Source organism: Cololabis saira, chromosome 14, assembly GCF_033807715.1.
Source record: "Cololabis saira isolate AMF1-May2022 chromosome 14, fColSai1.1, whole genome shotgun sequence".
Taxonomy (NCBI): domain Eukaryota; kingdom Metazoa; phylum Chordata; class Actinopteri; order Beloniformes; family Belonidae; genus Cololabis; species Cololabis saira.
In genome coordinates this window covers 21,112,791-21,183,285 of record NC_084600.1, presented here as the reverse complement: position 1 = coordinate 21,183,285, position 70,495 = coordinate 21,112,791, and the positions used below count along the sequence as shown (strand labels likewise).

At 39.5% G+C, this 70,495-nt stretch overlaps 6 protein-coding genes across 7 annotated transcripts in view; 4 read left to right on the top strand and 2 right to left on the bottom strand.

Moving 5' to 3' along the window:
* The window catches only part of gusb (glucuronidase, beta), a 15,253-nt gene extending 4,225 nt beyond the window's left edge, over positions 1-11,028 (top strand). The window contains exons 6-12 of the mRNA XM_061740117.1: positions 1,172-1,315; positions 1,479-1,657; positions 3,738-3,884; positions 4,444-4,528; positions 7,332-7,508; positions 7,682-7,817; positions 8,519-11,028. Coding sequence (XP_061596101.1) covers positions 1,172-1,315; positions 1,479-1,657; positions 3,738-3,884; positions 4,444-4,528; positions 7,332-7,508; positions 7,682-7,817; positions 8,519-8,670 — 1,020 coding nt within the window. The 3' untranslated portion in view covers positions 8,671-11,028. The remainder of the gene's footprint in view (positions 1-1,171; positions 1,316-1,478; positions 1,658-3,737; positions 3,885-4,443; positions 4,529-7,331; positions 7,509-7,681; positions 7,818-8,518) is intronic.
* Positions 11,029-14,127: 3,099 nt separating this feature from the next.
* vkorc1l1 (vitamin K epoxide reductase complex, subunit 1-like 1) lies at positions 14,128-25,485 on the bottom strand. Its single transcript, XM_061740116.1, has 3 exons — positions 25,258-25,485; positions 20,077-20,186; positions 14,128-18,126 (listed from the first exon to the last, which is right to left on the bottom strand). Exons 1-3 carry the CDS (start codon positions 25,446-25,448, stop codon positions 17,900-17,902), a joined length of 528 nt encoding a protein of 175 aa, XP_061596100.1. The 5' UTR covers positions 25,449-25,485; the 3' UTR covers positions 14,128-17,899.
* Positions 25,486-35,634: 10,149 nt separating this feature from the next.
* znhit3 (zinc finger, HIT-type containing 3) lies at positions 35,635-37,688 on the top strand. Its single transcript, XM_061740115.1, has 5 exons — positions 35,635-36,025; positions 36,653-36,684; positions 36,774-36,836; positions 37,206-37,292; positions 37,380-37,688. Exons 1-5 carry the CDS (start codon positions 35,958-35,960, stop codon positions 37,577-37,579), a joined length of 450 nt encoding a protein of 149 aa, XP_061596099.1. The 5' UTR covers positions 35,635-35,957; the 3' UTR covers positions 37,580-37,688.
* Positions 37,689-39,322: 1,634 nt separating this feature from the next.
* On the bottom strand, positions 39,323-56,061 carry LOC133459813 (unconventional myosin-XIX). Its single transcript, XM_061740114.1, has 24 exons — positions 55,853-56,061; positions 50,694-50,841; positions 49,546-49,694; positions 49,219-49,332; positions 48,722-48,854; positions 48,557-48,626; positions 48,369-48,471; positions 48,190-48,286; positions 48,024-48,100; positions 47,722-47,812; positions 47,308-47,473; positions 46,918-46,991; positions 46,709-46,830; positions 46,423-46,536; positions 45,832-46,008; positions 45,609-45,746; positions 44,062-44,169; positions 43,902-43,972; positions 43,734-43,807; positions 42,223-42,362; positions 41,975-42,104; positions 41,557-41,642; positions 41,128-41,451; positions 39,323-41,025 (listed from the first exon to the last, which is right to left on the bottom strand). Exons 1-24 carry the CDS (start codon positions 55,904-55,906, stop codon positions 40,912-40,914), a joined length of 2,874 nt encoding a protein of 957 aa, XP_061596098.1. The 5' UTR covers positions 55,907-56,061; the 3' UTR covers positions 39,323-40,911.
* A 555-nt stretch (positions 56,062-56,616) lies between these two features.
* pigw (phosphatidylinositol glycan anchor biosynthesis, class W) lies at positions 56,617-59,133 on the top strand. Its single transcript, XM_061740963.1, has 3 exons — positions 56,617-56,820; positions 56,923-57,010; positions 57,544-59,133. The coding sequence occupies exon 3, from the start codon at positions 57,547-57,549 to the stop codon at positions 59,044-59,046; it is 1,500 nt and encodes a 499-aa protein (XP_061596947.1). The 5' UTR covers positions 56,617-56,820; positions 56,923-57,010; positions 57,544-57,546; the 3' UTR covers positions 59,047-59,133.
* A 2,441-nt stretch (positions 59,134-61,574) lies between these two features.
* ggnbp2 (gametogenetin binding protein 2) lies at positions 61,575-69,513 on the top strand. 2 transcript variants are annotated; one of them, XM_061740112.1, is made up of 14 exons: positions 61,575-61,653; positions 62,365-62,475; positions 63,810-63,890; positions 64,007-64,260; positions 65,060-65,158; positions 66,096-66,209; positions 66,321-66,530; positions 66,657-66,831; positions 66,908-67,096; positions 67,223-67,358; positions 67,458-67,583; positions 67,702-67,850; positions 67,928-68,143; positions 68,385-69,187. In XM_061740112.1, exons 2-14 carry the CDS (start codon positions 62,383-62,385, stop codon positions 68,586-68,588), a joined length of 2,046 nt encoding a protein of 681 aa, XP_061596096.1. In that variant the 5' UTR covers positions 61,575-61,653; positions 62,365-62,382; the 3' UTR covers positions 68,589-69,187. The 2 variants fall into 2 exon arrangements, with proteins under 2 accessions (XP_061596096.1, XP_061596095.1); XM_061740111.1 differs by having other exon boundaries at positions 67,223-67,583; positions 68,385-69,513.
* The last annotated feature ends 982 nt before the right edge of the window (positions 69,514-70,495 follow it).

Genomic DNA, 70,495 nt, shown 5'->3' with positions numbered 1-70,495 from the left:
GACCACTTTATATATGTTAAAGCAAGAGAAAACGTGTTTTTCATAATAGGTCCCCTTAGGGCTGGGCGATATATCGAGATTTTAATATATATCGATATATGGTACGAGACAATATCGTTTATATCGATGTAAAAAAAAATAAATTTTTATTTTTTTTTATGATTTTGATATAGCTTATTTTGTGACAAATTGACTTGAATGTTTTATTTGAGATTTGCACAAATGTTTTGTTATTTGCACAACTGTCAACCTCAGTGGAAAAGTATGCCTTTTACTGTCTACATTGTATTAATTACAGTGTATTTTAATTTAATTGTTATGCAGGAAAGGGATATTTGTTTTATTTTATTCAAGAAGCATTTTTATTCTATATATGCAGCAGTTTATTTTTATTTCATTTGTTTTATACATGTTGATATTGTGCAGACCTCTGTTAATAAAGGAACCTGTGTGACATTTGGCACGAGGCTTTGTATTAAAACTGACTGTTTTTTTAAGGGTTTGATCAGAAAAAATGAAGCTAACAGAGATGCTAACAGAGATGCTAACGGAGATGCTAACAGAGATGCTATGCTATAATGCTTTGGGGGAAACCCCAATTATGGCACAGAAAAAATATCGAGATATATATCGAGTATCGCCATTCAGCTAGAAAATATCGAGATATGACTTTTGGTCCATATCGCCCAGCCCTAGGTCCCCTTTAAGTTTTCAAATGTGAGTCATAAACTCTGACACCATGTAAGTGGGACTAATAAAGCAGGCAGCCTCGGAAAATACAAATAATCATTAGGAGCAGTATGGCGGTCGACTGAATTGAATGCATTCAAGACTAAGATGAATAGAGTAATGAAACCTCAGCTCTGTAATCAAATGTTTGGTCAGCATGCTTTATCTGGTGACCTCCAGCCTGTTGGTGCTGTTTAAGAAGGCGATAGCTGACATTGTGCAGACATATAAATACTCAAGTCTTTTCCATTTCTGAAGTTAAAGCACTTGGTTTTCTTTTTTGTGAAAAAATTTAAACAACCTGTGAAAATGTTGGAACAGATGAACTCTGGATGAGCTTGTGTGTGTAAACCTTTGGCAGGAAGTGTGTGTGCTCTGTGAGATCACATCCTTGGAGAAAGCCAGCCACTCCTGTTCCTAACATCTGCATTTTAACATTTAGGTTCGATTATCGTCGGCCGATGAGAATGAGGATGTTTATACTCTGCCGGTTGGGATCCGCACGATCAGCGTCACCAGCACCCAGTTCCTCATCAATAATAAACCCTTCTATTTCCATGGAGTCAATAAGCACGAGGACTCTGATGTGAGTACCACTTTAGGGATAACATCAGTTATTAGAGTCACGCAGAGGAAAGACCATTTCTGATTAATGAAACCTTTTACCAATAAAAAAAAAAACATAAGCATTGATTCAAAAGCACAACAGCCTGCTCACCTCTCATTTTTCTTTTTATCTGGTGTTGTAGATCCGAGGTAAAGGTTTTGACTGGCCCCTAATCGTCAAGGACTTTAATCTACTGAAGTGGTTGGGGGCCAACTCGTTCCGCACCAGTCACTACCCCTACGCCGAGGAGATCCTGCAGATGTGCGACCGCCATGGCATCGTGGTGATAGACGAGTGCCCTGGAGTCGGCATCAAAGACATGTAAGTGCCGTCACTCACGCGTCTTTGACAGTTTCAGCACAGCCGAGCCATTTTATGAGCTCACCGCAAGATACAGAGTCTGAAACTGCCTATGACGTCATGCATGATAAAGGGATGATTCATGAGCTAAGAGATTAAAAATGAACACACTGGTTGCCACAGTGCACGTTTATGCAGTGTGTTAGCTGGTTTGCTTCACACAGGACACACCCAGCATTTCCTCTGCTTCTCCTTTCCCTTGCTGCATCCCTCTTTGTGCAGCTATGGTTCCAGTTTGAGTACACGGTTGAGGCACCGCTGGCCAAAACGTAACCAGACTGCTCTGTTTGTCTGGACGCTGCATGTTTTTGTTGTTCAGCTTCTATATACGCTGTCCAGATTTGTTATGTTGTTTCAAAAAGGTTTCAGTGTTGCCTGACGCAGCCCGTAATCCCAATCTAAACCCCTGTCATGTCAAGGCCGTATCAAAAAGTCTGAAAGAAGATTATGTTATGTTATATGTTGTTTTGCATCCTAAAACAAAGCTCTATTATCTTTTCAAACCAGATATCAACACCCACATGCGGGTTGGCTTGATCCACCCACTAATAATCCGATTATTGATTAGCAGTCTTGATTTTAGAAGAGACTCACAGAGCTACTACCATAAATTTAGAAAAATTCTAGGAGACTAAAAGGACAAATTCAAATGTTGAAATATTATCTACATGAAATAGTTTCACGAGTCCGAAATCAGCCACTTGTTCACTACTCCTTAGTCCTTTAAAGGGGAGTTCATGTAGGGGACTGTGACACAAGCTCACCGGCAGAACAACACCATTTGCTATGTCATTTTGTGTGTACTGTCGATTTTATCATTGATCGTGTACAGATAAAGCCTAACTGATCACTTATGTAGTGACCATTGAGTGCTCTGTAAAGAGCGCTGCAGTCGCTGCATATCCTGTCACTTCACAGCCAAACACTCAGGCTGCTTCGCAACTGAGCCTTGGAATGGGAATTAATGTTTATGATTGGAGAAAAATGTTATATTTCATGATGTCAAAGGATTACCTTTGCACGTAAATGTCATAGCAATATGTAGCTTTAATGATATGAGCTGTTTTTTTCTGTGGGGCAGAGTAATAGTGAAGCTTTGTTATTCCAAAACAGTGAGAACACTGTCTAACAAGTAAATAAACATGGACGGTAATCATTTCCATTCATGTAAACCCTCTTTTTAACAGATAAATTATTCATCATATCAAATGTTAGAAATAAGGAATTTGCTTCTTGTAGTACTCAGTGGTTTTTATAGTGAGTCCACCCCCCTGAGGGGGGCGCCAAAGATCACAGTTGCCGTAACACGTCTAAATTGCTCAAAGGTAGTCAAAGTAAGATTTTGACCTGTGCATGTCAAAGTGTTGGGAGTCTCCGCTGTTATTATTGTTTTTGCAGTAAATGTGTATTTTTGTAGTATAATTCTTTACTTCTGTAAAAGAGGCGGGGGAATTTAATCCAATCTGGTGACCTCTGAAGGACTGTATAAAGCAACTGATTTAAATCCTTAATCTCCCCCGGTTGTCCGGCCGGATCAGATGAGAGAGGCCGTCAGTTACACTCATTCCACTCTTCATACCGTTTATGATTCTGATGAAGTTTATGTTTTAATTGCATAAACATTGATGAAACAGAAACGTGAGTCTCGTTCGGCCGCGGGAAAAACTATTACAGGATGGTGATGCATTCAATGAGTCCAGAAACTAGTCATTCAAAATAAACCTTGTGACAACTACTATGTAGGATCAAGGTTGAGCAGGTTTGTTTGACCTGGTCCAGGGTGTACTCCACCTCCCACCTGATGATAGCTGGGATAGGTTCCCACCCATTAAACTGATGCTATACCTGTATTTTTTTTCTTTTTTTTTTTTTTTATTAAATTCTGATGCATGCTAGATGGATGGACTTCCAACTCAAAATGTTTTTGGAAAAGCAATGCTGTCACTTCGTCGGGGGCCACCTAAGTCTCAAAAGCAGGATGTCATTTGTCATTGTTCCAGCTCACTGTGTCTTGTGTCTTTTGTACTTTACAAATAAACAGTCGCAGTTTCGGAAACGCCTCTCTGGCCCATCACTTGGTTGTCATGGACGAGCTTGTGGGCAGGGACAAGAACCATCCCTCTGTGGTCATGTGGTCCGTCGCCAATGAGCCTGCCGCAGAGATGCCACCTGCTGAAGTTTATTTCAAGTAAGCACCAGTGATTTTTTGATTTTTTAATTTTTTTGAAGATGTGAAGCACTGATTAGATCTATTCGTCAATTTTTAGAACTACAGAAATAAACAGTAATACAAGCCAGCTTTTAAAAAATGTATTATTTTTTGCTCGCTGCTGTTCTAGATATAAAAGCAACAGAGCAGCCGTAACACACCGCTCTGTTTCCCAAACTTTTGTTAAATGCGAGTGCACCTGGTGATCAGATACTGGCTGGTTTCTCAGTCTCTTCCTTCACTTGGTACAAGGAATGCAGAAAGACGAGTCAAGACGTTGTCCTCAACAGCTGGAGTAACAGCCTGAGGCTTCAGACAGACGAACACAGCAACTAAAAAAAAAAACACAACCTGTCTAGTAACGTGGTATGTAGGAAGAACGACTGACATCTGCTTGCACAAATGTGCCCTTTGTCACGCCAACGTTTCAGGTGATTCCTTGTTTGTCAGCAATAATGTAAAGTCTGATATACTAACTAACGCCATCAGTCCTTACTTTCCAGATAGTCACCTACTTTATGTTTTATTTTTCTTTCAGGACCCTGATAGCTCATACCAAAGCTCTGGACCCGACCCGTCCCGTCACTTACATCACAGACAGTAACTATGCAAGGGATAAAGGAGTAAGTCTCTGTGACCTTCATTTTGATAAAAACTGTATGTTTATGTGGGAACTTACATATAGCCATAGAAAAGTTAGTACCCCCTCTTTAATATTTTGCGTTTTTTTTATATATAGATTTAATAACAACCATCTAAGTGGGTCTTCGTATAAGGAAACTATAATGTCAGTTTTTTTTTTTTCCACAATGCCATTATTAATTTGAAATAAATTTACACTTAAAGAGGATAAATAATAATATGGGCAACACTAAGAGTGCCCCCTTACTGGTTCCGTAGGATTTGTTTAGTTACAGCCAGGTGCTGCTAATCATTCGTTTTTGATGACTTGAACATCAGCAAGATGCAGATGCCTTAGCACTTTGCTGGTCTGGAGCATTTAGGTGGGTTTTAACACAATGCCAAGACAGGTAGACATCAGCAGTGGTCTTAGAGAAGCAATTGTTCTTGCATATAAATTTGTAAAAGATTATAAAACCATTTACAAAGATTTGGGAGTTCATTGTTCTGCAGGTAGAAGGATTATTCACAAGTGGAAAGTATTTAAATCGGTTGGCAATATTTGTAGGAGGAGACGTCCTCTCAAATTTACCTGGAGGTCAGGGCAATGCAGTATTCCAAGAAATCAAGCGATAAGAAGAAAAAAAACAGCTCCATATCAGCTTGGATGCCTGGCTGAGCATGTAAGGTGTTTAAAGTCCAAGTCATCGCACATTGAACTAGTATGGTGTGCTTGGAAGAATTGCTTTAGGCTCTTTTGACTAAAAAGAACAAGAAAGCACGACAGAGGTTTGCATAACTGTATCTGAGTCAACCACAAGACTTCGGTCCTATGGAAAGATGACACCGAAGAACTGTGTGGCCTTAGTGTTTTGGATGATTTGGATTAATTCCAAACACAGCAGAAACACCTCATCTACTGACCGGTGTGTGTGGTGATTCAGGGATGGTTGGCAGCCACGGGTCCTGGGCTCCTCGCTGTCATTGCATCAACCATGACCTCCTCTGTACGCTCAAGTATTTTAGCAACAAAAATGAGGGCGGATCTGTCCAACGAATAAATGTTGGTTTAAACTGGTTCATACAGCAACGAAGCACAGCAGCAAATCTAAATCAAACTGGTTGAAAAATAAAAGAAAGTTTTCTTCTTTTTGGCTACATGTTTGTTTTGGCTCTGAGGTTGTATCTGCCAAACACCAAGGCCCATTACTGGCCCATTATTAGTGCCCGAGTACTGATAGTGCGAAGGCCCTATTGTATCTGTAGGAGATGTTTTTTTTCTGGTTTTCCTCGTTTTTAATTTTCTTCCGACGAAATGAGGGCCTTTTTGCCCCCCTAAACGTGCCCCAAAAGTCACCAAATTTTGCACGCAAGCCAGGCCTGGCGAAAAATGTGATATTTAATGGTTTGCATTAATTGGCGTGGCCTAATGGCTCAACAGCGCCCCCTAGAAAAGTTTGTGCCTCAAGCCCCACAATACGGTTTGACGTACATGCACCAAAATCGGTACACACCTGTATCATGTCGCAACTTAAAGAAAAGTCTCTTGGCGCCATGCCGAAACCTAACAGGAAGTCGGCCAATTTGAATTAATCGTGTAATTTTGGCGCAATTTATGCCATTTCTTCAACAATTTTGCTTTGAGAAATGTTGTTCTTAAACTGTTCAACTATTTTCTCACGCAGTTGTGGACAAAGTGGTGACCCTCGCCCCATCCGTAGTTGTGAATGACTGAGCATGTTTGGGGAGGCTCCTTTTATACCCAATCATGGAACCCACCTGTTCCCAATTAGCCTGATCACATGTGGGATGTTCCAAATAGGTGTTTGATGAGCTTTTCTCAGCTTTCTCAGTATTTTTGCCACCTTTCCCAACTTCTACTGGACGTGTTGCAGCCATGAAATTCTACGTTAATTATTATTTGGAAAAAAACAATTAAGTTTATCAGTTTGAACATTAAATATGTTGTCTTTGTAGTGTATTCAATTGAATATAGGTTGAGAAGGATTTTCAAATCGTTGTATTTTGTTTTTATTTACATTTTACACAATTTCCCTACTTCAACCAAATCCAGATTGTATATCAGAGCTGTGGCCTCAAGTGACTCACTGAGGGAACAGAACTCCAGTTATTGCGGTATCCTGCAGACCTTCATCTGTTGGCGTTCTGAACGTTTGTTGACCCAATGTCAAGTTACGTTGTTTCCATGCCTGAGATTCTTGAAATCACATTCACGTGCATGTAGGAGTATTTTTCAGACTGTAGCTAGTTAAAGGGATTTATTCTTCTGCAGCCACTACTTTGTAAAGCAGTGTAGACTTGTACATTCATTATTCATTTGATTCATGATAAATGCATCTTGGCATTTGTTGTAATTTTAAACACATATATTTGATATTTATACAATATGAACAAATTATTACAATCACCAGAATTGGTCTATATCTGTACAATAATTAACAAATTAATCTATAAAATGTTCCCTGCAACAGAGGAAAGGAAATGGGGAAAAAAAGACTAAAAAGGTCAAAGTTTGTAATGAGGAGATGATGGAGAACACCTCAAGACTCCCTTTCTTGAATGGGAGAGTCTTTTAGAAATAAAAGTGAGGCCGGGTCTGTCCGACAAGTAAATATTGGTTGAAACTGGGTTCATACAGCAAGGAAGCACAACCAGGGCCCATTACAAGCAGATCATTTTTAATTTTATTCATTTTTTTTTTTTTACACATAGACATTGACTCAGGTTTGTTGGTTGACTCAGATGCAGTCTCAAGTTTTTCTTTCTCATTGGTCTCATCCCCAGGCTCCCTATGTGGATGTGATCTGTGTAAACAGCTACTTCTCCTGGTATCATGATCCAGGCCATTTGGAGGTCATCCCGATCCAGCTCAACACCCAGTTTGAGAACTGGTACGGAAAATACAAGAAGCCCATCATCCAGAGCGAGTACGGGGCAGATGCAGTGTCGGGGGTTCACAGTGTGAGGATTCACACACATGCACATCCACAAGCTGTTGCACTCATTTAGTTTCTGAAGCTGCAGTAAATTAAGGATTTTACTTCACCGTTATTTTTTGATGTCGGACTACACACGACACACCATCCCAAAGTCATGCGGTCACTCATGGTAACAAGCATGTTTTCACTCTTCAGGATCCGCCCATGATGTTTACTGAGGAGTACCAGAAGTTGGTCCTGCAGAGCTACCACAGCGTGTTTGACCAGAAGAGGAAGCAGTACGTCATCGGTGAACTCATCTGGAACTTCGCTGACTTCATGACTGTACAAGGTACTGCACCCGGAGATCACTTTTTTTTTTTTATACATATATATAAACCTGGTCTTCATATATATTAATGGTTAATACCAAGTTTGGTAAAACCTAAAGCATATATATGCTTTTTAATCTTCTTAATCTCTTGGAGATCACATCTACCTGCTGAATGAAGTGTTGGCTAAGGGCTTTTTGTGAAGAATGATTCCCTTGTTTTCTAGCTCCTAACATTAATCCCTTTATGTGAACACACTTGTTTCAACAAATACAGATTTATCCAATATAAAAACATTAAGTTGATTTGTGTATTTGTTAAAATAGTGCGAAACTAAGATGATCTAACCATTTTTTCACTCATATCCATGAATGCACGGATTATTGTATTCCTTATTCAACTTACTTTACTCAGACATGTAGAGTCTTGAGTTTACACACAGTACAGACCAAAAGTCTTGACACACTTCCCCATTTGTTTGAATGAGAAGGTGTGTCCAACTTTTGGTCTGTACTGTATCTGAAATCAATGCTTTAATATGAAATAAGATTAACTGTATTCAATTTGCATATTGTTATCATTAGTATCGACATAACAATTGCAATTTTTTCTAGTTGATACAGATTTCCTTTTTTCGTTTTTTTTTTCAGCCATATATGGCACACTGATCATTATTATTTAAGAAAGGCCTTTCTCTTTGTTACCTGTCTTGTGTTTGCAGGGATCACCCGTGTGGTGGGGAACAAGAAGGGTGTTTTCACCCGCCAAAGGCAACCCAAAGAAGCCGCATTTATCTTGAAGGAGAGGTACTGGAGACTGGCTAATGAAACGGGCATGCTCCCTATCTGGACCAAGTACCCCTGTCCCCTCTGACACTCTGACACCAGGGTCCAGGTACGCCTTCCAGGATGAGGTCAAGCTCAGAAGAAAATCAGATGAATATTTCTTCTGATACGCTTCATGTCAAATCATCGTGAATCAGAAAGAAGAACATCTTCCTACATCCATATACTGTGCCAGAATTAGTTTTTATTAGAGTTCTAATTCAGAGTTGAATATAATTATAAATACGGTTTTTCACAGACTGACTGCCTCAATCTGGAGCCGATCAGTGTCACTATGGGATATTTTTTCAGACCTCTGATGCAACTTACTTCTGTTGTTGATTCTTCATACAGGTTTTTGCCTTTATTTTTATTTTTTTTTTATTTCAGAACATTAAACAAACCTCAAACTGGTTAGGATCAGCTTGGTTTAGTGATGGCACTACTTTGTGTAGTTGTCTGAACTTCAACGTCTGAGTAAAGTAGAAATAGATGATTAAAACAACCGACTGTATAAGATTACCGGTAGGTTTGACGATCAAGAAAGATCATTGTTCTCTGCTCTTGTATGGTGACTGACAGATCTCCGACTATCTCAAACGAACCACACTAACGGACCAGGCAGACTGCTCACACCTGTAGGTGTGCTCTCTGGATTTAGCACCAACATGTTGTAACTTGCACTATCGAGACATCACCGGCTGAAGATGCTGTCAGGCTGGTGACCGTGATGGCAGGGGAGTCGGCATTAACTTGCTACAGCAGTCTCTCAGCCCTGTCACTCACCTGTAATGGTAGAGGGGGACATTTATACAAGCTGCATGTTTTAAGTATAACAGAATAAAATAACAGATTTGGAGAGAAGCAGAGCAGGAACCTTTTGAGTGTAACAGCAAAGAATTGACAGAGACAAGTTTAAAAACAAAAACATTACAGTATAGGTAAAACATTAGAGCTGATGGAGAGTGTATTTCTCTTCCGTCACTGTCTGCACATATAGACCCAGAAAACCCTGAGCTGGTCTCCATCCCTTCCAACATCTGGTGTCGTCATGCAGCCAGTTCTTCATCACAATAATCCTCACTCAACAATTTAAGAGTGAAGCTTTGCAGATCTGCACTAGTGCTGTCAGACACACAGCTGACATGAACTTCTCCAAAGCTAAACGCAGTAGATGTAACAACTACAGTCTTGGAGACGGGATTGGCTTTTGTTCACATAAAAACCTACACAGCTACGTCACAGAGTCCCAATTACATGAACATAAAAACTCTAAAACACAACAGTTCTCATGTTAAAGAAACTTTAACATGAATGTTTTCCTGAAAATCTTTGAATGTACTGTACTCGGACTACAAGAATTAAATCGCCGACACTATAACTTTATAAGGCGATATGCAACACTTTGTTAAATATATTGGCAGTTTCTGATGCCAATAAAACTGATTACTGCTGCGAGTTGCATTGTACAGTAAAATACATGACTGTCATGTACGCTGTCCTCAGAACAGACTGAAGTGAAGACTGGCGACCTGTCCAGGATTAAACCGGTATAGAAAATGACTGGATGGATGAAAGTGTTTAGTTTTCAAATCTTTCACAAGAGCACATGGCATGACAAATGCACAGGAGTCATTTCTCTTGCCATGTACACCGTTTTCTTAAATTAATAAAGCGCTATATAAATAAAAAAAATAAATGTATTATTAATGTTTTTTTTGGGCCGCTGGGTGGCACAGTGGTTAACGCAAGCAGCCCATGTACTGAGGCTGCAGTCCTTCTGTAACAGTCGCAGGTTGGAGTCCCGGCCTGCGGGCCTTTGCTGCATGTCGTCCCCATTCTCTCTCTCTACCCCCTTCCTGTCTAAACCTTGAATAAAGGCCACTAGAGCCACAAAATCTTTAAAAAAAATGTATGCTGTTTTTGAATGTCTGTTAACTTGAATATGATAAAATCAGAAATGCCTATTGTACAGCCGCTCGGATCATGTTTTAGCTTTTTTTTTATATACTGAACAATAAAATGTTTTGTATGTGTAATGTTAGCCTCAGTATCAGAACTGTATCTCATGACCAAAGTTTTGTAATTTTTTTGTGAAAATCAACAGAAAATACATTTTGAAAGACTTTATAAATGGTGCTTATTGTATTTTTTGCCCCGTGTTTTTGTCAAAGTTCATTTGTATTTTGAAGACTTTCCTCAAGTCTAAGTGAATGTTTTCAACAGGCCACAAACATCTGAAGAGTGTTAACATGAGTTGGGATTGAGACATTGAGATTGTTGATGTTGTTGTGAGCGTAATCAGACTTTTTGCTACAAGCGATCCACCTGCACCCTGATCACATGACTAACCTTTTCTGATATAGAGTGAAATGATAGTGACCGTAACATTTTGAATAAAATGTGACAAAACATCAGAAAAGTCATTTTAAGCCCTTTTCTTTTCAATTATTTGCTCTTTGGTAACAGCTGCCTTTAATGCAATAACTAAGTTACATAACTAGAGATGAATGTGTCATCAATCACTCTTTCAACACTTCAAGAAACTTGCTTCATCTGTATGGGTTTAACCAATTACTTTTTTTTCTTTTTTGAATTTTTGAAATTTAGCAGTGTTCCCAAAGTTCTGTAGAAAAAACATGTTCCTTTTCCATCAAAGAGTTTTCCAAAGTAATTACATCTATTTTCCTATTACAGAAGATCTTTAAGGATAATTCATAGATCTGACTATTATAAACCAACAAATACTCTCTTTATTAAATATAATACTCTAAAATTCCATGATATAGCAGAGCGGAAAACTGTTCTATTTGCCTTTAAAGCCCAGCAGAAACTACTTCCAAACTACATTCAGGACCTGTTCCAGATAAAAGAAACCCGCTATGACCTGAGGGGGAAACTCATGTTTGAGATGACGACAGCAAGAACAAATATTAAAAAGAGATGTACATCAATTAAGGCTAGAGAAATATGGAATAGTTGTGACAACGACCTAAAAATGTCCAGTTCTATCTTCAAGTTTAAGGAAATGTTTAAAGAAAATATTGTAAATAAATATAAAACACTATAATTATAAAGTATATTATCAAAAACATTCTAGAATGTGAAACGTCAATTTTATATTTTGTCTTATTTATTTTTGTCTTCTTTATGCATTGTTTGTTTCCACAGAGTAATGCTAATGTCTCATATTTAAGCTGATCTTAAGATAAAAAGGGTAGGCACTATAAGCTACGCCTTCAGCCTACACCTTTTCGGCTAAAGAAAGGTTTATTTTACCTTTTCATCTTGTTTTGTAAAAAAAGTGTGTACAAACCGAAATAAAGATTCATTAATTCATTCATAACATAAACATGACATCATGTGAAGCAAAATAAGTCAAATCATGAGCCCTCCACCGCCGTGCTTGACAGTTGTCAGATAGATATGAATAAATGTGTTTGGGGTTTTTTCACCGTATTGGTCAGGCTGAAGGGGTTGCTTCGTAATGCAAGTTTTTGAAGATTATTACTATTACTATTTCCCTACCAAAAACGCCTCCCTCTGCAGGATTATGGGCTTTTGACCACGAAACATCGTGTTAAGTCAGGCCACACCTGCTTCTCTACCATCACACTCAACACAAACCTACCACAGGACTCGTGTTGAGCCAATTCCTCTTCAACCATTACTGCAGACCTGTGCACGGAACCAACTCCATCATTAACTTTGCAGATGACACCATGCTGTCTAACCTGATTAATGACAACGATGAGGCTGCCTACGGGGAGAAAGTTCAGGACCTGGCCACATGGTGCACCGACAATAACCTGCTCCTTACTACTGGCAAGACAAAGGAGCTTATTGTGGACTTCAAGAAGCAGAAAAGGACCGCTGTTGAACATGTCTTTAGATTGAAGTTCTTGGGGACCCACATCTCAGAGGCCCTGTCCTGGACCCCCAACACCTCCAGCCTGGTCAGGAAGGCTCAAGGCATTCTGAAGGACCCCCCTCTCCCTGCCCATTGACTGTTGCACCTCCTGCCCCCAGGAGGCGCTTCAGGAGCATCAGCACCATCATTAACAGACTCAGGGACTGCTTTTCCCTACAGCTCAATGAACCCTACTCCTGCTAAAACTGTGTTTTGTTGCTTCGTAATGTATATTTACAATGACAATAAAGTTGAAACTAATCTAAAAACATACTTCTGACTTTACAAAATACATGTATGCTGGGACTTAGTTTAGTGGAAAAATTAAACAGTTTAATTTGATGGTTATTTGATACATGATGAATCTTCCCTACATATAGGCTAGATTTTTTTTTTATTAGAACAATAGTTTTATAGAATTATGTTGAATAACATTATTTTGGTTAAAATTTGAAAGTTGGTTGTTTTTAAACCAAATATGCCAGTTTTATGTTTCTTTATGTACAAAAATCTGTTTACACTTTCATTGATGTGCTGCACTATTATGTTATTATGTGTTACTAAGTTTTTCTGTTTGTCTAGATACTAACCTCCTTTTTGCGCATCTATGTAGCTGCTGAGTACTTTGAATTTCCCTCGGGATTAATAAAGTAACTATCTAGTTTATCCAGAGCATAGCTTGATTTATCGAACACAGCGACTCATCTATATCCAAGTATACACACACATACATGGGTTTGACTAAGAATTTTTCACATTAAGCTGCAACAACAGTGGAGTCTTAAAAAACAGTTTTACTAAAATCACATTAAAAAAAACATTCAAGTTGTGCACAAGATAAGTTATAAAAATATATTTTAACATCTACAACATGAATGTATTATATCCTGTAACTATATTTTGGAGAATCAGTGACTAAAAACCTTTAACATCTACAGTAACTATGTTTTAGGACAATGTAATGGTTTCTATTGTCACAATTATTGTTGATTTAAAAAAAAAAAAAAATCAAAATGCTAAACTTTTTAGTTCTATATCGGGGCATTCACTTCACCTTGTTGCATGTTAGCGAAGAAAAAGAAAAAAGCAAGCCGTGCTTGTTCATTCTCCATTAAATTACCTGATGTATTTACATCGAGGTCATCCAATCATTTTCCAGACTTAATAAAAGGTGCTAGCATGCAAAGGTCTGTGGGAAACACTGAGAAAATACAGGGCTGCTGCTATCAGATTTCTGCTTTTTACTTAAACATTTACTAAGGTGTCTTCTAAATGCCTTTCAATGAAATGTGCATTTCATTTTGGCCATTAACCTCATCCTGGTCTGAAAGAAGACATGGAAGCACGATGGCTCTAAATATACAATCCTTTTTTTCATATTTCAAAACGGTGACTTCTAGTTTCTTTCAGGCTGCAGAAAATAAACCTACTTTGTTGCAAATATTACACAAAATAAAAAATTAACACTGCATAATAACTCCTAATAAAAGCACCTAGTACTGTGAACATATTGTAGCAGAATAACTGAAGGATGCATTGAGCACATTCCAGTTTAGTCACTATATTTGACACTAATTTAAGAACTTAAAGTGACAGTTTCAGAGGGAATGTTTTAATGGTAGATCATTTCCACATGACAAGGACACAGTTAAAAATTTGCTCATGTCAACCTTTTCCACAGTTTTCCCTTCACGTTAGCTGGATCTCAACAGAATTCTCTTACACACCTTCCTACTGTTCATGTAACACTTTTCCATGTAAGAAAATACAGCATTTTAAAACACATTTGGCAATACAGAAGCAAACCCAGTGAGTTTTCCTCCGAAAAGAATTTTAATTGTTTTTTTTTGCCAACACATGGATTCCTAGCCCTCAAACCCCTCAACGTTTTTTCACTAAAATAACCCAGAATGTTAACAGTCTAAACAGCTAATGAGCATGATTAATGATGGGGGGAAGAAAAAAATTACAATCTTATTTCAACAGTGTGTTCTTAGCTAACAAACGAGTCTAGCTACACAAAATATAGAAAATTATATAGTGGAGTTTGGGAATGAAAAAAGGGAGCAGCCAGTGGTTTGATTAGGTATTTTATCTGGCAATTTCTGCATGGACCTTTTCACCGCTTTTGGATATTAAATCTTTGGGAATTACCAATTTACACAATTTCTGTCCTCAAGAAGGCAAGCAGAAGTGCCTTTTTGCAGTTACCATTCTTCGTTTTACAAGGCTATTACTGTTGCTCTTCTTTGGCTCAAGGCCTAGTGATCAAACAGAAGGCACTTTTGTTGGCATTAGTGATGCAACTAACATGGCAGTTATACCTCAGGGCCTAAATGAATGTTGATGAGAATGTTGTTAGAATGAATTATACTTTCTTTGACACCAGATGCACCAACGCAGCAATCCTGCTTGTACCTATTTAACATTCCTCGAGCTCACAAACTTAGTGTAATTAACTTGTGTATGACCAGGATCACGAGCAGCCGTCCAACCCTAGACGTGTCAGTTCTATGCCAAAACTCTCTGGACCCATAAAAACTTGTAAGTTGTGTCCGTTTTGACTTTGCTAAAGGGAAAAAAAAAAAACACAAAAAAAAAACAACACACTTTGACTGTGCAAGTGAATCCATAGAAGACTTGTCTTACGAAAGGAAACCAGACAGTGTGGTTGGTAAACTCATTCTGAATAGAGATGGAAAGAACAGCTTGACAAGGCAACACTACACATCAGAACTGTCACGTTCACAGTCACAGGTGCCTCTTGTCTACAGAGGACAAGAGTTTAACAATGCTTTGCCATATTGCAGCCAATGATGTGCACAAAACTGGAAACTAAAAGCTCGTCCTCTCCCACACAACCGTTGATTCTCATTATTTTCTGCATGGCAAACAAGTTCAGTTGCAAAGACGTATTTACTGGGAAACTAATTCAATTCACCACCGTAACATACTTGTTCATGAGCATTAAACTAACTGAGCTAAGTTGCATCGTGGGAGAGAAACTCAAGTCTATATTTAGTCATTTGGCTCACATTATTCACCTTAATGCAGAGGACAGCTCTATTAACACGCTTAACAGTATATTAGGTCTTGAGGGTGAAGGATGAGGAGACCATTTCCCAACACAGAAAGAATGGGTGACTGGACTACAAGAAGAAAACTGAAGAGTAAAACAAGATACCTTGGAAAACGGTCAATGACGAACTGTAGTAGTAGTAAAGGGATCACAACATGCAAGAACGAACAATCCCAAAAAGGTGTCATCTCATCTTCTAGACTGACATTTTCATCATTTATTAGCAGAAGCACATTGCTAAAAATGACTGCCTCAACAGTTACCTTCAACAGTATTATGACACTCCTGAGCCTTTACAATAACCATCTAGAAGGACCTGAATTCTTCTTAAATGTAAAAGCGAGTGGAGACTACAGACAAGCTGGTTTGCCACAGATGAATGACACCGTTACATTTATTACTAAGACTCTTGAAAGTGTAAGATTGTCAAATTGCCATCATATGCTTGAAGCCAAGAGATAGCATGCCATGCAGATGACAGACAGGGTGCGTTTTAATGACAGGGGTCTGGATGGAGAGGAGAAAATGGACCATGTGTCACTTGTCCACAAGCTGCTTTTGCTTTCTCCATACAGGTGGTCTATCCACACTTAAAACTCGCTACGTTAGATCAACTTGGATATCTTAAATACCAGAGCAACAATCCCACATATGGCTTAACACATGGTTTAGTTTTGTTAGAGGACCTTACTCCATACTCCAAACTGCTTGTACCAATCAGACCCCAAAAAAAGCATCATTTTGTTAAAGGTTTTGTTCGAGTCCTGCAAACGCAGTGGAACTCAGCTCGACAAGTTCACTTCTATAGTTCAATTGACATCAAATGTATGGAAACGCCAGACAAACATTAGCACAGGAGCAAGTCGCTGGGCTCCGCTGCCACAGGACCGCTCTACCTTTAAGCACAGTCACAGTGTAGCAGCCTTTCGCTACCTCGTGAGACTATCAGGGAGGGGGAAACACTTCACTGGTATCTTCATTTACAAAATTATGGTAATAAAAATAAAGCCGTGGACCTGTAACAATGACAAAAAAATAGTGTCATCACCCTCCCCACCCACAAAAAAAAAAAAAACAGAAAAAAAAAAAAAAATCACCTTAATACTCCTTTAGGCACATAAGTCTTAATGGATCCCCTTTGAGTAGTGGTCAGGAATACTTTTCACACACAAAAAAGTGAGGATGGCTATGAGCAAAGTTGGTGAAAAGAAAGTGCAGTTCTTTAAAAAAAAAAAAAAAAAAATGGTTCAGATGAATCAACCACTTCCCAAAAAAATTCACAAGAGTCTGAACTGCAAGTCTGACCAGGACCATTGGAAAGAAGACGCTCCGCGCTCATCTTCCGACTTATCCACCCAACTGTGACCATGCTTGCCTTTTTATTCCAGATGTATGCTTGTTTCCTCCTGTTGAGTTTGTTATTTTTCTTTTAAATCTTCCGGTTTTTTTCTTTAGTTTTCATTTTTCGTGTCAACACTATATCACAATCTAGCCTGGGATATTGCTCAGCAGCTATATACAGAATTGCAAAACAAACAGTCTGACTGATCTACACATAGCTCACAAAGTCCCATGTTTATTTTTAGTGGTCCTCATCAAAATGAAATGTATTATAAAGTGTAAACATGGGGAAAAAAAAAAAAAAAAAACTAGTCCGTTACAAATGGTAATTATTCATTGTCCTCTTCTCGCCCTGCCATAGATCCTTGTTTGCAAACTGTATGATAACCAAATAAGTGTTTTTTTGTTGGGTTTTTTTTTTTCAAACTTTTGGGACTAGTTATTTAGCTCGGAGCTTTAGTGCAGATGTGCTGTGCAGTAATACGAGCTTTCTAATCATTTGAAAAATGTCCTGTTTCTTCTTCCATGCTGCAGTCCTTTTTGTTCAGAGCTGTCCTCCATCAGTGTGCCTTGTGGGCTTCGGCCTCAGCTTACGTCCAACATGGTAACGCACACACAGAAAAATAATAAACACACACACACAGACACTCACGCACACACACTCACACAGACACAACCAGCCCCTTAAGTATGTTAAACGAGGAGAAAGAAATTAAGGGAGAAAAATATCTTCTTTCACTTACAAATCCTTCAGTGTTTGCAATCAACATTGAGATGCCAGGCCCAACATTTAAGTTAAATTTCTTCATTTTTTTTTCTTTTTTCTTTTTGAACACACAGCAGAATAAACATTGTTTGGAAGCAAGGTCTTCTGGTGGCAAGTCAAATGTTCAGAGGTCACATTTCTTTTTTGTTGTTGTATTTTCTTTTTCCACAGTTCTCCACAGCTTAGTCCTGCTTGTCCTGGAGCTGCTGCTTCCAGGCCTCGTTCAAGTAAACCAGTCGCTTGTAGTTGAGAACAAAGAGAATGAAGTTCAGCGCATATGTGGTGACACAGATGATGCACAAGTCCTTTAGGACAAAGTAGAGGATGTAGCTCAGGTAGAGCGAGCCCATCACCGACAAGATGGATGTCGTCATGAGAAAGAGGGCGGCCATTGCGCTCACAGTCATTCCTATGGCGAGAAATACAAATTGCAGTTTAGACCAGGAAGAAAGACAACCTTTCAGAACACAAGCAACCTGACAAGTCTGGCCTTTTCAGCACTTTAAGGCTCAGACAGTTCTCTTTTTATATTAGGTGCTTCCTCGTGATGACATTAAGCTTTAATGCTGAGCAGACTGGTCATATTCTTCTGTTGTCACATGAGGTGCAGTCATAGACCTGAGGTCTGAGTTTCCTCGCTGTTTCTCTAGTTCCATTTCAGTTTTATAACAATATATATATTTTTTTAATTCCTTGCTTAATGTATTTATTTTATGCTTTCTGTCAGTTTCCAGAGCTTCACTTTGAAATACAATGTGGTGTTTAAACCGTTTCTGATAAATCTGTACACTGAGTCACACTGGCGGGTCATTCTGAGGACATGGATAGACCTCATGGATGAGGGCTCATCACAATGCTCAATTCTGCAGCTAAAAACTGTTAATATCAATAATTAATCAGAAGGAAATTTATCAGGATCTGTGTTTATAAATTAAATCTACCGTATTTTCTGGACTATAAGCCGCAACTGTATATAAGCCGCATCCGCTCTATTTTTTTAAAAAATAATAAAAAAAGATATATAAGTCGCACCTGTATATAAGCCGCATCTGCTCTATATAAAAAAAAAAAAGATATGCAAGCTGCAGATATTTATGTTGTTAGATTCGATATTTACTACATGTACAGAAGGATTTTGAACTGTAAATGTACATGTTTGTACCTAAATAGATAATTTCCTAACAGTGTCTTTTAACACGGCAGCAACTTTGCTGATTAAAACGGGACAGAACCAAGAGAAAATAACTGGTATTTATTTATCTGTTTGAAATCTGCTTCTACTTCTATCTGCTAAAGAATCCAGTAGCGTATTCTTCTTTGCATTTATTTTGTCTTAGTTTTTATTCTAATTCCGGTTAGCGCTCCCCCTAGCGGTGGAAGAAAAATCCACAGAATAGCCGCACCTTTGTATAAGCCGCACGGTTGAAAACCTATGAAAAAAGTAGCGGCTTATAGTCCAGAAAATACGGTATATCTGTACAGTTTCTCAGTTATTTTCACTGGAAACCTACTGTCATGAAACACATTGATACTGCAACCCATAACTATTTTCAAAATCCCCAAATTGTTCAAAAGTCCTGCGTACTGGGAAAATGCCCAACTGATAGGACTCATTTCATGTTTTGCAACAATAATCCCAAACTGTACACTGCCATTGATCAGCGATTAAAGGCCTGACTGTGCACATTTAGGATTAATGCCTACTCACGAGTGTTGCTCTGGTCAAGCCGTGAGAATGATCAAAGTCCTGAAACAAACTGGCGTCGCCTTTAAATATGGAAATCCTGAGCTTCGGTGGCAGTTTGTTTAACTGGGCTGCTGTTGTTTTACTCAAATTGGCATGTGCTGTGGTTAAAAGAGCCTCTTGTTCTGTGCCAGCTCCAGGTGGCCAGGCAAGCCTACAGGCCGGTCTGCAGGCAAACATGTCAAACCAGCTTGGGTGAGTCAGCAGCATCATAAATGTGCTGAGGGGAGGAGAATGTGACTGCAACTGCGGGGAGGAAGAAATGTAGAAGTTGGAGCCAGTCACACACAAGGAGACATTTTCCTATCTGTCCTAAGTGTTCATATTAAACTGTGTCAGACTGAAGTTAATCTATAGAACAGCTGCAATGTTTTATCTCTGCCAACTCAGCAGAAATTCAGCTCAACAGGATGAGCCGCCGATTTGACTATACAATCACTTTTATATGTGGTCAGTTAACATGATACCAGGATGATACACGAGTCAGGTTTGACCAAATGTACAGTAGTTGTGACACAAGAAGACATAGAGCCAAAGTCAGCCTATGCTAGAGCAAAGGTTAGGGAGATTATGAAGTTGCAGTACCAACCAAGGTTACTTCAACCAACACCTTACCTAGTAGGAGCTGAAAGGCATAAAAGACAATCCCATAGATGCTGTTGGGTTGGTTCAGTGCACTGTCATTTCCAAAAATTGAGCCCAAGAGTCCAAATCCTTGACCCCACCTAGACCAGAACAAGAGCACCAGCCAGGAGGAAAAAAAAGTTAAAAGCAAGACAACAAGAAATCATATCCAAATACTATTAAAACTCAGTGAATCAGACTGAATAAGTCAGGATTATGAAAAATAAAAATATAGAAGTTCATGTTATGATTTAAAAATTCCTCCCAGTTTTTGTTATCCGGCGAGCTTAAAGGGGACCTATTATGGCATCTAATACCTATTTTAAACAGGCCTTGAATGTCTTAAAAACAAGCTTTTGATTGTTTTTTTCTAAATAAATTAGAAATTCAGCCTCTGAGCCATGTCTTTATCTTCCCATTCTCTAACCTCATTATCTATGTGGGATTCTGAGTGGGCGGGGCTATGATAATGAGGTACACCGCTATGAAAAAAAGGCGGAAGCTCCGGCCGGCGGAGTTAGTTGTGGCCGTGGTTTCAAGCATCAGAGGCAACCTATGTTGCCTCTGATGCGGGAGCAGAATCTGAACGGCTCGTAGATCCACATCACACTGGACGGCTCATCCGGGCGGCTGTACAGACACTGCAGAATTTGGTGGCTTTCCTCCTTCTCTGAGTTGGCAGGCTGAGGGGAGATCACTTTATATATTATTTAAAGCAAGAGAAAATGTGTTTTTCATAATAGGTCCCCTTTAAGTAGTGCACCTACCAGTCAGGTCTCCGTTTAAATCAGGTGACATCAGACAGATGTTGTATGCTGGACTTGTTGGAAAACAAGTTACCACATGATACTTGGGGGTAGGGCTGGGCGATATATCGAGATTTTAATATATATCGATACATTTTCAAACGCGATATGGTACGAGACAATATCGTTTATATCGATTTAAAAAAAAATAAAAAAATAATTTTTTATTTAATTTTTTAATGATTTTGATATAGCTTATTTTGTGACAAATTGACTTGAATGTTTTATTTGAGATTTGCACAAATGTTTTGTTTTTTGCACAACTGTCAACCTCAGTGGAAAAGTCTGCCTGTTACTGTCTACATTGTATTAGTTGCACAGTGTATTTTAATTTAATTGTTATGCAGGAAAGGGATATTTGTTTTATTTTATTCAAGAAGCATTTTTATTCTATATATGCAGGCAGTTCATTTGTTTTATACATTTTGATATTGTGCAGACCTCTGTTAATAAAGGTACCTGTGTGACATTTGGCACGAGGCATTGTATTAAAACTGACAAAAAAAATGAAGCTAACAGAGATGCTATTCTATAATGCTTTGGGGGAAACCCCAATTATGGCACAGAAAAAATATCGATATATATCGAGTATCGCCATTCAGCTAGAAAATATCGAGATATGACTTTTGGTCCATATCGCCCAGCCCTACTGGGGGGAAAAAAACTGTCTGGCTTAACTTTGATACCCCTCGTTCTATTGTTTCTGTTCTTGTTCTTCTTGTATATTGCTTTTCTGAAAAACAAAATCCTTGTATAGTTCTATTGTGTTCATTATGTCTTCAGATAGATATCCTAAAGTTTCTTTTTTCCAGACAAAATTCCGACTTCTTACCTTCAATCTGACAGTTTCGGCGGTTCTCCCGCCTTCCTCAGAGTGTCCCAACACTCTGGACACTGAGGAAGGCGGGAGAACCGCCGAAACTGTCAGATTGAAGGTAAGAAGTCAGAATTTTGTCTGGAAAAAATAAACTTTAGGAAAATCCTTGTATACATCCACAAATTTAACCCCAAAAAAGCCAAATCTGATGGAGCACAATATGTTATTTGTTAGTCAACTAGAGAAACAGTAATGGGATGTTTATGCTAATAAATCCTGTAATGTAGATGGTTCAAATACTTCATTGTGCCATCCATACAGTCAGAACATTTTAAACATGGACAGCCAATATGATCTGATCAAATATGAAATATGGGCCCAAGCTCTATGATACCTTTGATCAACTCTTTATAAATCACTTCATCTTTGAGTCCAAAAGGCTATTTATGCCTCAAGGGAGGAAATTCCTACAATTTCTTCCTAAGAATTTGCTTTCCAGGAATGTGGAGGGCAACGTGAAAACATAATGCATCTAGTTACGGCAGTGCCTTGGATGAAAAAGGGAAAAAAAACGTGTCCACTCGTGTGCACTTGTGACTCTGAAGACCATCTGCATTAATGCGAGAAGTCCCTTGCATGTGACGTTTGAAACATGAGTAATTTTACAGAAATATTGAGAAAAAAAAGGAAGCATTTGGCTTGGTGCACTTAGCTTTACTCCTAAATGTGTCTGGAAATGTTGAACTAACCAATACTTTTTATCAATTAGCATTAGCAATTTAATTTCTACCTGATTTATACATACATTTTTTTTAAATAAATATATATATATATATATATATATATATATATATTCTTGTTTTACAGTTGTCTGCCCTAGCAGCTCAGTATTTATTCTCAATTCATGACCTAAGTAATAAAGTGAAGGTAAAGTTCTTATTTATAAAACTGAATGTCCATTTACTCTAAAACTGTATATACACCAGAATTTGTGTGTGTGTGTGTGTGTGTGTGCGTGTGCGTGTGCGTGTGTGACACACAAAAAAACAAACTTGCCACTTGCCTTGCCTTACAAACAGAGCAAGAGCCAAAATATTTGTTTTGTGCAGAAGAGAATAAGACAACAAACCGCTGGGGAATCTGCAGCCAGTTTTTAAATAATTGATATGGAAAATATTAAAAAGCAATGACAACTGATTTCAAACAGAGTTTATGACAGTGACTACAACACCTGGACGCCAATATTTCAGATTCAGATTCAGATTTTCCCACCAAATTTTTCAGTACTAGCGAGTCAAGAGTTTTTCACGATTCTGTATTTAACTTTTATACATTTAATTGGGATTTCATTAGAAGGTAAATTCAAAGTTTTTTAAAAACTTCACTTCCTACTATTTTTTGGGTAAAAAGGCTGAAGTTTTGCTTAGTTTGGAAGTTCAAGAATTAACATGACTCACTGCTTCACACAGTCGGGACCAATCAGTATTACAATGCTATTAACATTCTGTATGTGCATTTTATCTCCCTCACGTATAACATGTAATGAGGCGAGTCCTGCCTACATGGGCACTCCTACACTAATGACTGAAAAAAAAGATCAATAAGTACCTCCCAGAGACTGAAGCCTAAAGACAGAAGGACAGACAAATCTACAGAACCTGCAGTCGATACACTCCATGTACTATTACTCCATGTACTATTATACTATACATGTAAATCATTAAATTGCTTCATATTTCACACTCCTTCAAAGTTTTTCATGTCTAATTCAAACTTCTGCAACAGAAGCATAGTGACGGGAGGTTGGTTCAGATATTCACATCTTTGCTTTACAGCTACTCACATCCTATAGCATGTCTCAATGTGCTTTCAACTTTGAACCTGATGTTAAAGACTAAACAGTACCCATTTAAGAGTATGGTGCAATTTTGAAATACACTAAAACAGCGTGATTTTGACTTTGTTTTAGAATTCTCACTCCATCCTGCCACCCGCAACTGCATCCGAGCCATTACCCTTGTATCTTTAGGTTCACAAATTAAAAAAGAAAGAAAAAAAGTCATGATCTGCGGAAGACATTCTCATCAATTCCACCTTTAACTGATGAGAATACCTTTAAGGAACAATAATGCAAAACAGGTAATTCAACAAACTTGAAAAATGCTACATGACTCTATCCACTGATGGCATCAGATGCTGGAATCAGTTTCCATCATGTGTGATTTTAAATACCGTACTCTCATCAGTGCATGACTGATAAGACTGTGAAAGTCCACTCAGTCAACAAATTGGCAATAACTCCAAGACAGCCTACAATACTTTATCATCAATAGTTAAATGGCCACAGTAATGCAGTGTTTTGTGAAAGTGCAATCTGAACAATAACATGCTGTTTCTTGGGTAAATTAACTCTCGACAGAAATAAATCAAAGTTTGGGATGTCTGACTAGAAAGCAGACCAGGGCTGTCCCCTCCACTGACCTCTGGGACACGCTGCCTCCTTCTGTGACCCTTTAAGTAGTCAGCAATGTCTGATAGATATTTGCATGAAATCTGATGACAGCTGCGTGACAGCTAAGGTACCCCCAAATCCGCCAACATTAAGCCATCTTAACCAGAGGAAATCCCAGTTTTGGTCACCAATGTCTTCAATAGCTGACTAAATCATTCACAACAAATAAGACAGCGTGCACAAGCTGCCAGCCTCAAAGGTAATTCAACAAACTTGAGAAAAGCTACATGACTCCATCCACTGATGACATGAGATGCTGGAATCAGTTTCCATCATGTGTGATTTTAAATACTCGTGCATGACTGATGAGACTGAGAGTTCACTCAGTCAACAAATTAGCAATAACTCCAAGACAGCCTGCAATCCAGTGAGGTTGTGAGTACTTTATTATCATATATTCACAATCATATTGTGAAAGTGCAATTTGAACAATAACATGCGTTTTATTGGGTAAATTTACTCTCACCAGAGATAAATCAAAGTTTGGGATGTCTGACTAGAAAGCAGAGCAGGGCTGTCCCCTCCACTGACCTCTGGGACAAGCTGCCTCCTCTGTGACCCTTTAGGTCGCCAGCAATGTCTGATAGCTGAAGACATTTGCATGAAATCTGATGACACCCCCTAATCCATCACATTAAGCCATCTTAACCAGAGGAAATCCCAGTTTTGGTCACCAATGTCTTCAATCAGAGACTAAATCATTCACAAATAAGCCAGACTGCACAAGCTGCATGCTTCAGAGCAAGACCTCTGTTTCCCAGATGAGTAACAGGAAGATGCATTTGGGGACAGTTAATAATGTGGTTGTTTAACAATGCTGACGTCTCTCTGTTGATAGCCAGCTAGCTCCCTCGCTACCAGATAGCTGTATAGCTCATTAAATGACTAGCTCCGGCCACCAAACAGAAACAAATACTCCTTTTTAAAGCTCCTCTGTTACACGGAGCACGGTTGAACCCGCACAGCCCCTTCCCAGATTGCTACAATAGCAGCAGCTTCCATTGAGCCCCAGAAGGCGCTTCTTCAATTCAAATTACCTTGAGCTGAAGACTTTGGAGCAGCTGATGGAGCTGCTCAGGTCGCACATGGCTCTGTAGCTCGGGTCCCGGCCCGTCTCCCGCTCCACGTGAAAGGCGTACAGGGATAGTACTATCCCCAGCAGGCAGACGAGCAGCCGGGCTATTCTCTCCCAGCGAGGGGTGGACACTCTGAGGACGGGCGCCGCCATCACGCTCTGGCCTAGCTGGAGACACGCATACACACGCAGGAGCCGGACCGACTGACGTGGAGACGCGTCAGCCCGCGCCACTCCGTCGGGCTAGGGCGAGCCGGAGGGGACAAAAAGAGGGCGTGAAATGAACGCCCTGCAGAACGAAACGGCGTAAATTGGGAGAGGATAAATGTACAGAAGAGTATGGAGCCCCTCTGGTGACATTTGAAAAAAAATTTAAATAATGCGTGGCCATGCATTAATAACTTGTGGCCACGAGTTAATATCTCGTGGCCACGAGATAATCAATGCGTGGCCACGAGATAATCAATGCGTGGCCACGAGTTATTTAATTTTTTTCAAATGTCACATATTATTACTACACTCGCCATGACAATACTCTCCACCAAGGAAGTTGCATCCACGAAGTCCAGACAGTAGGTTATAATGCCATCCACGAGATACATAATGCGTGGCCAGGCATTGATTATCCCGTGGCCACGCATTGATTATCTCGTGGCCACGAGATAATTAATGCGTGGCCACAAGTTATTAATGCATGGCCATGCATTATTTAAATTTTTTTTCAAATGTCACATGTTATTACTACACTCGCCATGACAATACTCTCCACCAAGGAAGTTGCATCCACGAAGTCCAGACAGTAGGTTATAATGCCATCCACGAGATACATAATGCGTGGCCACACATTGATTATCCCGTGGCCACGCATTGATTATCTCGTGGCCACGAGATATTAACTCGTGGCCACGAGTTATTAATGCGTGGCCACGAGTTATAAATGCGTGGCCACGCATTATTTTATTTTTTTCAAATGTCACCAGAGGGCCTCCGTAGAAGAGCCATGCAGGTGAAAAAATATTTGAGGGGAGGGACATTTTTTTTTTATTGTGCACTTTGAGAAAAAAGTCGAAATGTCGAGAAAAAAGTTGAAATGTCGAGATTAATATTGAAATACAATGTCGAGAAAAAAGTTGAAATGTCGAGATTAATGTTGAAATACAATTTCAAGAATAAAGTCGAAATTGTCCTTTAGCATTATTCTCGACATTTCGATTTTTTTCTCAACAATTTCGTGAATAAAGTTGAAATTTCAAGAAAAAGTCGAAATTTCGAAAATAATGTTGAATACAATTTCAAGAATAAAGTCAAAATTTCGTGAATAAAATCGAAATTTCGAGAAAAAAGTTGAAATTTTGAGAATAAAGTTGAAATACAATTTCGTGAATAAAGTCGAAATTGTACTTTAACATTATTCTCGACATTTCAACTTTTTTCTCAACATTTCAACTTTTTTCTCAAAATTGTACTTCAACATTAATCTCGACATTTGGACTTTTTTCTCAACAGTTCGACTTTTTTCTCGACATTTCAACTTTTTTCTTGAAGTGCATAATGAAAAAAAAATCTTCCTCCTCTAAAATATTATTTTTATTTTTTTCCTGCCTGGCCCTAATACTCTTCCGTATAATTGGGCATACCTGTCAAGTTTTGGATTTAAAAATACGGGACATTTTCCGCCATCCACTGTCCCACCAGCGCAACCGAGGACCAGTATCTTACATTTTAAGACAGATTTACTAGAAATCTAAAATAACTACAGTCAACCACTTATGTCACTTTTCCACTAGTACCTACTCGGCTCTACTCATCTCAGCTCGGCTCGACTCAACTCGGCCTGGTTCCCTTTCCATAACAATTCAGCACCTGGAGCAGAAAAAGGCGGGTTGTAGTGAAGCTGTTGTGACGTGTTTGATTGTGTGATCAAAATGAAGAAGAACACAACACTAAAGGTGTAGATTAGAATATGGAGGAGATGATATATCTGCTGCTATATATCCATGTCTTGACTTTTTATCCCTTTTATCTCTTATCTTGAATGAATGTAAGCTTTATTCCGAGCATGAGAAAACATAAAAACAACACACAAGTCAAAATAGTCAAAACAACAAAAAAATAAATAAAACAGTGTTACCATGTCCGAAAAGGAGTAGGAGGAAGCATGTGCTTATTTAATCCTACCCCTTCTCCCTTCTCAGTAATTAACAATCCTCAGTTGATTTCAATATCCTGTCTTAACACATATTCACAAAGTACTGCAAATATGTTGTACCAACACCTCATGAATATACATGGTTACATATTTACGTTATATATGTACATATTTACAAACGAAGAATCTTGATTTTATTATTTCTGTTTCCTTTTAATTATAAAACTGTAGCACTTTGAGATTTTTAGTGATTTAAAGTGCATTATAAATTAAATGTATTATTATTATTATTATTATTATTATTATTATTATTATTATTATTATTATTATTATTATTATTATTATTATTGCTGCTGGGTCTGTGGCTTGTGTTCGATATCAAGTTAAAAAATGAGAGTGAGAGAAGCTTCAAGCGCCGACTCTTTAATATTTTTAGTCTGTCTCAGCTCTGCCGCGAGCACCTATGAAGTGACAGAGCTCCTGGCAGTTCTTGTTGTTCCTTGTTACCCGTCCATTTTTAATTCTCAGACCCCTCACACCATGCATGTGGAGAATGGGGGGGGGGGGGGGTGCTCAAGCACCCGCCCCCTTTGCTCAGATGCCCAAAGTGCCCTTCTGTCAAAGGCCTTAAGGCCTTTAAAAAAATGATTTCCATTTTCAAGTGTGGACATATCGTGCCATTCATTCACCAATATCATCTAACGATTAATAATAATTCAGCTAAATAAAATTATATGATGAACACCCCCCTCCCCGACATGCATATGGCAGGCCCTCATCACGTGCCCTGCCCCGCAGTTTGCAGGTCTGCAGGAGATTGACACTTCAACTGAGGATATATTTTCACTTACCGGTGGTTTGCAGCAGTAGCATTATGTGCACATTACTTGTGTGTTGTTGTAAGGCACTTGACGAATCACTTAGTCAAGTGCCTTACTACAACAACAACAATTCTTTGCAACTGCGCGACAGGTGCTGTATATTGCTGTTAGTAATTAGTAGCCATTAGCCGCTAGCTGGCAGAGAGAGGGATAGAAATGCAGCTGCTCGTCTCTCTAGGTCTTTTTGCCCACCGTTTTAGAGATCATGTGATTTTATTTAAAGTAATTTATATTAAGGTGCAATGCCCCACTTGGCTGCGTGTATGTGTGTGCGTGCGTGCGTGCTTGGCGCATGTTTTATGTGCATCAGATTTTCATTTTATTTATCAGGATATTTAATTGTGCAGACATGCTCCGTAAGGAGAGGAGGTGGAGAGAGAGGGAAAAGGAGCGGAGTGAGGTGCTAAAGGCAGTGGATCCATCACCAGCTGGATAACAAAGAGCACAGCAGGTAGCACATGTACCAGTTATTTATGTTGTATGGATGATATGTATGTTATGATTCAGATCTGTAATGTTTTTCTGTTATTTCTTTAGTTTTGATTGGAGGGTATCCAAACTTTTTATAGTTTTGTATTTTTCCATTAGTTTCAGTATTAGTTTTAGTTTGTCGTGGGTAAGGTTTAAGAAGTTCAGAGCAGGTATTACAATACAAAACACAACAGTGTTTTGTATTGTAATGTAACAAAGTAACAAATGTAACAAATTTATTGTCGGAAAGTGTTAAAGTCGTGTTCCATGTGTCCCTTTTTAAATTTCAGCACCTGCCCCTCCAAAGGTCTCTGCACGTTCCTGCATCACACCCAGGACCAGAGCCGGATTAAATAAATGGACTACACTAGGCAGACTGTGATTTTTGGGCCCCCCTCCATCAATGTTATTAGGGCCCGAGCACTTACAGTGCGAAGGCCCTATTGTATCTGTAGGAATTTTTTTTTTCTTTCTTTATTTTTTTTCTTTCTTCTGACAAGAGGAGGGCCTTTTTGCCCCCCTAAACGTGCCCAAAAAGTCACCAAATTTTGCACGCAAGCCAGGCCTGGCGAAAAATTTTATATTTAATGGTTTGCATTAATAGGCGTTGCAAAATGGCTCAACAGCGCCCCCTAGAAAACTTTGTGCCTCAAGCCCCACAATACGGTTTGACGTACATGCACCAAAATCGTTACACACCTGTATCATGTCGCAACTTAAAGAAAAGTCTCTTGGCGCCATGGCCGAAACCCAACAGGAAGTCGTCCATTTTGAATTAATCGTATAATTTTGGCGCAATTTATGCCATTCCTTCAGCAGTTAATACGTCCCGAACCGTAACGTGCACCCAGGTGTGTTATACATCAAAATGTGCGTGTCCAACCTGTGACAACATGCATTACTTTTTTCTTTCAAAAGTGTTATCGTGGAGACGCTAGACGCCAAAAAGCGCGCCCACCCTTCATCTGATTGGTTCAGACAGAAAAAACTTTGTGCCTCAAGCCCCATAATACGGTTTGACGTACATGCACGAAAATCGGTACACATCTGTATCATGTCGCAACTTAAAGAAAAGTCTCTTGGCACCATGGCCGAAACTGAACAGGAAGTCGGCCATTTTGAACATTTTGAATTAATCGTCGTCATTTTGGCGCAATTTATGCCATTCTTTTGGCAGTTAATACGTCCCGAACTGTAAAGTGCACCCAGGTGTGTTATACATCAAAATGTGCGTCTCCATCCTGCAACAACACGCATTACTTTTCTCTTTCAAAAGTGTTACTGTGGCAACGCTAGATGCCAAAAAGCGCGCCCCCCCCCTTCATCTGATTGGTCCATATTTGATAGTTCCCCAAAAGTCACCAAATTTTGCACCAAGCCAGGCCTGGCGATAAATTTCATGGTTTTCATTAATGGGCGTGGCCTAACGGCCTAACTTTTCTTTACCATAAATTTTGAATGGTTTGACAAAGAGTCGTGGGTGGTGTCATCGGACTCGTTTTTGAGTGATGACCATAATTAGTGAAAATTAGCCCCGCCCCTTCTTCTGATTGGTTGTCCCTATTTTCTGCTATAACTTTTGAATGGTTTGACATAGAGAGTCGTGGGTGGTGTCATCGGACTCGGTATAATAACGTTAAAGTAAACAACGTCATTATATCAACCATTAATATGTGTGCAGACAAGGGTAAAAAAAAAAAAAAAAAAATTTTTTTTTTTTTTTTTGTCCCTCTGCCTGCCCCACCACCCCCCCCCCCCCCCCCCCCCCCCCCCTGCCAATCGGGCCCTAGGCACATGCCTAGTTTGCCTTTGCGTTAATCTGGCTCTGCCCAGGACACAGTCTGTTCCAACTCCTCCCCTCTGGACGGCGCTACAGAGCACTGTACACCAAAATCTCCAGACTCAGAGACAGCTTCTTCCCCCAGTGTTGCTCTGATGAACTCTCATCACTCATAGTCTCAGAGTAATCAACCACTGTGCCATAATAATAATAATAATAACCACAATCATATGCTGTAACAATGCACCTTTCAATAACCATATCTACCTCATACAGCTGCACCTTTCACTTTTTTTTAAATTGAATATATATGTTAATAGGAGTTGTCATTTGTCTATTTACTGTACAGTGAGCGAAAAAACCCAAGTCAAATTCCCTGTCTTGTTTGACCTGACTTGGCCAATAAACCTGATCCTGATGAGCACAAAACCCGCCATAAAAAGCGTTTAAAGTTTAACCTGGATCAGTTTATTCTGGATGAAAGAGAAAAATAATCTCTGCATAGAGACCCAAGCAGCCAGGCTGACAAACAAACGGAACAGCTATCATTGCAAAGGAGATCTGCAAAGAATTGGTGTGGTCTGCTCTGATTCCTTTCTCATTGGCTCCTAACAGTTAAGTAAACTTTTAACGCTTTTTACGGCGGGTTTTGTGCTCATAACGGCGTTCATTTCATGCCCTCTTTTTGGTCCTTTGCCTTGCCATACAGGGGCGGGGCGGACTCCGTGGATCACAACAGTTCATGGATGCGGCTCGTGGATATTTCATGCAGATTATAATAGCCAATGGGAAATATCGTGGTTTGTGGACCCACCCAGGTGAAGCGGGAGTTAATGAAATACAAAACCTGAACGCTTTAAAAAATACTCTTAAACTTTTTTTTTTTTTTTAAATAAAAATTAGCAGTTCCACTTTAAACTGAGCAGACAGTGATGAAGCAAGGCCAAAAAGTCACTGCTGACCCAAACCATATCCTGCATAAGGAGTATGTGCTAATGCCTTCAGGCAGAAGATTCAGGCAACCTATGTGTAAATTGAACAGGTATACATTTTCATTTGTCCCACTATCAATCAAACTAAGTGTGTGTGTGTGTGTGTGTGTGTGTGTGTGTGTGTGTGTGTGTGTGTGTGTGTGTGTGTGTGTGTGTGTGTGTGTGTGTGTGTGTGTGTGTGTGTGTGTGTGTGTGTGTGTGTGTGTGTGTGTGTGTGTGTGTGTGATTGGGAGTGACGTGAGGAAAGAAATGTGCAATAATGTGTAGGTTTCTCTTGTAGGTTGTAGGTTTCTCTTGTGTAGGTCATTTGTGCAATAATGTAGGACATCTGAGCAATAAGTTCAGTCGGGCTCTGTGAAATATTTTTTTCTTCTACTCAGGGGTAGTGTGTAATAGGTTTTCTGGGAACTGGGAGTGGGAATTGATGTGTGTTAACTGTAGTATGGTTTGATTGTATATGTGGGTAAGGGGTGGAAAGTAACAAATTACATTTACTCAAGTTACTGTAATTGAGTACTTTTTACGAGTAATTTGTAATTTTCTAAGTTGTTTTTGAAATATGTAATTTTTACTTTTACTCGAGTACATTTTGACCCAAGTATTTTACTTCGCTACATTTGAACCCCCTCACGTTACTGAGTACAAAATTTATGGTGAAAATCTTGTGGGCATTTTATTGTGGTTTATTGTGAAAAGTAGGATCCTGCGGGCATTGGGCACTTTATTTTGTGTTTGAATACTTTGATTCTGGTTTTAGTGTTGTCGGTTGGACAATATGACTGAAAATAGTTTGCACTTTACAGTACAGGTTGTGACTGTCCTTTTTGTCCTGTTCTGCGGTTCAGTAAAAGGATCATGTTACTGAGCTCAGCTGAGCTTTTACAAGTGTGGATGTGTACTTTAATATGCCTCGAAGTTAATTAAAACAACTTGTGCTGGATTTGATTCGTGACTCATCCTTTTTTTTGCATTAAATAACTGAAAGTAACTTTTACTCAAATTAAGTACTTTTGTACTTTTACTCAAGTAAATTTTTAGATGAGTATTTTTACTTTTACTTTGAGTAGGATAGTAAAGTAAAGATACTTTTACTCAATTACAATTTTTCAGTACTTTTTCCACCTCTGATGTGGGTAAAGACTTCGGGGTTATGTTTCTATGTTTATTGGAGTGTGATTGTCGCCTGTGCCTCCTAGTACCCCTCGCTGCAGCACCGCGGAAGGGGGCGGGGCGTCGGACATCACAGGGGCGGGGCGTCGGACATCACAGGGGCGGGGCGTCGGACATCACAGGGGATGGATGGATTGTTTTTTAAATGTTTTTTATATGTTAAAACATTTTAAAAACTCTGTGGAAAGTGTGTGGGGAGCTTTTGGGCGGAAAAGTTGCAACTGAACTGAAGTCCTGCTACTGAATTCACTGTGAGCCACTGGTATAAATGGAGTCATCTCTTGAGTTTTCCAACTCTCTGGGCAGCGTCTCCTCACTGCTGACTCGCTGAATGAATAAACACATTAACACAAAACACCTGCTTTTGTTGTCCTTGTCCCTCTTTTGTTTGTTGAAAAAATGTAATTTGTATATATGGAATCATTACTACCAATGATTTTTAGTGCTAGCCTACTCATCACACTCAATACCCAATGACAATCTATATATTTTTATTATAATTATGTAATATTAAACATAATAATTATATTACAAGTATGTTTTATAATCTTATATAATATCTATCTTTGCATATTATGAGTATATATATATTAGTGTCCCCTTTTGAGTTTAATTACTGAAACAAATTAACTTTTGCATGGTATTCTTATTTTCGGAGATTCATCTGTATAATGATGACTTTGAATATAAATTTGCATTTGTAATTCTTGGAAATGGTCACCAGATGGTGCTGTGTCATTTTGATATCACGACCCGCCCCTGTGATGTCCTACGCCCCGCCCCTGTGATGTCCTACGCCCCGCCCCTGTGATGTCCTACGCCCCGCCCCTGTGATGTCCTACGCCCCGCCCCTGTGATGTCCTACGCCCCGCCCCTGTGATGTCCTACGCCCCGCCCCTGTGATGTCCGACGCCCCGCCCCTGTGATGTCCTACGCCCCGCCCCTGTGATGTCCTACGCCCCGCCCCTGTGATGTCCGACGCCCCGCCCCTGTGATGTCCTACGCCCCGCCCCTGTGATGTCTGACGCCCCGCCCCTGTGATGTCCGACGCCCCGCCCCTGTGATGTCCGACGCCCCGCCCCCTTCCGCGGTGCTGCAGCGAGGACCTTCTCTGTGCCTCTCGTGTACAAGACAGATTTCTCCTAAGGGAGACAATCTATCTATCTTATCTTAAACTACATAGAAAGAAATTAACTTATTTTGACTAAAATAACAAATTATGGGAAGTTTTTCAAAATAAACTTCCTCCGTCAAAGGGAACTACAGCCTGACTGTTGTCACGTGACCCCGTGTATATAAACACAGGGTGACATCATCTGTTTACTCCTCCGGAGAGCGATCTGACAACAACTGCTGCGTCCAAATGGCTACAGACATGGAAATATTTGCTTCCTTCGAGGAAGCTCATTACGATCAATATGACTATTACAATCACCGTGAATATCCGTGCCATGCCGGCGGCAAAGGGAAGTCTAAGAGGGAGATGGAGCTGAACACGAACCGCCATATTCCCGCTGGGCACGAGAGGAAGATCGCAGAAAAATACCACAACAGTGAAGTGAAACGCAGGAGAACCAAGAGCTCCTCTTCGTGAGGGGTTGCCCCTTGGTGTTTACAGGTAAGCCCTTCTGAATAGTCGTTTTTCTATTCGCTTCATTACAATCGGCGACCATGAAAGTGAAAAACATGTTTGTGTGGGGGCGGGGAGGGTATTTAAGGATTCTTTTGTTTTTATAACTAACATTTTCCTGTAGGGTTTCTATTCAGTGTGAATTGACTCTAACCACTGTCTTTTAAAGCACTGTCTATTAAAGCATTTTCTCATTATATTAGAAGAAGTATCAAATGCATTTTTGCAAACAAAGCATTTTTATTTGTTGTTTCGTTCTCATTTCTGCACAGATCCAGACACAAGTTGGGATTTCTGATGTTGGATGCTTCGTTTCTTGATGCAGCAAATGAAGTGTTGTGACACTGGGAACATGCACATTAACCAGCCACAACCCTATAGTCACAACACGGCCCTCCAGCTCCAGCCTACCCTGTATCCACACCTCTTCCTCTCATGTTACAGCTGTGCAAGCATTGTTGATGTTGAGCTATATAGGTCAGTGCTGTGTGCTTGTAGTGATATTTGGATATGGTCATGTATTTGGGGTGAAGATTTTTATGTATTTTAATCCAATAAAATCGTATCTTAATTAAACCAGCCTGGATTTTAATTTAAGTGGCTCATAACTAATGTGTGTGTGTGTGTGTGTGTGTGTGTGTGTGTGTGTGTGTGTGTGTGTGTGTGTGTGTGTGTGTGTGTGTGTGTGTGTGTGTGTGTGTGTGTGTGTGTGTGTGTGTGTGTGTAAGAGGCTTCAGCGGGTATCAGGTGTGTGCAGGTGTGCGCTTTTAATGTGCAATATGTGCTTTAATGTGCAATACTTGTCATTTTTAACAAAAAAATACATGAATACACACTTGATAATTACTTCTGCAAATATATGTGAATCTGCATTTAACATGTATAGTCTAACACGGATAATTACCTGGATAAATATGTGAGCAGATGGCTCCTTTGTGAAATGAGCCTGATTTTTCAAAAAGGCACTTGCCACAAGGCCTAATATATTTGATCAGTCAAATGTCTATAAGAGGCAGCAACAAGACGAAAACCTGAAGCTCCCTGACATTTTAAGGTGCCAAGTTTGTGCCATGAATTTAAGTTCTTTAGATATATAAATATGTTGTTTTTTTTTATTACATAATAATCCCAATTTCTATATATTGACATGGCACAAATTCTGAAAAGGGCTGAAATCTCACCTGCCCTCTCTGAAACATACAGAGGATTTTTGATTTGTTAAACGCATTATTGTACTCGACCATCTATTAAAGCATTATTATGCAAAGGTGGGAGTTTTGGCAAATCTTTTGATATTTGATTAAAAAGATTTAGTGTTTTAAATGCAATGCAAACTAAGGGAAGAGGCTTCAGCGGGTATCAGGTGTTTCATCCTTCTGGTTTTACTGTTTTAATATTTTTTCTACTTATATTTTTAGTATGTATTATTTTATCAGACAAACAACCAGACAGACGCGCATGCTTCCGGAAAACCGGAACTTTATTTTGAAGGACAGAATCAGCTGTCCGGAAATACTCGAGTTCAAACCACCATCGTTGGAGCAGTGCGACCGACTTTTTGTAATTGATTGTTTCTACATACCGGGACAATGCAAATATGTAATGTGTGCAGTGAACATACACCAAAATACAGGTGTCCAGTCTGCAAAATAAGATAGTAAGTACATTTATTCTCATATTTTAAATGCTAGTGTATCTCTGGTTAGCTTCTAACGCTGTCCCGTAACAAAAACACTGACTGTAAATATCTTCTTTATATCTGTTAATATAAATACCTTATAAATAATTGTTTTGTGATGCTAATTTATGTATTTTTTTGACAATAATGGAAACATGAACACCGGACCTTGTAAGTCAAGAGAATCAAGCAAGTTACATGTTTAGCGTCACCCTCGTTTTGCGGCTTGGAAACAAGATTAAACGAAACATTATTAAAAGATACAATTGGATACACGGAAGGAACTTTTACTTTTAAATACATCATTTTTGTCAGTTTGATCCACGAGGTCCGTGAATGTAGCATGAAAACATTCGCCACCACGTGGGATGGCAGCCCGTTTGGGTCAAACCCGTTCGCGAATGCATCCGATCTGTTGATATGAATTAATTACTTATGAATGAATAAGATTCAGACCCTGAGTACCCAAACCCGACACTTTTATATGAACTAAAAGCATTGAGTTCATCCAGTTACAGATAAATAGTATTTAAAATATGTCCTGACAACATTATTGGTAATGTAAGTAGCCATATGTGACTGTTGTTCTTGTGTTGCCACTGTTAGTTGTTCACTTGGCTGCTACAAGAGGCATAAAGGTGAGTTGGCCCACACCCGGGTGTTTTATTGTTATAGCAATTATTTGCTTCCCATAAAATGTTAACACGTATTTGTTTTCTGACTATAGACACGTGTCTACCTGATGAGAAGTCTGCATCTGTGTCTGCATCCAAAGATGCTTCAAGCACTGGTATTGTCTTGTTCATGACATTTCAGCATTTACATGTTTCCTGTGTCAAAATAAGCCAGCTGGAGCACAGTTTTTCTATTTATGTCATAGCCATAAAAGTATTTTAATTGCATCAAAGTTCAGATTAATGTGCATTCAGAATATATATATACGTGTATTGTATTTAGTGTCCTTAAGCTCTGTATTTTAATGATCACACATTAAAGCAATGTGATATATTAACGTATGAGCTGGTGGTAGATGGATGCCTTGTTAAATGTATCTGAATTCCATTTGTGTACCCACCCTCTGTAGATTATAAGAATAACACAGAGTTTAACATTAAACTTGTATATTTGTACTTTTTTAAATGCAGTTTTTAATTTTCAGTCCCTGCAGAGCCGTGGAGTGTTGAGGATCTTCAGAATTATGATGACATCATTGACAGGGTGCCATTGCCCAAGCTCCAGTTGTTGGGTATTAATCCAACATTACCTTTATCCATCCATAAAATGATGGCAGTAAGTTTTCAAACATAATGAATATTTTACTTTTTTTCTACAGGTCAGTCAAAAGAACTAAGAGATCTCCTTTGCAACCCCCATCTGAGACAGTTGCTTCGCTCTGTTGACAGCGCAGACAGCAAAGACGAAGCAATGAAGGCTGCCATGCAGGAGCCTCTGTTTGTTGAATTTTCAGATCAGTGTATGAAAGTTATTGAAAATGAAAGTGAAACATTAAGTCACAATGATGATGATTTTTGAAGTAGTGACTTGTTTATTTTTTTCTTTTTAACCACACATCCTTCATTTCATATGGTTATTAAACATTTTGCTATACCACATTATGAATATAATGTTCAAATAAAATGGTGAAACCTTTTTAAAGTGTAAACTCTCCTTCTTGTTCCATTTCTTCAGCTCATCCGGTTATTGATTAGAAGTATCTCAAACATAATTGCGCTCCATTGTTCTTGTAGTTTGTTGTGCTGGCCCCCTCCCCGCTTTTCACTTCGTTACATGTTAGCAGGCCAGAGCCTCAGGGCTGCATGCTGACCTGCAGTCTGACCCTCCGACCACCCCAGTCTTTACCTCCATCTGTCTATATAGACGAATCCGGCGACCGGTTTGTGTGCGCTGCCATCTTGCGGCGGCGCCATTGCTGCGGTGGCAGGTGTCAATCTGCCACCGCAGCGCTGTTATTGTAACCTGCTCTACAGCATCATTATAGCTGGATTGATGATGTTAGACAGTGGCCTTCCATAAATAATGAAGGTATCTTAAATTAATGCTGATGTTAATTTATAAATAATGATTTGTTTGAGCGATAAGCAGGAAAGAATAGAGGAATAGGGAGATAAGGGAGTGTATGATTAAACACTGTAATATAGCTCTCTCCACCTCCTCTCCTTACGAGGCATGTCTGCACAATTAAATATTACCTGTGTATGTTTTGTTTAATTTTAGGTATCCAAGAATATTTTATTGATCGCCTGGGGTCCGATGACGAAAAAAAACGCAATTACAGGTCTCTAATTGAAGGGCAGAACTATCTCAGCTCCGGATGATACAGAATACATACATACATAACCCCAATCTGCAGATAAAACTAGTTTGTTGAGGAAAAAATATTAACTCTATTTGTAGCTGCAGAAGAAAAAAATAATCTCACGAGGAAAACAAAAATATTGCTCATGTCTCGGAGCCTCTTCAGCATAAAAAAAAAGAAAAGAGAAGTAAGAGTAATAAAAAAGATGTACTGTATGTTGTACTATTATACTAATTTATTGAAACACATGGCGAGTCAAACATCTACCAAAGCAGCTGTCAAACACTAAACAAGGTAGTAAGACGTGGGTTGTGCAGAACTGCGGCAGTAAATCCTCATCTGAGCTCCACTAGTAGTGATTTCATATGGATCAAACCGTTAATAATCATTATTTTCTCCATATACCGCTCCCTGGCTTCCTTGTTTAAGGTATCCAGGTAAATTCCAGTTCCTTTCCAGCAGTTTAACATCTTTTTTTTGCGTTCCGTCTGTTCACTTGGTGAAACAGAAAAGTGGTTTTGACAGTCCGTCCCGTCTTCATTCACTATCAAAACAAATGCACGTGACGGGACAGGAGTTTTCCGATGATACAAATACATTAAGAGAGCCTGGCAGGGAGCTGAGTAATAGATCCATACGTATATATGTCTATGGGCTGGAGCGGAGGAGCGGAGCCGCCACCGCAGTAATGGCGGCCCGCTCGACTTCCGGGTTTCGCCGGATTCGTCTATAGATGTCTCTGTAGGATATCTGACATCCTGACCTGCAGTCTCACCCTCTGACCATCTCAGTGTCTGCTGTGTGCACCTGTTTATAGTCATCTCTGTAGTCTAACTAGCCATGTATCAGTCATATGTACATAGAACTCTTAGTTCTCCAGCTAATGGATAATTAGCTTCATTATCTACTCATTCTATCTTGTCTCCCTTTTCCTGCTCTGCCCGGGGTCCCACCATAAAATCCAGGTCCTACTCAAGGTTTCTTCCCTCTTAAAAGTTTTTCCTGGCCACTATTTGTAAGGTTTTTCTCCCACAAGGGGAATTTTTATCTGCCACTGTTTATGTAATAATTGCCTGGGTCTCTGAAAAGCATTGAGAGACAAATTGTATTGTAATAGATGCTATATACCGTAAATGTAATTGAATTGGTCCCAAGTCGAGATAAAATGGCAGAAAACACTATTTTATCAGTTTATTTTTTAACATGACCATTCATTTCAACAAATATTTAATATACATTTATCATCATCAAAAACAATTAAAATTACTTGTAGATGAATGAATACAATATTCCAAAAGCAGGTCAATACAACCTGCCACATTTCAAAAGTTGCCCAGGAACAGTTCAAGTAATGTGACAAACTCCTCACATCCTAATCTTACTGAACATCTGCCGGATGTTTCCCAATCCATGACAGACGCTTCCACTTGGATCCAGGTGGTTTTAATGTAGTGCCTGATACGTTTAAATTAAGTTTCTACATGAATCCTTTGATACAACACAAATGGATGAAGCAAAAACAGCTGGCTACATTGTACAGATGGTCAATTCTTAGCTGATAACATCGCTGACAAATACATGTGAATCCTCAGCTAAAAAGAAAAACAACATAAAGGAAACATTAACAGAAGCTTGTTCTCAAAGTTGTCCCTTATGCTTAAGTGTTGTATCGTAATGCCTTACTTTTGCTAACATTAATCACAAATCTGGCAGCTGTGATTGAAAAGACAATCAGGTTTGTTCTCTCACACAAACACTGCGGTAAAAAAACACTTTGGTATTTTATGCTTACGTCACTTTGGTGGATAGCACACCAAATGCAGCAGGTAACTTGGCCAAACCACCAATAAACTTGGTTAATCTCTTCCCTGTATCACTTCAGTGAAGTGTCTCTGAATTAGTGTTACTCTGCCATAAGTGTGCAGGTGTGCGCTTTTAATGTGCAATATGTGCTTTAATGTGCAATACTTGTCATTTTTAACAGAAAAAAATACATGAATACACGATAATTACTTCTGCAAATATATGTGAATCTGCATTTAACATGTATAGTCTAACACAGATAATTACCTGGATAAATATGTGAGCAGATGGCTCCTTTGTGAAATGAGCCAGATTTTTCAAAAAGGCACTTGCCACAAGGCCTAATATATTTGATCAGTCAAATGTCTATAAGAGGCAGCGACAAGACGAAAACCTGAAGCTCCCTGACATTTTAAGGTGCCAAGTTTGTGCCATGAATTTAAGTTCTTTAGATATATAAATATGTTGTTTTTTTAAATTACATAATAATCCCAATTTCTATATATTGACATGGCACACATTCTGAAAAGGGCTGAAATCTCACCTGCCCTCTCTGAATCATACAGAGGATTTTTGATTTGTTAAACGCATTATTGTACTCGACCATCTATTAAAGCATTATCATGCAAAGGTGGGAGTTTTGGCAAATCTTTTGATATTTGATTAAAAAGATTTAGTGTTTTAAATGCAATGCAAACTAAGGGAATAAAATACCACATGACTCCGGTGTCTGCAGAGGAAATGTTTACAATGTTTTCTCGAGCAGGATTTCATTGAATCCCGTCACGTCACTCTTCAGGTCTGGTTGCCTGTCCGCATACAGAAGTGGAGATCGCTGGTAGTGCAGCTTTACTGATCCCTATGAATAGAAGAAAGAAAAATGGGTCAATGGGCAATCATGAAAAAAATGTTAAGTTGATAAAACCCTTGAAAGGAATTTCTACGTGTGTAGACATGTCACCTTGGGCTGAGCCCGTATGGAAGCAAGTCCCTGCTTGTACTGGTTGGTCTCCACCTTGTACAGTCCTTTTCTGGATGGCAGGTTGAGGGAGGTCATCACAGAAACTATCTTCTGGAAGCCTGAGGCCGTCAAAGACATGGTGATGGACGGAGCAGAGGCCAGAGCCAGACCCATGGGCCACCCGCTCACCGGGACAGGCTCCGGGATGCTGGAGAGCTGCACCGAGCCTCGTTCCCTCACAACCGGGTTCAATACTGGAACTTCCTCCTCCTCAAGGTCCTTTGGATCATCGAGTTCTGCCTCGGCCAAGGATTTCAACATGGTCTAGCCCAACAATAACATCGTAATTAATATATTAATTTCAAGTCTTTATAAACCATGAGCAAGAAATTCGATCACACAATGTTTAGCGTTCTTTCTAAATCTTACCCTCCACCTCTTCCAGGAGTTCTGGATCACTGCAGCTGATTTGTTCCATCTCCTGACCTTCTTCCTGACCAGCCAGGATCTCACCGCTGCAGGGAATCAAACATCTTACTGAGACATTCATTCTCCAGGTTTAATAAGCACATGATTTGTGTCATCATAGAAATAAATGTTTACAGCCTCTTATTAGGCAGCAGAATCAAAAGAAAATGAGTCATTTGCAGTTAATTAAAAGAGCTGATATGTTTAGGATCCACGTCCTTAATGGATTATGACTGTAAACAGTGTGTGCAGACATCATCAGCTGTTTCCTGTTGTCCAGACATCAGGTCAAAGCCATCAGACACACTCAGCGAGATCAAGGCCAGACAGCTTAGCTGATTCCACTTAGCAGCACCTGACCAGGACGTAAAGAGTTTACCTGCTTGGATCAAAGTAGCAGACTGCCTGCTGGCGAGGCGTCTGCAGCGCTGATGTCGTAGCCAGCAGCACTGAATGGAGAAGGCACACTGAGACAGGATCCTCCTCCTTTGATCCTCCAGCAAATCCAGCTGTGAGATGAGTCAAACATCAACTTATGTGATGAAATAATTACATCAAGTAAAGGTTAAATACGACTAAACATGCTATAATTTTGCAGACATGGCATGTTTGTACTTAGTTACTGACCATAGCTTGGGTGAGAAAAACCTTCGTCTTTCCACAATGCACCAATGAAACGTGGTCATCACAGGACTGATGTTGCAACGCCACACTGAGGAGTTTCTTTACTTCTTGCTGAAGCGTGCTTTTGCCCTCAGCCTCCCGATCTAAGAGTGAAACGATCCAAAAGAGATGAAAAAAAAGAAAAGAATCAAGATATACCATGTAATATTTGTAACTGAGGTGAAACAAAAAAAACAATGCCAGCAGGAGATGAGCAGAGTAAACATGGGGCAGCATTCATGGTGTCAGAGGTATAAAAGCACATCATGGATCCACTGTGAGGCTACACTTGCCAACATGAGTACACCCATAATGGTAACATTTATAACATGTTCATATTAGTAATGTGACAATGTTGACAGTCATGGTCAGACTTTCTTTTTTGGCCAATGTCAAATTGATAACTGTCAACATTGTATAGAATGGGTTTTGATGCAGTTGTTGAAAATTTTATGTTATGAAAGAAAAATTTTCAGCAAACATTACAGCAAACAAGTCTTAAATGTCATTGCTGCCAGGTGCCTCATTCAGATTACGCTGACCGACTAACACACCGACTAGCCGAGGCTTATGTAATTGGTTCTATACACGTACAATGACAACCTGAGGGAACAGAGGTCTAGATCTAGAGTTTTCTGTTTTGTTTTGTTTTTTTGGGGATTGCAAACACCATCCAAAAGTATTAGAATGTTTTTTTCCCCCCAAGTGCGAATCCTTGCAGCTGATCATTGTGCTCTGCACATTGATTTGGAGCAGGTCTTTCTGTTGGCTGCCCTTCCTGACATCTGATCCGAGCTTAGGACTGGAACAACGAGTGACTGGGGCAACGCCAGGTTCAGTGTCTTGCCCCGAGACACTTTGGCATGCGATGGGACTGGGGACTGATCCTGCATCCAAGGGTGTCCAACAGTATTTTAAGTATTTCACTTGTTACATGTTTATCTTATGGTGGCCCTCAAAGGAAATAATTAAATGATTTATCACACGAGAATCACGCAAAACTGTGCAAAGTTTAATCTACCAATCTTCCATCTACACTTGTTTCTATGTAAGAGTGTGGACTAAAGCAGCAAACAGACGGTGAGACAGACCAATACTGATATCCATCACACGGTAGTATACCAGCATGGTTAACAGCAGCCAAACCGTGGGGTTATAGTGGATATAAGTTAATCAATCAATCAAGAGTAAAGAATGAGTATAGAAGCATGCAAAGCAAGCACTAACAGACATTTATGGATTTACCTGTAAACTTCCTATGTTGCAAAATTTGTTAGAAAATCTTGTTTTTTAAAACACCAAATTGAAAAGTCCCAGGGAGAGTAGAGAACTTGGGATCACATTTACTGAGAGGAGGAATGAAGGAAAAGAGGAATAAACCAACAAACCTAAAGAGAGGAAATAAAATCACTCTTTGCCAACAGTAAACATGCCAAAGTTGACCATAAACCAACTGAACAACAAGATGCACTTACCAACACTGGGAGACCCCGATTTTGAATATTTTGAAATCAGTCCATACCGCTGCACGAAGCTTTCAAAGGGAATCCTGTCAAATTGAGACAAAAGAGGTTAACTAAAATGGGAAAAAAGAATCAAACACTGTGTTAAAACTGAGTGCCACTACAGGAAAAATGCTTCACCTGATTGGAAAACCAGCAGCGCTGATATGAATTGTCTCCACGATCCCACAAGCCTCCAACTGCATGATAACCTGACAGACAGAAGACAAACGTAACACATCTTTTCCTCTCGGGAAGAACGAAAGTAAAGATGCTGAAAAACAGAGCGGTGTTACATTACCTCTTCCTTTTTAAACATCAGTGGCTTGCAGTCAGGGTTGGGTTTGATGCAGCGAGTATAGTGAGGAGTCGTGGTGTGCAGGACCTTCATCAGGCTCTCCAGTGAGTTCTACAACGGATGCTTACATCATCACCATCATCATCATCATCCTCCAAGGAAATGTTATACACAGGGCTGCGCATAATTATTTTGGTCTGGTGCTCAGAGGAGCCCCTGGATATGTGACTTGGGGCTCCAAAAACGCGGTGACCCGTCTCGCCGGATCGATAAAAAAGGGATGCAGGAATAAGTTATAGGCAAAACGATATTTATTCACTTATAAAGATTAATTAACAAATTATGGTGCATGTTAGTCTGTAGAGTCAGTATAAAAGTTACAGTTTTTATCGGCCAGATTGGGATGCTCACGGCATATTTTGCACCTAGGTTTGCCACCTTTCAGAAATAGAAATAAAGGACGCCCCGATTTCAGCAGCGCAGGAACAAAAAAAAGCCCCAAAACTTCTAAACTACATAAAAATGTGTTTATTTTATATGAAAAAACTTGTTCTTTAATAGCATTGAACTTGCATGACTGTACAGACAGCCAACCATATAGCAGCTGAAATAGCCTCCTATGCTATGTATATCCACATCAGCCAAGGTGTAGAATATTGCTTCAGGTGAAGAATATGGTGTAAAAGTTAACTTATTTCAATAATTCAACTAGAATTTGGTGTAAAAGTTAATCCATTTCAATAATTCAACTTAAAAGGTGAAACTAATATATTACCTAGTCTTATTACATGCAAAGCAAGATATGTTGAACCTTTATTTGTTATAATTTTGATGATGGAATTGTTTATTGATTTCATAATATATTCTCTAATTTATTTTTTATTTGGGGTTTTCATAAACTTTGAGCCATAATCAGAGAGCAGCGTCTTGCTTGTGCAGGAATGCTGCACGCAGTGACGGACAAAGCTGATTTATGGTTCCGCGTTGCACCAACGCAGAGCTTACGGGGTAGGATACGCAGGAACGCGAACGTACGGTACGCGTCGCTGCATAACATCATGCAGCCACTTCTCGGCGAACACACGTTTTCTGTTCGATTCGGGTAGTGGTTCAGTTTGGCGTCTCTTTGTAGTTGGTGGTGGTGGAACGCCAAAATAATTACTTAATGGCGCTTGCTTCTTGGACATTTTGACGAGATGTGTCGGGGTTTGTTCAGTAAAGCTGATCCTTACCTCTCTTCCTGCCCAACCCACCGCCGCAACGAGCATGGAGGGGGAGTAAAGACGCGCTGTGATTGGCCAGTACCAACTTTGAGTGGCAGTTCTGGGGAAAAGCTCTCGCAATAGATTTTTTAATATTAGTATTCTGGTCAGGCCACAACCAATAATATGAGCCCCAGCTGTTGGTACGCAAAAGCGCTTCGCAGCACAAGATTGACAGCGCACTTTGGATTTTGACGGCGCATGCGCTCTGGCGGCCCACTTATGTGCAGCCCTGGTTATACAGTCTCTACTAAGCTGATGGTGATGAAGGTTTCAGTATTTTCCTACCTTGAACTTGGAGACCACAGTGACTTTACTGAGCCCCTTGCTAGGTAGGTTCTCAGTGTCTTTGTCGGTGAAGATTTGGCAAAGCAAGAGGTTGTCAGAGTTCTGAAGCAGCCTGACAAGCTCCGGTGGCACCGGGTCCTGAAACGCAAAACCCCATCAAAGATGAGTATATGGATACATGGTGGATTTACATGAAGGAGGGTGAATTTGAAGCATTTTCTACCTTGTTTTTTTCCACCATGCCCTCTATCTGGTAGTTCACTTTGCCTGCATAATGGGCCACAGCAAAGTGTGGGACCTTGCTGAACTTGTCCCAGCTGATGTTTGTGTTGTCACACAGCTCCTTCTCCAGACGAGTCCTCAACACTTTTGCATCTGAGGCTCGATTAAGACGACTCTCCTTCAGAACAAGTATATAAAAATAAACTCAACAATTACTAGAAATATAGATAGTATCCATGAATATGAATTATTATCCAAGAAAATCTCTCAAACTCTGTTCTATATGGAAAATGTTTTGTTTTTTGTTTTTTAAAGTAAAACGACTTTCATGTAGCGTTTATGTTGTTTTTTTTAAGTTAATTTTTTTAGTGTAAATATATTTCACTGAAGCAACTCAAATTGAATTCTACTGGAAATGCATGAGCATGTCATCAGCACAGACATGCTTCAGTGGTTTAGAAATAATTATTTTGTATGTGCAAACAATTAATACCAATGTGAGAGACACTCAAGATTTAAGAGAAATACTGCGATGATGCCCAACAAGAGTGTAACTAGAGCAATAGTAGTTAAAAGCAAATAGCCATCGTACCTCATTAAGAAGAGAAAACACACCGACAGGACTTCCTTCTATAAGATCCAGACAACTCTGGTTGTCTTGGTATTTGATAAAGGACCACTTCAACCCCTCTGACACGTATTCATCCTGAGAAACACGATGATCAATAATGATAATCAACTTCAAAATCTATTTACAGCATAGCACAAAACTGTTTTCAAAGCATGAGGCCTGAACATTGATAAAATAAGCAGAGGACCATCAGCGAAGCTGCCGCCCTGCGGAAATCTCTGTCTGAAAATGAAAAAGTAGACGCCACCTGCTGAGCCCTGAGATAATGAGCCACAAAGTGCTGCTGCAGTTTCTCATTGGCGTAGTTGATGCACAGCTGCTCCAGGTTATTGATTTGAAAACACTCGAAGCCGTACACATCCAAGACTCCTGCAGATTACAGAGAGGACCATGTCAACTTGTGTAAGCCGTGTGGAGGTTTCTATTCAGCACTGTCAGACAAAATAAAGCCTGTACCTATGAAGTTGCACCATGTGGCTTGGTCCGCACAGATGCTCTTATTGATGAACAGAACCAGCCATTCAAATAATCTGGTGGGAGAAGTTGAACGCTTAACATAACATAAGAAGGATCTTTAATGTTTTCCTTGAAATTTGTCATGCGATTTTTAAAAAGTACACGTAGTTTATGTGTACAATCACAATATCAAAACAGAGATCCTACAATAACAGCAAGCAAAGATGCTGTATGTTCCTCTCTGCTTACTATAAACAAAAATCCTGAGGGTTTATATTTCTGCATTTGCTGGACAAGAAAAAAAACAAGCTCCTGTATCACCAGCTACAACAATACAATATTAACACTGTCTGGGAAATTGTTGTTACTTAATCAAGCCGTGGCTCTTACTGGGCATAAATGACCTTGGCCAGGCAGTCTCTCCTCACGCTGCACTCTGCCTGGGGGCACGGCTTGAGCACGCTTTGCTTCCCCGCCTTCAGAGTCCTCACTCTCAAACAAGGCAGAAGCTCCTCAGCAGCGACACCCAGTAGCTCAGAAGCTCTCTGCAAGAAGCCTAAAACACAGGCAGGGCACCGCATTTATATCTGCTGACGGACGTCATCAGAGGGGGATTTTATAGAATTTACTGATCAAGAGCATAAAACAAGGAAGTAGAACTGAAATGAAATGGCAGCTCTCAAAATAAATCAATATTATCTGTAGTTTTCTAAATATAAAGCTTTCTAAAGTTTCTATTGACCCTTTTATGGTAAGTTAACATCGAGAGTGAATAAATATTCAAAATAAAATAATATATTTTACCTTCAGATCTTTCAGCAAGGTCACAAGGCTTGGATTCATCCGCTGAAGAAGAGAAACTCACATTCCCCAAATGCAGAATCCCTGCTAAAATCTGCAAAGAATAACAACTGGAAGATAACTATACAAGCTATTAAGCAGCTGTAAGAAGTGGCAGTTCAAATGATTATTATCATACAGTAATTGTGAACAATCATCACTACTCTTGCTAAAATGTGTGTTCTTTTTAAACTACAATATCATGAATACATTACTAAATGTTAATATGTCATGTTTCCATGTTTAATGAGAAAGGTTTACCTTACCCTGAATATTTGTCTTTGACTTTCTTCTTTGACTCCCAGATGAACCATTGCCTCCACAGTTTCATGAAAATCATCCTCTATAGAAAAATAAATGGTTACTTCTAAAATAAAGGAAATGCACAGTAAAATGCTCAAAAAGATGGCTAAGTAAAATTTTAACACCAACCCTCAAGTTCTTTTTCAGAATTTGGCAGCCAAACGAAACTCTGGTCCTGTGACATCATCCACTCTTTCTTCTGCTCATCCGTGCCCCCCCTCATCATCTGACACACATGCAAGCATGTTAGTAAGAGGCAGCAAACCCCACACGAGTATGTGAGGGTTATTACAAGTCTGTTAACTCACCTGGTAGAAGATGTGGAAGTTCCTCTCCTCGGCCGGCTTGCAGGTGACCCTGGTCTTCTCCAGCAAGTACGTTTGGACTGAAGCGCCAACTAACAGCTGATGCCTTCATGAGAAACATGTTAGCAGGTATGTTGAATGACTGTAACTCACTCTCTAAGGTGATCTCAAGTAATGGATGCAGCAGGTACCTGTCTAGCTGCAGCTGGATGTACTTTCCAAAGCGACTGCTGTTGTTGTTTCGTAGCGTGCATGCATTGCCTACAGGGAGGGTACGCTGCTGATGAGTGACTGTTAACACTTGAGTTGTTTTTGTTTTTTTGTTTTACATTAAGAAAATATCAGAGCCGACTTACCGAAAGCTTCCATTATAGGGTTGGAGTCCAACACTCTTCTCTCTATCCTTTCCACCGTGTCCTGACTCTTGGCCACTGAGGAGGAGGCAGCCACAGTGGCGTAGTATTTCATCAGGCAGCGAGACGTCCATGTCTAGCAGGAAAAATCATTGACAGACCACCACCGGTTAGAAAAAATATAAAAGCAGGAAACACTGATGCAGTTAATTTGGTCACAACTATCTTCTAGTAATGGAATAATCACTTCATGAGACTTGAAGGATTTTCCTGGGTCATAAGAACGTGATATATTACGTTTACAAATTTGAGCAATGGAAATTTCGGGGAAAAAGTCAATTTAAGAAGTTTCTAATCTGTTCCATATCTTGTAAAGTGGATAATTATATAATTACAGACAATTTAATTAGGCAAAATAAAATAATCTAACTCACACTTCAAAACTCTGTTTAATGGTTTAGATTATTTTTCATTTTTCATTGCTGTATTTGAAGTCTCACCTTTCCAGCTCCACTTTCACCACTGACCACCAAGGACTGGTTCACTGGCTCTACCTGGCCCTGAACATTCCTGTAGGCTTCTTCTGCCACAATAAAGATATGTGGTTTGAACTCCTGTAAACAAAAACATCAAGATTTATTCAAGGGTTTCATTCTATCTTTAACGGGTGCAGCAGTTTTGATCTTGAGTATGAGGGTCTGCATCAATACAAGATGTAATCCAAGAAAACATGACACCTTTCCAAATCAAGACCCCCATTCACATCAACACTGTTGTCTGTGCCTCTGGTCAGTATGAATAAAAGACAGGTGTGATGTTGTGAACACCTGAGGCTGAGGAGCGCAGTGATATTCTTTCATCACATCCAGAGAGTAAAGGTCCGGGATGGGCTGGAAGGGGTTGAGAGCCACCAAGGTGCAGCCAGCATGGGTGTAAAATACCTTCACACTGTACCTGGCCTGCAGGCATTTTAGCACTATCAGGAAAAAATGGAAAACATTACTAGAGTGCAGCATTTTAACACAAAGCTAAGCATGCATTTGACTTCTTTTTTTTTTTTTTTAATTCCAGAACAAATCTCTGCTCATTTTTTGAGATATTTGTAAATCATACCAGACTATATTGATCAGCTGATGACTGGAATCAATAGATTTTTAGTATTATCTGCTCTAATCCGCTATTGAATTATCACACACAAATACTTTTGATAACATTTTGAGTTTTGATTTGATACTTTTTTTCTTTTTTCTTTTTCATTCTTCCATTTTCAATCTGGGGGCATCTGTGAAATAAAAATAATCTGTGGGGCACCAACAACCATCAGTTTTGGACGAAGAAGACAAACCTTCTGGACATCAGTGCTATAAACCTACATGGCTAAAAATCACAGGAAAACGAGCATTTACATGTAGCCTGTTTTCTTTCCCTGGTATCAACGGGGTGTTGCCAACAAAAAAACATGATGAGTAATGCCAATGGAAAAAGTGAGATGTATAAAGCAAAAAACGTTTAAGAACCGGTAATTAGGTGCATAAAGGTGGACACATTGTAATTTCCTTTCTGTTGAGGGTTTGAACTATGAACCCCTTTATATTTTGATTTCCAGTGAGAGTGAGAGAAGAGGTGCTGTAATTTGTAATAAAACTTTAATTCCCCCCTGACCGCCGGTGACAGTAAACAAAGGCAATATGACTTCTCAAACTCCATGCAGGTCCAGATGTTATGGAAACAAAGTCACGTACTGTATGTGACCTGTCGCCTACCGTTGTGCTTCCGCTATAAATAAATACCTCGGTCCAAGGACCTGCGTGACTGGCAGTCATCCAGGAACTCACACAACGATAGTTACCCATTATTGAAGTTCCAAATAGGTGAGACAGCAGGCACAACCAAGTCCCATGACACATCACGTTTACATTCTCAAGTGGTACAGAAACAAGACAAGGTCCAGTAATATCACAACTCGGTCTGATACCTGTTGTCGGGGTCACTGGGTTGACTTTGGTAAGGTCATCATACGTGTGGAGTTGGTCTTCATCAATGAGGAAGGTCTGAATCCCCCCCCCCAGTGAATCGTTTAGGGGTTGATGAGGAGAGTGGACTTTTTTGATGACTCTCTTCACCTATGTGGATGAGGCGAAACAAGCACAAGTAAAGCATGAAATAAAAAACCAGTAAGCTACTACTACTAGTGTCATTTAGCAGAGGCTTTTATCCAAAGTGAGTTACATCTCAGAGAATAACACACTCAAGAAATCAAATAGGAGGGGACAGCATGGATAAATGTTGGTCAGACTGCTGTGAATCCAGTTGGACACAGGTACTGCCATGTAGGAATGGGCGATATTTTACCGTTCACGATATACCGTCAAAAAAATTCCCCACGGTAAGAATTTGTAATCTTGCGGTAAAAACGATAAATTCCCGCATTAAAATCCACGCACAACGTATGTGAAGGAAGGAAGGAAGGAAGGAAGGAAGGAAGGAAGGAAGGAAATGAGCCAGAAAGAAAGAAAGAAAGAAAGAAAGAAAGAAAGAAAGAAAGAAAGAAAGAAAAAGGATAAATTCCCATTGATGACGTGTTTGTGTAACAGACATGGCGGATCTGAGTCATTACAGTTTTGCAGTACAGGTGTAACTCATTTAATTGGTTTTTATGAATTCAATTTAATTTGTGTAGTTCAGTAGCATTTAGTATCTTTTAGAGCAGTGTTTTGGGGGCTCCAAAGACTGAATGTGGTGATAGATTTATAGTTACAAAGGTGGAGTTGAATTGGTATTTTTTTTATCGTCATTTTTATTGTTATCGGGATAAATGCCAGAAATTATCGTGATACATTTTTTAGTCCATACCGCCCATCCCTACTGCCATGCTAGAGGATTTTTTTTTTCCAACCCTACAAAACAGTCCCTTATTCAGCAAGACTAAGTCTTAAATTCACCCTCATAATATCATCTTGGCAAAAGTGCATGCAGCTTTCTCAGTGCTGAGACATGCAAAGAGCTGGACAAATCTCCTAACTCATTCTGATGATCAGATAACTAAACTAAATGTGGAAATGCACCTTGAAGGCCTGATTATTAAGCTTGCTCTTAAAAGTAAGTACGTAAGAGTAAGAGTTTGGTAAGTCATTCAACCATCGGGGAACAATAGAGGAGAAGAGTCTGGCTACTGATCTCACAGCAAGTTGTGGTACTGTGACACGGCTGGTACAGTGAAACTGCGAATGGCTCCTTAAATCAGTTCCAGGTATGGTTCCAATCAGTTAAGAGGAGGAAGAGGATGAAGATGACGAGTGCACAGAAGATGAAAATTAAGCTCTTTAAATCAGGCTTTTATTATTTTTCTGTTCTGTTCTGCGCAAAGTTCCCAAATCACACCAGGCATCTTTCACTGGCAAGAGCGTATCTACCGAGAGGGAGTGTAGCTCTGCATGAAGGAGTGATGGTAGGCAGAAGCTGTTTGGGTAATAGTTTGGTAAGCCAGAAGCAGAGCTTTGATCTTGATGCTGCAACTGGAAGCCGGTGCAGAGAGATTAGCAGCAGGGTGACATGAGCTCTCTTGGGTTGGTTGAAGACCAGATGAGCTGCTGCTCTCAGGATCATCTGCAGAGGTTTAACTGAGCACGCAGGGAGGCAGACCAACAAGGAAATACAATAATGCACTATATCAGCAGTATCTGCACTATAACAGCAGTACCTGTACTATATCATATATCACTATATCACACTTTTCATATATTTTTTTCTGTTATCATCAGATATTCACTCTTATTCAGTTAGAGGTCGGAAGAACTTTCATTTACCTCTTTGTCGAACCTCCAGTTACAAATCCTTTATCAAATGCCATGGCCCTCAACTCTGGAACTCTTTAGATAGATCTCTTAAGTTAGTGTCATCCTTAAAAATGTTTAGGACCAGCTTGGTGGGGAATCTCTTATCTAGGCAAAATTAATAGGCTATTCTAATTGAAATGAAATTGCCATTTTATGGATATTTTTGTTTGTGTGTTTATTGTGTTTTTCTTTGTTTCTTTTACCTTTTCTTTTTTCCATTCTTTTCTTTTTCTATTGATTTGTTTTTGTGATTTTGTATTGAGGGGTAGGATTTTTTATAAGCCTTTCGGGCTTCTTTTCCTCTCCTGCACAATTATTTGTCCTTGTATTGTTAATATAATTACTGTTTTATCATTGTGCATATGAATAAAAAAAAATACCAGCAGTACCTATACTATACCAGCAGCAGTACCTGTACTATACCAGCAGCAGTACCTGTACTATACCAGCAGCAGTACCTGTACTATACCAGCAGTACCTGTACTATACCAGCAGTAGTACCTGTACTACAGAGGGTTGCAAAAGTATTCACCCCCCTTGAACTTTGTGACCTTTTGCTACATTTCAGGCTTCAAACATAAAGATATAAAACTGTAATTTTTTGTGAAGAATCAACAACAAGTGGGACACAATCATGAAGTGGAACGAAATGTATTGGATATTTCAAACTTTTTTAACAAATAAAAAACTGAAAAATTGGGCGTGAAAAATTATTCATCCCCCTTAAGTTAATACTTTGTAGCACCACCTTTTGCTACGATTACAGCTGTAAGTCTCTTGGGGTTTGTCTCTATCAGTTTTGCACATCGAGAGACTGAAATTTTTGCCCATTCCTCCTTGCAAAACAGCTTGAGCTCAGTGAGGTTGGATGGAGAGCATTTGTGAACAGCAGTTTTCAGTTGTTTCCACAAATTCTCCATTGGATTCAGGTCTGGACTTTGACTTGGCCATTCTAACACCTGGATATATTTTTTGTGAACCATTCCATTGTAGATTTTGCTTTATATTTTGGATCATTGTCTTATTGAAAGACAAATCTCCGTCCCAGTCTCAGGTCTTTTGCAGACTCCATCAGGTTTTCTTCCAGAGTGGTCCTGTATTTGGCTCCATCCATCTTCCCATCAATTTTAACCATCTTCCCTGTCCCTGCTGAAGAAAAGCAGGCCCGAACCATGATGCTGCCACCACCATGTTTGACAGTGGGGATGGTGTGTTGAGGGTGATGAGCTGGGTTGCTTTTACGCCAAACATAACGTCTTGCATTGTTGCCAAAAAGTTCGATTTTGGTCTGATCTGACCAGAGCAGCTTCTTCCACATGTTTGTGTCTCCCCGGTGGCATGTGGCAAACTTTAAACGACACTTTATATGGATATCTTTAAGAAATGGCTTTCTTCTTGCCACTCTTCCATAAAGGCCAGAATTGTGCAGTATACTACTGATTGTTGTCGTATGGACAGAGTCTCCCACCTCAGCTGTAGAGCTCTGCAGTTCATCCAGAGTGATCATGGGCCTCTTGGCTGCATCTCTGATCAGTCTTCTCCTTGTATGAGCTGAAAGTGTAGAGGGACAGCCAGGTCTTGGTAGATTTGCAGTGGTCTGATACTCCTTCCATTTCAATATTATCACTTGAACAGTGCTCCTTGGGATGTTTAAAGCTTGGGAAATCTTTTGTATCCAAATCCATCTTTAAACTTCTCCACAACAGTATCTCGGACCTGCCTGGTGTGTTCCTTGTTCTTCATGATGCTCTCTGCGCTTTAAACGGACCTCTGAGACAATCACAGTGCAGGTGCATTTATACGGAGACGTGATTACACACAGGTGGATTCCATTTATCATCATTAGTCATTTAGGTCAACACTGGATCATTCAGAATCCTCACTGAACTTCTGGACCGAGTTTACTGCACTGAAAGTAAAGGGGGTGAATAATTTTGCACGGCCACTATTTCAGTTTTTTATTTGTTAAAAAAGTTTGAAATTTCCAATACATTTCGTTCCACTTCATGATTGTGTCCCATTTGATGTTGATTCTTCACAAATAATTACAGTTTTATATCTTTATGTTTGAAGCCTGAAATGTGGCAAAAGGTCACAAAGTTCAAGGGGGGTGAATACTTTTGCAACCCTCTGTATACCAGCAGTACTTGTACTATACCAGCAGTACTTGTACATGACCTGGACACTGACAGCTGTCCAGGGAACTGAATGTTGGCAGACACATATAATCCACTAACAGGAAGCCTACACTACATCCCATCATTCTGTTGGGCCATTTTTAGACCATGTGAATAATGTCATTAATCTAATACCCTGTGTGCATAACACACTGTGACGCACAAAGTAGTTCACACCTGTATGAGCACTCCAACACAAATCAATGTATAAATATTGAGAGAAAAACATTGCTGCTATGAGCACTCACGGAAATCTGACATCTGATTGTGTGCGTACTTTTACCAGAGCGAGAGGTGAACGTGTATGAATTGGACTAATGTGTTGATGTTTTCATATGTTTAAACATGACCGGCGGGGACTATTTTCACGAAGCGCAGTAATACAGTACTGCGGTCATGTTATGGTACTGTACGTCTACCTCCTTAAAAAACACTCAAAACCATATAAAATGTATACGAAACAGTTGTAGTGGCCACTCACTAGCAGTTTCAGTGAATTCACAAGAATCTAGCCATTATTAATGATGATGATTAGTTATGCTGCGTTCCATTTACCTCGGAAGTCGGAACTCGGAATAACGTCACAGCCGAGTTATCAGCGTTCCAGTTACAAAGTAGGTAAACAAGTTTGTAGTTCACATATACCACATGAAAAATGCAAATTACACTATAGCAGCATATATATGCCGAACAATACTTGTATACGACTGATTTAGTGTGACCAAAACTAGAATGAAGTGCTACGAATTTTTACAGAGCTCTCTTCTACTGTTTACAACCGGGGCAGCCATCTTGGAATGTGAACTCGGGGATGGTGAAGACTCTCCCACTTTCCCAGTGGGAAATCCCACTTCGAGGGGCGTTCCAGTTGAAAACTCCAACTAGGAACTGGGAAATCCCCACTTCCGAGGACAAATGGAACGCGGCATTAGTGTTCTGTTACTGTTGGTTACCGGCATTTGAAACAAGACAAGTTTTTCCTTCGTCCACAAAAAGCGTTCATTAGCTCTTTTGTTCCCAAACTCCTACACAGTCAGGTATACCAAAAGATGGACGCAAGTCTGCAAATTCCCAAGAAAAGTTTTAAAAACCCCCGGTTGAAAACTGTGCATATGACTTACCCTCGATTCTTCATCATTGTTGAACCCATTGCGTCGGTCGTCCGCAGAACTCATTGATTTTCTTTTGCCTTGTTTCAAATCCCCCCAAAAAAGTTTCAGAAAAGCCCTCCCTTAATAGTGTTAAAGCTCAGTAGTTTGTCTACTTTGCTGACTGTGAACTCAGTGTTTCCATTCCTGTCAAGTATCCCCGATGACGACGCCTGGCTGACTCGTGCTGCCTGTGATTCTGCGCAACTTTCCCAAACCGCACTTTTTAAATCGACGCAGAGCCTACGCCGTAGGGTTACGGCGTATCCTACGGCGTATCCTACGCGGCGACGCGCAACGTACAATGCCTGTCGCCTTGGTGTAACGCGGAACCATAAATCAGCCTTTATTCCCGCCCTCTTCCCGACTCTTCAGGAACCATCTGTATAATCGTACACTCCCAGCTGTCACCTTCACAAGTAAAACCAGGCAAGATGTTAAGGTTAGAGTTATTCATATAACCTAATTAACATTCAAATATTAATTGATTATTAAAATGAATTTAATTTGAGTCTTAGAATTTCCACGGTAGGCTACGTTTATTTTTCCCATTGTACTTCCCAGAGTCTTTCACAGTAATACCCATCCAGGGTTTTCTTATTAATGTTGTTTATACTCGTCATAAACTATATTTGATAATCTTACAAATAATTAAATACCCTAATCTTTTACAATCAAGAACGTCCTGGTTATGTTAGAAGAGTCTAAATATCCGAGCTGCATTGAATGTAGCATAGGATCCAGTACGGAAATGTGTTTCGTAGTTCCGTGTTGCACATGTCGTGTTGGGTTAGATTAACTTCACAACTATAGCAATGCTGTAAAACAAGTATTGTTGTTTATCTGTATTAGTCACACCCAACAGCAAAACCCTTAGTAAGTACCGGACACGCAACTACCAAAACGAAGAGGAACAGAGTAGCTAGCTCATTCTCTTTATGGTGAGTAGTGAAATACTTTTCTAATAACAAGGGAAACGTCAAAAGACCCAAATTATCTTAAGTATCAGCTTGTATTATCATACTTTGTATTCTTTCTTCCAGAGCTGATGTGCTTCTCCGATAAGGTCACGGCGAACAGGAAGTACTTTACCTGAAAATTAGCACATCTGGATGTGAATAGATCATCTAAGTACGTATCACTATTGGAAACACGCATTTTACATGTCCTTTAGTAAAGTGTAGGCTAGGGATGGGCGGTATGGACAAAAAAATGTATCACGATAATTTCTGGCATTTATCCCGATAACGATAAAAATGACGATTAAAAAAAATACCAATTCAACTCCACCTTTTTAACTATAAATCCATCACCACATTCAGTCTTTGGAGCCCCCAAAACACTGCTGTAAAAGAATACTAAATTTCTGTACGTTGTGCGTGGATTTAACACAGAACCATAAATCAGCTTTACACAAAAACGTCATCAACTGGAATTTATCGTTTTTACCGCGAGATGACAAATTCTTATCGTGGGGAATTTTTTTGACGGTTTATCGTGAACGGTAAAATATCGCCCATTCCTAGTGTAGGCACATACCTTTTTAAATCACCTCCAGCAACTTGTAGCAAAATGTTACCGTTTCTCCCATGCATTTTTGATTCAATTGTCTCTGAGTGCAGCCGGTTTGTCCACATGTGAATCATGAATTGTAACGTTTGCAGGTCATGGCTCAAAGGGAGCTGAAGGAAGCTTTTATCAGTAATCTCACCGGGACCAGTCTGGGAGAGGTGGCCCTGGGATCATTCCTCACCCCAGTATGCCTCATCATCAGAGGGCTCATCTTGATGATACACTATCAGGCCAAAGGGACTCTGCCGCTGCCGCTTCCACTGATTTCTCATCTGTTTCTTGATCTCTTTCTGCTCATTTTCCCCCTTGTCCTGTCATGTACCGTGCTGAGCAGCATTCTTCACCTAGTCATAATTACCTTATATATTATTTCAACGTGTCTATTTTGGTGTATTTATCGTAGCAGCAGTCATTCGCCTGCTCAGCACCTACAGAAGACTGTCAGCACTTTCCTGCAGAGTCACGTCCAGTTCAACCAGATTCCCTTCGTGACTCTCTTCAGAGTATTTGTTAATGTGAAAACGACCATCAGCATTCTTGCCGTAGACTTTATTATCTTTCCAAGACGATATGCTAAAACAGAAACCTACGGGACAGGGGTTATGGACTTTGGAGTTGGAGCATTTGTCTTTGCAAATGCTCTTGTATGTCCAGAGGCCCGAGGGAAGGGGATCTCTGGATCCAAGATGCGTCACATTACAAAGCAGATCCAGTCTGTCTGGCCCCTGCTTGCTCTTGGCATGGCAAGGCTGCTGAGTGTTAAAATGACTGGTTATCACGAGCATGTGACAGAATACGGGGTCCACTGGAATTTCTTCTTCACACTTGCTATTGTCAGAGTTGTGGTGTCCATGCTCCTGGTGGTTCTACCTACTAGACATTTGTGGGTCTTTTCCCTCCTGATCAGTGGATTGTATCAGTTCATTCTGGAGACAACAGAGCTGAAGACTTTCATTATCCACAACAGCGACAGAGAAAAGGACTTTCTGCATGCTAACAAGGAGGGTATATTCTCCATAGCAGGTTATGTAGCCATCTATCTAGCGGGAGTTCAGATTGGACTCTATGTGATGCAACCAAGATCTCAAGTTCGAGAGTGGCTCAGGATGCTTTTTCACCTCTTACTGGGTAGTGTTGTGCTGTATGCTGCTTTGTGCACATGTCAGACCTTTGTAGAGCCAGTCTCTCGCCGATCAGCTAATTTGTCCTTTGTGCTCTGGATTGTCGCTCAGTCTATGTTTTTTATGTCCTGTCTTTGTGTGGCTGATATGATTTTGCTGTTCTCGAAACGAACATCTGGTTGTCCCTTTGTACCTACATCACTGAACGTGTATAAAAAAGACGCAGACTCCAACCCTGCTGATGAGAAAAAGAGAGGTGAAATTGAAAGTCTGTGCATCGTTCAAGCCATCAGCAGGAATCAGTTGTTGTTTTTTTTGCTTGCAAATGTTCTGACGGGATTGACCAACGCTGTTGTGGACACACTGACTTGTAGTAGTTCATTTTCAGTGTTTGTTTTGCTCCTCTACATGTTCATGAATTGCTTTGTAATATATGTTTTGCATGTTTGTGGAATCACATTAAAATTCTGGTGAATTTGCATATGTATGATGCTTTCAATTTCTGTTTAGTTTTATGTAAATTTCATTTGAAGATTTTATTATTTTATGATGTACTTGTGTTTTTTTTATGTGTTATTAAATAATGAATACAAATCTCTGGTGAAACTGTCCCTTAATAAGTGTGTTGATGGAGTATAAGTATAAGCTGAAAAAGACTGCAGAATACCTTCCAATTTTGAAAGTAAGTATGCATATTGTGGCTTTTACCAACTGCACTAATAGCTGGTCACAATCTGAAGTCACCAAGGTTGCCTGTTTCTTCCTGTTTCTTCAAAAGAGTTTCAGCAGTACATGTTGACACGTTCATCTCTGTGACATCTTTGACTGGGAGATAACTTTAAAATGCAGTATCATCACCTTATATATCTTGTTCTTGTGACCAGTCTCGCCACGCTGCACGACTGGTGTCATGAAGCTTCCTACACAACAGTTTTTGCTTCAGTTAATTATTGTGTTTCAACTTACATCTGAACTCGATGACCTATAGCACCTCTTTTTGAAACAATTCTTACTTTACAGCATTTATTAACACGTCTAAGACATTTCCACAGCACTATACATAAATCAATTAACTACAACAACTACAAAGGAAAAAATAAAGCAATTAGTCTACTGAAACGTAAATTATTGGGTATTATGGTGATTTACCTTTCTGTGTGGATGTCTGCTATATGCTTGCTGACATCAGCTGGCCATAGTGTCTGTGTCTGTCCTTTCTCTGTTAGTCATTCTTTCTGTCTGATCTCTCTTTTCCTGCTCTGCCCAGTCTAGCCTCTGACAGGAGGGTCCCCCCTCATGAGCCAGGTCCTGCTCAGGGTTTCTTCCCTCCTAAAGGGGAGTTTTTCCTTGCTGCTGTTTATGTTATGTTTATGTAATAGCTCAGGGTTCATGTTCTGGGTCTCTGGAAAGCGCCTAGAGACAACTTCTGTTGTAATTGACGCTAATATAAATAAAATTGATTTGAATTGAATTGAATTTACCAATGGACCGGACAGACTGTCCGGAAGAAGGCTCAGCAGGCTCAGGTTGTACATCCTGTGTCAGCTCAGGAAGTTTAACCTGCCAAAGCAGCTGTTGACCACCTTCTACTCTGCCAACAGTCTGTTCTCTGCACGTCCATCACTGTCTGGTTCGGATCGGCCACCAAACTTGACAGGCACAGACTGCAACGGATAATTAGGTCTGCAGAGAGGATAATTGGGACTAACCTCCCATTTATCCAGGACCTGTACCGGTCCAGGACCAGGAAAGGAGTAACATCTCTGCAGACCCCTCACACCAGGACACAGTCTGTTTGAACTCCTCCCCTCTGGACGGCGCTACAGAGCTCTGTACGCTAAAACCTCCAGACTCAGAGACAGTTTCTTCCCCCAGTGTTGCTCTGATGAACTCTCATCACTCATAGAGTCTCAGAGTAATCAACCACAGTTCAATAATAATAATAATAATAATAATAATAATAACCACAATCATATGCTGTAACAAATGCACCTTTTAACAATCTGTTTATTAAGTTTTTACATAAGAAAACAGCTATTCTCCTTACAATACAGTCATAAACTCAACATAATTACAGAATAAATACCAACAATAAATCAAATACACAAATAATACTTAAGCTAAAATAAGTAAATAATACCAAAGACAGAAAAAAGAAAGAAAGAAAAAGAAAGAAAGAAAAAGAAAAGAAAAAAAAGAGGGCCCAATATTACATTGTTCAGTTCAAGTTTCACTGACATAGGTCAAAAGAGGGGTCCAGGTCTTGTCAAATGAGATGCCCTTAGGCATCAGGGACAGTCTAATTTTTTCCAATTTCATAAAATACAGCACCTCCTTCACCCAGTTTGTATGGGTAGGGGGAGCAGGGGATTTCCAGTTTCGTAAGATCAGCTTCTTGGCCAAAAGGGTTGTGAATGAAATCAAGTCCTTTTTATCCGGTAATGCACCTTTCATTAACCATGTCTACCTCATACTGCTGCACCTTTCACTTTTAAATTGTATATATGTTAATAAGAGCCATTTGTTTATTTAAATTCCCTGTCTGGTTTGTATGGAGGATTTTTTGTGCCAAAATTAAATAAATATATTCATCATTAATTAATTAAAATGGGAATGAAATATATCATTAATTAATTAAATGCAGTTTTACATTTCATGATTATCACGCAACAAGAAATCATTAATTAAATGTGTCATTAATTAATTAAATGCTGAAACAATAAATATATATTTTTACTTAAAATGAATTGTATTTTAATTAATTAATGACATATTTAATTCTAATTTTAATTAATTAATGACACATTTAATTAATTAATGATATCTTTCATTCCCAATTTAATTAATTAATTATGTATTTATTTATTTAATTTTGGCACAAAAAATCCTCCATACTGACTTGGCCAATAAACTTGATTCTGATTGTGGAGCATGTGCGCCCCCTGGAGGCCACCTGTAGTAGCGCAGGCCATGACGTGTGAGGTTAAAGGTCAAACCAGTGATGAAGCTTCCGCCGCCGTAGCAGCCAAACTCTCCGGCACTTGTTTGTTTTTTTCCTTTAAGGGGAACTTTCAAACACGGGTAAGTCAACGCAGTAGTTAATTAAATCAAGTGTCCATTTACTTTCTTATGTTATATCGTTGTGTGTATAAATAGCTGAAAGTATTGAGTAAAGTCGGTGTCGCTACTCGCACAGTTAAACTTTATATTAGCTCAGATTAGCTCGCTGCGCTAGCAGCGCGCTAATGCACAGGTTGGGCGACACATACAGACTATAATCATACTCACGCAAACTTGTCATGATGGAAAAACCTCCGATTATCTGCAGTCGGGGAAGAATATTGCGACTTAATTGCGTTGATTTTCTCCATTGTAGTGGCTAGTTAAATCAGCTAGCGGGCTGACTGGAAATGGATTAAAAAGTCTGTGTTTTCTGGTTTATTGTTGGAGATGCTCATAAACGCAACCAAACCTGCATGTCTAACTTTCATTAGTGTAATAAATGCATTTGAGAGGAGGTTTAATCGGTGAAATAAAGCAACACTTCCTCATCCAGGTTCTCGCTTCCTCCTTTGTTTTGCTACGTAGCAGGATAAATCTGGGTCAATGTGTCTGTAAGTTACTGTTTCAGGCGCTGCAACATCAGAGTTTAAGGTTGGGGGATATTTTATTACACGTTTCAATGTCAGACGGACATGGTGGTGATATTAGCCCTCAATGACCTGCAATAAATGAGCATTAGCTCGTCGTGGCTCGTGTTGGGTGTGATGAGTGTCTCTGTTTGTGATGCAGGTTCAGCTGGCAGGAGTCATGGCACGCCTGGTAGCCGTCTGCAGAGAAGGAGATGAGGATTATCCATATCTGGCACGACAGATTCCTCTGTATATTGATGACACCCTCACGGTGAGTCTGTATAATTTATAACAACCTCAAGACTCAGACAGTTTCTTCCCCCAGTGTTGCTCTGATGAATCTCATCACTCATAGTCTCAGAGTAATCAATCACTGTGCAATAATAATAACTACAATCATATACTGTAACAATGCACCTTTCAATAACCATGTCTACTAGGAATGGGCGATATTTTACCGTTCACGATATACCGTGAAAAAATTTCCTCACGGTAAGAATTTGTCATCTCGCGGTAAAAACGATAAATTCCCGTTGATGACGTTTTTGTGCAAAACCTGATTTATGGTTCTGCGTTAAATCCACGCACAACGTACGTGAAGGAAGGAAGGAAGGAAGGAAGGAAGGAAGGAAGGAAGGAAGGAAGGAAGGAAGATGGAGGAAGGAAGGAAGGAAGGAAGATGGAGGAAGGAAGGAAGATGGAGGAAGGAAGGAAAGAAGATGGAGGAAGGAAGGAAAGAGAGGAAGGAAGGAAGGAAGGAAGGAAGGAAGGAAGGAAGGGAGGAGGAGGAGGAGGAGGGGGAGGAGGGAAGGAAGGAAAGAGGATGGAGGATGGAGGAAGGAAGGAAGGAAGGAAGGAAGGAAGGAAGGAAAGAAAGAGGATGGAGGAAGGAAGATGGAGGAAGGAAGGAAGGAAGGATAAATTCCCGTTGATGAGGTTTTTGTGTAACAAACATGGCGGATCTGAGAGCGAGATAGATTTATAGTTAAAAAGGTGGAGTTGAATTTGTATTTTTTTTATCCTAATTTTTATCGTTATCGGGATAAATGCCTGAAATGATCGTGATACATTTTTTAGTCCATACCGCCCATCCCTAATGTCTACCTCATACTGCTGCACCTTTCACTTAAAAAAAAAAAAAAGTATGTATGTTGAGAGCTGTTATTTGCCTATTTACTGTACGGTGAGTGAAAATAGCCGAGTCAAATTCCCTTGTTTGTCTTTTTTGACCTGCCTTCTGATAAGGAGAGTTGAAGATCACAGCTGTGATACGCTTGCTGGTGGGATGTTGGCACTCTTGTTACTTGGCAGTGGTGTGAAAATTAACAAGGACATAATCTTCATGTGGTCCTGCCACACATACAATGTGACATTCTTCTAATTTCACATTTTAATAAACCCTATTTGGAGTAGTGTCTGGGGAATAAAATGTCTGTCTGGTTGCAGCTGTAATTTAAAAAGGCTGTTAACAAAATACTTTCTAGGGTTTAAAAAGGCCCAATTTAAGTGGGGACAATTTACCATTTTACTTCAGATCAAGTACAGCTCAGGATTTTAATATTTTGCATTTAATAGTTGTAATTTTTTTCACCTTTTTGTTATCAGATGGTGATGGAATTTTCTGACAATGTAATGGATGTTGAAAGCCGTGAAACTAACACTTCTCACTGGAAACAGTTTTGTGAGGTGAGGAGTTTTAATTTTATACACAATCACTTCAAAGTTGCCTTATTGTAGATTGTTCTTGTATGTAGGACAAAAACACTTTGTGACACAAGTGTATATAACACCTTTGCCCTCAGTATCACTCAAAGCTGAAGAAGCAGGACTTGAATGTCGCCTTGATGGTGACATCCAGAGAGGTGTTTGGTGCATTATCTCAGCTGGTGCCGTGTGTAGGCTGCAGAAGAAGTGTGGAACGCCTCTTCTCACATTTAGTGGAATCAGGAAACCCAGCTCTGGAGCCCCTCACAGTGAAACCTACAGGCATGCTCACTGTCACCAAGTCCTGTTTTGCAGACGTGAAGAAGCTTTACACCCTCTTTTATGTTCACGGGTAAGAGAAAAATATTTTTCTTTTTTTTATTGGAAAAATCAACTAAACAGTGTCATTATATTCATGACAGCTGGGAATGGCTGTTTCTACTAGGAAAAATAGCGTGGAAGACACAACACAGTAAAATGGTATATTAAAGATCCTAAGACCTGGCGTACACATGTGGACATCATACGTTGTGTTGTCTGTATCATAACATTTTATTTCTTAATGGGAGCCAAAGCAAAAGAAAAAAAATGCACCTGGTCTTAGAAGGTTAACACATTTTTTCAAAACTTAAGTGTATACAGTGGTGATACTTGGAACTAAAATCTTTAGTTCAATTACAAGGATGATATTGGTGAACTCAGATTACAGTAAATCTTGACATTCATAAGACTAAGGCTGGCTACACACTAAAAGTTTGTAAGCTAATTTGGAGCATGAATTTACCCTGTAAGCTTTTCTGGGTGTATGGCTTGAAAAGAAGCTTGTTGAAAACAATTATTTGACCAAATACTCTATGTATGCAGTGTCAATAATATTATATTACTGCTCCCAATAGAGTTTAAGCTGCACCAAGGATTATATTATTAAGAACCTGTTTGAGATTGACATTATGTGTCTTGTCTCATGTTATTAAATTTACCATTTAAATGTTGAAAAAAAAAAAAAAATCATCCAGTGTGTAGCCAGCCTAACAGCATCATGCTTCCATATTACTATATATATATATATATATATATATATATATATATATATATATATATATATATGATGTGTTTGTGATGAGAAATAACTTCATTTTCATTTTATCCAGGTCAAAGTTGAATGACATGATTGATGCCATTCCAAAAAGTAAAAAGAACAAACGCTGTCAGTTACATTCGCTTGACACGCACAAACCTAAACCTTTGGGGTGAGTAATTTGCCTGTTTTTATCTTTCTTTTTTCCCTTTTCCATCCTGTTATTGTTTGTTGGTGAGTGAGTGTGTGTTTATTTTCCCTTTTTTGTTTTTATTATAAAGGTTGTTATCTCGCTTAGAGGTTGGGTTTGAAAAGTGGAGTAAAAACGTCCTTGTAATCAGGAAATGTGTTAAGTGATGGAGTGCATAAAATGAATACAAACACCATTTATCAAACTAAACTGCGTTTCAATTTCTTGTTTTGCCTGTTTGTTATTTTTGCTGAGGGCGTTGTTATACATATGTCGAAGCCTACACGTCAGGGAGTGTCCTGATTGTAAAGTTTGCTCATACCACTCTTAACGTCATACTGATATGCAGTTGTCATAAAAGATGACTGAGACCAAAGGTACTCTGGGTGGTTTTGACCCAGAGTGAGGACTGGGCACTGCGAGAGCAAGACACTTCCTAGAAATAATCAAAGATTCCTTTGAATGAAACTGCTGTTGTAACATAAAAACCTAATTTTGTGCTGCTTGAAGATACAAACAGAAAATACAGAAGCCTGACCATTGAAAATTAATATAATTGAAAACAACTGTATGGGATGAGTCTCTTTAAAGAGTTAAATCTGGTCTTGGTTCTGACAGAAGTCACACTAAATACCTTCTAAAGTCATTTTGTTCTGCACATTTTGTCGGTTTATTTTATGTACAAACTGTTTCATCTAGAGGTTGGCTGATATGTTTTTTTTTCTGTGCTGAATATGAAAAAATAGCCAGTTATCAGTTAACCAGTCTGGCTCTAATATCCATGTGTGGGAGTTGATATCTGATCATTGTGTTTTATTTTTTTATCTGAATACAGAGACTAAAGAATAGATATAGATGGCTTTAAAAAATGTTCATAAAACAACAAAACTAAGGCAATTTTCTTGCTTGTGTGTTACAGTGGAAGCTGGATGGATGTGTGGGAACTGATGTCTCAAGAGTGCAGGGATGAGGTGGTCCTCATTGACAGTGCCTGTCTCCTTGAGACACTGGAGACATACTTGCGTAAACACAGGTAAGCTGTGAACATATGTGACTTTTGATTCCCAGAGTACCTGGTTTTCCTCCACTGCATAGAGGGTTTTAAAGTAAACGTGTTGATTAACTTCAAACTTTTTGTTAACAGGTTTTGCACGGACTGCAAGAGTAAGGTGCTCAGGGCATATAATATCTTAGTTGGGGAGGTGGATTCCAGTAAAGAGAAGGGCTACTGCGCTGCTCTGTATGAGGGACTATGCTGCTGCCCCCACGAACGCCACATTCACGTATGCTGTGAAACAGACTTCATCGCTCATTTACTTGGAAGAGCAGAGCCAGAATTCGCAGGAGGCTATGAGTAAGTCTCATTTCAGAGTGACTGGTGCTTGTACATTTTCTGTATTACTTTGGTTCTACCAGTGTGTTAAGAACTGATTTAATTGTAGTTTTCTCTCATTTTTTATTTTATTTTACCAATTTAAAGACGTAGAGAGAGACATGCAAAGACAATTGACGTTGCACAAGAGGAGGTCCTGACATGTCTGGGTATCCACCTCTATGAGCGGCTGCACAGAATCTGGCAGAAACTTCGAGCTGAAGAGCAGACCTGGCAGATATTGTTTCATTTGGGAGTTGATGCACTACGGAAAACTTTTGAGGTATATTCTCCTAAATTTTAATTTGAGCAGAAAACCATTATAGGTTTTTAGTTCTAAAGCATTTATATGTCCCCAGATGGAGGTGGAGAAGATGCAGGGAATCAGCCGTCTGGAGCAGTTGGTCGAGGAGCTGTCAGAGGAGGAGAGGGCCAAAGAGATGAAGCTGGAGAAAAAGAGACAAAAGCGAAAAAATCGACGCAAAAACAAGTGTGGCTTTGATGTATCCGAACAAGAGGCAGAAGAAAAGGAAAAAATCCTGGATGAGGTAATCCTGCACTGAGGGTGAAAGTTTGAGACACTTGGCCAAACTTGCATGTGAGGAACTTCTTGTTCTTTTGCAGATGTACAAGTCGTCCTGATGTTTCAGCATTGTCCTTTTGATGTGTTGCAGGGTTCATTTGAATCTGTTGAGGACAGCTGTAAGGCCTGTGGCAGCCACGATGAAGAGGAGGAAGAGGCTGGCTGTGAAGGGACTGTTGACAGCACAAGGAGTACATCCTGTAGTTGTCCAAACATCAACAAGCAAGGTAAAAATGCACACACACACCAAATAAAATCAATCAAGCTTGAGTATAAAACACGAATGAGAAGCTTTGAAATAGATATGTTCTTATCTGTTTCTCCAGATTTGTCCCCCAACAGCAATGGAAGTGACTGTGGCTACTCCTCAAGCATGGAAGGCAGTGAAATGGCATCACCAGAAGGCTCTGATGTTGCCTGCTCCGAGGGAATATGCAACCATGACGAAGCAGGTCAGGCAAAACAAAAACAAATAAATACATTAAAAAAATTAATCATTTTACAAACACACTATGTATTATCTCACACAGTCTTTTATTCTTATATTTATTCATTTGTTCTCGTCTGAAGGCGATGACCAAACTGTTCATCACTGTCCTGAAGATAAGGAGGAAGATGGAACGGACAGTTTTGTAGACTGCTGGCCACACTCCGAAGAGTACACTCACTGCAAGAGTAAAAAGAAGAAGAGGAAGGAGAAATGTTTTAGCAGTGATCAGGTGATGGGAAAAGCAAGGAGTTTGGTACTCTACATGAAGAACAATGTATTCAAAATAACACGTGTATATTTTTACAGGGGCAAAAAGGTGAAAGTTGTATGTCAGACGGGAACACGACGGGCCACAATTTGACACCAGTGCATTCTTGTAGAACCAAAGAATTATTTTCTTCCTTATGCGGTGAAAAATTGGCCAGTATTGCACTCCGGCTGCCGTGGACAGGACATCATCAGAAGAACCTCGGCCCTCATGTGAGGCCCGCAGAGGCCAATACAAGCCTTGTGGAACTGCTGGTAAGTTAGGACTCTGAAGTTCTTGAATAGAAGATTTTCATAGCCAGCAATTTAACACTGCTACTATACTAAGAGAGGAAAACTAATAACAAAAACAGTTCATGGTACTTTCTATGTAGCTTTCCAAGCGCAAACATCAGGCATTGAGAATTTTTTTTTTTTTTTTTTATATATAGGGGAAAATGAGGGCTTTTGGCTTTTTCTATAAATAATTTTGACTTGATCTACATTTTTGACACAGGGTGATTCAGAAGGGACTTCTGATGAGGAGAGTTGTCTGACACAAGATGAAATCCAGGCATTTTTAGAAAGAAATAAGTCCTTCTACAACAATCGCCACCAGTACCGACAGCTGCTGAAAGAGAAATTCACCAACTACTGCCGTGCCACTGAGCGGAGTAAGCCAGTCTGCAGAAAGTGGTTTACCACAACCAGTGTCAACTAACTGCATAAGTAATGACATCTTCCCATGGGGGGGAAACCAATTAAACACTCATGACCATTTCTGCAGCATTGTTTATAAATGATACATTTCAGGATTACCTCTTTTGGTGTCTTGTGCGGTCATTTCTCCTTCAAAGTAAATGTGATTCTTACTTTTTTCCTTGTCAAGCATCTCTCTTATGCAGCTCTCCATTTCCTTTCTTGACCATTTTCATACCTGTAGTTCTATTTGACCAAGCCGTTTGTCTGCTGTAGGGTTTTTGGGTGAGAGCACCGTGGAATCAAAAATCAAGCTTTGCAATCTATATTAGGGAAGAATTTTAGGAGTCTTATATTATGTTTCTTTGGTATGATTTTTTTTTTTTTTTTTTTTTTTTTTTTCTTCTCTCTCTCTCTTTTCTTTATTTTCCCATTGGTGACAGTGTAGTGCTAAAGGTTGTACCATTTAAATGTGTACAGAAATTCTAAATATAAAGATTTTACAGAGAATAAAACATCCATTTGTATTAAGGTTTTGGGTGTGATAAGAGCGCAATATGGAGAAAAACATTACTAAATAAAGAATATTTATTAATATGCATTACAAGTGTTTTTATTTCCCAATTCTTGAAGACTCCAGTATTATTCTAAGAATACATGAATTCTAGTCACTCATTAAATAATCATCCATCATGGACAATGTCTCCCAGCCCCTTCATGAGACTGTCAGAGCCCTGCAGAGCTCCATCAGCGACCGGCTTCGATGCGTCACTGGGAGGCATCGCAGGACCTTCCTCCCCGCTGCCATCAGACTCCACAACCAGGCTGGATCACAGTAGCAAACGGACAATAATAACAAGATCAGAATCAGGTTTATTGGCCAAGATGGAATTTGACTTGGTTATTTTAGTAGATGTGCAATATCTCCCTACCTCATACACATCCTACCTGCTTTTTTTGCAGTTTTTTTTTTCCTCGTACTGCACTATTTTTATTCCACTATATAAACTGTTTATATTTTGTAATTATATAATTTTAACTTTTTCCTCCTTTTGCTGCACGTGTGCGTTGTGTGTACTGCTGCTGCACAAAGCAAATTTCCCCACAGGGATGAATAAAGGACAATCTAATCTCATTACTCCAGCACTTTAGAACCAACTTGTACATTTTTTCCTTTAATATTATTTGCTCTTTTCTATTGCACAAATCACCACAACAAATTCCTTGTGTGTGTTAAACTACTTGGCAATAAACTTCTTTCTGATTCTAATCTAATATATAGCTGAGATAATATGGTGTGATAAGAGTGCAATATGGAAAAAAAACAACTAAAGAATATTTATTAATATGCATTACAAATGTATTTTTATTTCCCAATTCTTGAAGACTCCAGTATTATTGTTTGAATACATGAATGGTAGTCACTCATTAAAAAATATATAGCTGAGATAATATGCAGGCTTTTAATTGTACCTAAAATAACTGCTCACCCTCCAGACCTCCTCTTTCAACCTCCGTTCTGCATCCAAAAACAATAGGGACGATCGGGCCTTTTCCTCTGCAGCTCCGAGGCTGAACGCCCTTCCCCACCATCTGAGGCCCCACAGCCTGCAGAGGCTTTTAAACGTGACCTGAAAACTCACCTTTTTAAGAAAGCTCATAGCTAAATATATCTTATATACAGGGGTGGAAAGTAACAAATTACATTTACTCACGTTACTGTAATTGAGTACTTTTTATGAGTAATTTGTAATTTTCTAAGTAGTTTTTGAAATATGTAATTTTTACTTTTACTCGAGTACATTTTGACCCAAGTATTTTACTTCGCTACATTTGAACCCCCTCACGTTACTGAGTACAAAATTTATGGTGAAAATCTTGTGGGCATTTTATTTTGGTTTATTGTGAATAGCAGGATCCTGCGGGCAT

What these genes read in the sequence shown, in the direction of transcription:
- ggnbp2 (XM_061740111.1), top strand. Translation starts at nt 62,383, where the DNA reads ATGGCACGCCTGGTAGCCGTCTGCAGAGAAGGAGATGAGGATTATCCA. An exon ending in ACATACTTGCGTAAACACAG is followed by an intron (nt 66,210 to 66,320) that starts GTAAGCTGTGAA and finishes TTTTGTTAACAG; the next exon opens with GTTTTGCACGGACTGCAAGA. An exon ending in GAATTCGCAGGAGGCTATGA is followed by an intron (nt 66,531 to 66,656) that starts GTAAGTCTCATT and finishes ACCAATTTAAAG; the next exon opens with ACGTAGAGAGAGACATGCAA.
- LOC133459813 (XM_061740114.1), bottom strand. Translation starts at nt 55,906, where the DNA reads ATGAGTTCTGCGGACGACCGACGCAATGGGTTCAACAATGATGAAGAA. An exon ending in ACTTCCACATCTTCTACCAG is followed by an intron (nt 48,287 to 48,368) that starts GTGAGTTAACAG and finishes CATGTGTGTCAG; the next exon opens with ATGATGAGGGGGGGCACGGA. An exon ending in CCATACGGGCTCAGCCCAAG is followed by an intron (nt 41,026 to 41,127) that starts GTGACATGTCTA and finishes TTCTATTCATAG; the next exon opens with GGATCAGTAAAGCTGCACTA.
- znhit3 (XM_061740115.1), top strand. Translation starts at nt 35,958, where the DNA reads ATGCAAATATGTAATGTGTGCAGTGAACATACACCAAAATACAGGTGT. An exon ending in CCAGTCTGCAAAATAAGATA is followed by an intron (nt 36,026 to 36,652) that starts GTAAGTACATTT and finishes TGCCACTGTTAG; the next exon opens with TTGTTCACTTGGCTGCTACA. An exon ending in CAAAGATGCTTCAAGCACTG is followed by an intron (nt 36,837 to 37,205) that starts GTATTGTCTTGT and finishes TTTAATTTTCAG; the next exon opens with TCCCTGCAGAGCCGTGGAGT.
- vkorc1l1 (XM_061740116.1), bottom strand. Translation starts at nt 25,448, where the DNA reads ATGGCGGCGCCCGTCCTCAGAGTGTCCACCCCTCGCTGGGAGAGAATA. An exon ending in TCCAAAGTCTTCAGCTCAAG is followed by an intron (nt 20,187 to 25,257) that starts GTAATTTGAATT and finishes GTTCTGGTCTAG; the next exon opens with GTGGGGTCAAGGATTTGGAC. An exon ending in TGCCTTTCAGCTCCTACTAG is followed by an intron (nt 18,127 to 20,076) that starts GTAAGGTGTTGG and finishes TTCTCGCCATAG; the next exon opens with GAATGACTGTGAGCGCAATG.
- pigw (XM_061740963.1), top strand. Translation starts at nt 57,547, where the DNA reads ATGGCTCAAAGGGAGCTGAAGGAAGCTTTTATCAGTAATCTCACCGGG.